This window comes from Mustela putorius, unplaced genomic scaffold, assembly GCF_011764305.1.
Source record: "Mustela putorius furo isolate JIRA1106 unplaced genomic scaffold, ASM1176430v1.1 tig00003923_pilon_pilon_pilon, whole genome shotgun sequence".
Taxonomy (NCBI): domain Eukaryota; kingdom Metazoa; phylum Chordata; class Mammalia; order Carnivora; family Mustelidae; genus Mustela; species Mustela putorius.
This window is the reverse complement of record NW_025422068.1, coordinates 13,112,059-13,184,147: the sequence shown is the minus strand read 5'-3', so window position 1 is coordinate 13,184,147 and position 72,089 is coordinate 13,112,059. Positions and strand designations below refer to the sequence as shown.

Sequence of the window (72,089 nt, the reverse complement as noted above, 5' to 3'; positions counted from 1 at the left end):
GAATTTAGATTAGATTGGAACTCATTGAGAGCATTGTGAACCTCATCCCTGGTAGCTTTCAGTTCTTCCCTAACATTGTAAGCATCATCTCTGGTCGCTTTCTCTTTGGGCCTAATCAATTGCGTTTGGTCACCCATGGCTTTCTCCAACGTTGCTATTGCCTTGATAATTGTTAGCCTGAATTCTTTTTCCGACATATTATCTATGTTGTTAGCCATTAGCTCTGTTGCAGAAGGCCCTTCTTCTGTATTTTCTTCTGTTGAGTATTCCTCCTACTAGTGATTTTGGTGAGAGATGGCTGAACGGATGTAGATGGATGTATCAACCATGGTGCAGTCAAGGTGCACCCTGGAATGCTTCTGAGCAATCAGGATTCCCCACCTGCCCACTGGCATCTTCCGTTCCTGTGGAGATCCAGACGTGTATAATTCTGATCTCAGGCTGATTTTGTGGGTGATCAGAGTTCTTTGGAAGGTAATCAGCTCACTTTAGGGTACAGGTTGAAAAGGCGCCTCCTCCTACTTCCCCGTCATCTTGTCTCCCCCCAACATTAACCTTTCAAGTAGCAATGTATTAGTGCATGAGAGAGCGAGAGGGACAGAGACATCATAGAAAAAGTGGGGTATTTCTCGGGCACCACAATATGGGAAAAACAGTGCAACTGTATTAACATTTATGCCATCAAGAAAGCCAACAATCAACGAAGAAACAACCAAAATGCAACACATTTTCTGGTTCATGAGCAAAGAATATCATAGTTGGTTACAAATAGCAACATAATGGTCATAGGCCATTGCAGCCAACAGGAAACTTTCTTCTCCAAGCAGGGACTCATAGAAGAATATCTGGGCTCCACAACCTGCCAGAGAGATGGACTTCCTGTCAGAAAAGCAATTGAAAGCTGTCTTGGGTACAGTGGTGCAGATGAGCATGAGGTCCATGTGGAACATTTGGTTGGGGACCAGGTAGATGAGGAGAAACATGAAAGTTTTTCCAATGTTAAGATGATCAAGACTAGAGAGAAGAGAAAGATGTGGGTAGGGCTGTTACTGAAGATTTCTTAGCAGGATGAATTCTGAGTTGAAAGTCTTATTCTCCCATTCCATGAAAAATATATTCACTCTAGAGAATATAACCTGTGAAGTGGTCAAGACTGTGTTATGGAAATATCAAGGACTTCTAGCTTAAATCACCACACCTACATTTCTACATATGGAAAAAGTATTTCTCTAAGCATATATTGTTTTTAATTTATAAACTAGGAATATTAAAGTTTATTGTTAACTTAATGTGATTCAAAAAAATAATAAATGTAGGTAACACATATAATAATTTTCATTATTAGAACATAAGAGGTTTCCCAAGATGCATATAATCTAATTTTAGGAACTACTCAACTCAACTCAACTGGACTCAACTGTGTAATGTGGATTATCACTTCAGAAATATACTACGTCACAAGAAGGCTCATAAATTGCTCAGAAGTCAATGAGATTTTTCCACTGAACTTAGCACATCACCCTCAGATACTAATATAAATTTTGTCTACAGAAGTGTAGAAGGCATCATGTACTAGTGGAAATGATATGGGATTACTTATTAGGTTATTAGGGTGTGATTTAGGACTTAAAGGTTTAATGGTCTAGATCATAGGAATAGAGAGAAGTGAAAGGATCAGTTACATGTTCTGTACTAATATCCAGCAAACACATTTATGTTAGCTTAATGTCACTAAAAAAGCCCTTTTATTTTTTTTATTTTTATTTAAAAAAATTAAAGATTTTATTTATTGGGCAGTCTTGCTGGATAAAGTATTCTTGGCTGCATGTTCTTATCATTTAGTGCACTGGATATATCTTGCCAGCCTCTTCTGGCTTGCCCGGTCTCTGTGGACAGGTCTGACTTTATTCTGATGGGCTTCCCTCTGTAAGAAAGGAGCCTCTTTGCCCTGGTGGCTTTCAAGAGATTATACCTACAATTATAATTCCTCAATTTGATTATCAGGTGTCGTGATGTTTTTTTGGAATGTATTATCTTGGGTGGAGACCGTTCAGCCTCTAGTACATAAACGCTGGTTCCATTCGCGAGATTGGGAAAATTTTCATGAAGGACTTGTTCCACTATATCTTCTAGACTTCTTTCTTTCTCCTCCTCTTCAGGGATTCCAATCATTCTGATGTTGGAATGCTTCATGGCATCATTTATTTCCCTGATTCTGTTTCCGTGGCTTCTAAGCTGTTTGTTCCAGGCTTCCTCCTGATCCTTTCTCTCTGTTTGTCTTCCAGATCACTAATTATATCTTCTGTCTCAGTTACCCTAGCTTTGAGAGAGTTTAGATTAGATGGGAACTCATTGACAACATTGTAAACCTCCTCCCTGGTAGCTTTAAGCTCTGCCCTAACATTGTGAACATCCTGTCTGGTCGCTTTCAGTTCGGCCCTAATCAATTCTGTTTGGTCATCCATGGCTTTCTCTAACCTAGCTATTACCTGGATAATTGTTAGCCTGAATTCTCTTTCTGACATATTGTCTATGTTGATAGCCATTAACTCTGTTGCAGAAGGTCCAGCCTCTGTATTTTTCTTCTGTTGGGCATTCCTCCTCCTAGTCATTTTGGTAGGAGATGACTGAACAGATGTAGCTAGATGTATCAACTGTGGTGCAGTCAAGGTGCACCCTGGAACACTTCTGAGCAATCAAGATTCCCCACCCAAACGAGAGAAAAAAGAAAAGAAAAAGAAAAATTAAAAAAAAAAGAGAAGAAGAAAGAAAAAAAGAGAGAGAGAGAGAGACAGGAAAGAAAGGGAAGATGAAAAAGAAGCTTCAGCCCAGATGGGCCCCAAGGTAAGATTTATGAAGTAGGCAAACAAAAAGAGATAAAAAGACTGATACAAGTATATGACAAGAGAAAATATATATATATATATATATATATATGCAAATAAAGAACCTCGTCAAAAAGAACCACAAGTGTAAAATTTATATGCTACCAGGACAAACACAAAAAACACAGAAACACTGGTGGAAGAAGATGGGAGAGTTCTTATAAATTCTCAGTGTGTGTGAGGAAGGTTGTTTTGATTTTTCCTGGATGCATCTTGATATCTTTGTTAAAGGACTCAACTTTCCTAAGATAAAGGGGATTAAAAATTGGTTTACCTATAGGGGTAGTATTGATTGGGGAAAGGGGATTACTTTTAAGTTTAACTCTATATGAATATTAGAGGATAAAAATAAAAAGGAATAAACTAGACTAAACTAAACTAAAATTTTAAAAAAAGGAATTCAAAAAATAAAAATGCAAAAGAAAAACATAGGTGCATGTATCAAAAACTTCAGGTTAGAAAGGTATTATGGAATTTGATGTACTGTACAACTCGCTGTGATGGTAAATAGGTTAAAAAAATTACCTATGTGTTAAAAAAAAAAATTGAACCGGAATAGTGGGAACGAGTGAACAATACAAGTTTTCTTATGAAGTAGTGGTTGTTCTCTTGCAGTCCTTTTTTTTTTTTTTTCCTCTTTTTTTTTTTTTCTTTCTTGGTTTGTTTTCTGAGGGAGGGGCCTGCCATGTGAGTTGTCAGTCAATGATGTTTCCTGAGTTAAGTCCTCCCACCCCCCTCAAGGGGGTGGGCTCTGAGGAAACTGGTTTTTTTCAGGCTTTTGTTCTCTGGCAGTTTTTATGCTTGTTCACTTTTTTTTGTTGTTGTTTTTAATCAGACAGGAACTTAGTATGTTTTCCTCCAAAGAATAGCAGCTTTCAAGGCAAATTTCTTGGGTTATAGAAAGCTCCCAAATGTATCTTCTATTTTTTTTGGTTTTCACTATTTAAATTCACAGCAAAATTAAAACAAGTAGAAATAAAGAAGTCAAGGAGTAAACAGTTCCAAAGCGAGGTCTTCTTCTCTTCAGTCTTCTCTATTTCACTTGTTCCGCCTCTTTCTAAAGACTGAATTGAGCTGGAAGGTGATAGGAGGTGTCTTCTACTGCTTTAGTAGAGTAGTCATTTATTATTTTGGATCCATTTCCATCATTATTCAATCACTTAAAAGGCCACAGGAATCTATCACTGGCAGCAGTGGGGCTACAGCTAGGGGCCATAGGCAGGGTCTAAGAGCGCATCCCCAGCTTCCTGATCCCGCAGAGGTGGAGAGCCCACAACCATAACCAGTGAATTACTAATGAAATAAATATTAGAATTTAGCTAATCAGAATTAATTAGTTAATTAATTAATTATTAATTCTAATATAATTCTAACATTATGCCATATGTCTATGGCATAAAAATGTGGCTGCATACTTATTTTTATCTTTTAGTGTCATCAGTAAACATATGTATCAATTTTATTGGGGGTGGCTTAGGTATAATATAGCAATATTATGCTGTTGTCTCCTGATACTTGCACAAACTTCTTATGGAAGTGAGACATATGTATAGAAAAGTAAGTTGACTGAACTCATCTTAAGTATACCATGGATGAAATTTGACACGTTTTGGAACCTACATGGCTACCACTCAAATAAAAATATGGATTTTTTCCAAAAGATTTTCTCATACCCTTTCATAGTTCATCACCCTCCACATGCAACATATAGTTTAAGATCTCTAAAGTATGTTTTGCCTGATTTTTTTTTTTTTTTGGCCTGGAGTTCACATAAATAATAGAGCATTCTATTTTTTGTGTGATTAAGATGGAACTTACCAAACTCCTACTTTCATCTCCTGTTCCTATCAACTCCTTGTTTATCTTACTATATTTTTTCTTTTCTGGAACACATTTGGAATGCTCTAACGTAGTGTGTTTGTACTGGCTATTCTCTCTGACCATTCTCTATTCCTTAGACCAATCACTATCTACATTCAGTCTCTTACCTAAATGCTCTCTGCTTCATAAAGCTTTTATGGCCTCTTGCTAAGTAATGTTTGTTTTTATTCTTAGTATTTCCACCATCTGACACCAAAATAATTTATCTGATTTTTATCTGTTTTCCTCATCAGGATGTAAATTAAGTGAAGGCAAAGATTTAATGAGTCATATTCAGTAGATACTTAGTGAATCAGGGCATATTTTTATAGGAAATGATTATGATTTTTATTTTGGGGTTCAGATGTCTTCTTTTCTGCTGTAGCCTTCACTCTCCTGCAAAGGGGATGGTTAGTTTAGAAGTCTTGTACTGTGTACTGGCCTGGATGATTTACTAAAATTTATGTTTTGTCTGTGGAAATGGATTGCTGATCTGGAGGGGGAAAAGTATCAAAATGCGAAAAGCTTTCTGGGCTGTTTATATTAATTGTAGAAGCCTTAGATCTCACCCTCCTCATGTAGTCTGATTAACTTAATTCTAACACATCTTTGGTCACTTTTTCTTTTCTACAAGGTATGATTTTAAGCAGTTGGGCTACATCCTTATATTATACACAGAATGTCAGATTTATTGGCTCTTTCAAATTGGACTGGAATTATATAATTAACTAGTCTTTAAATTATGAGATTAGGGGCGCCTGTGTGGCTCAGTGGGGGGATCGAGCCCCATATCAGGCTCTCTGCTCAGCAGGGAGCTTGCTTCCTCCTCTCTCTCTCTGCCTGACTCTCTTCCCACTTGTGATCTCTGTCTGTCCAATAAATAAATAAAATCTTTAAAAATAATAAATTAGGAGATTAAGAGTGCCAAGAAAGCTACAGAGCCTGAGAAACTCCATGGGTCAGGTGCATTTTTTAAACCTGTATCTAATTGTCTACTTATTTATCTTTCTGCTTAATTAGGGCCATATACTGCTCTTAAGCCCCAATCCTACTGACACAGGTGGGATCATTGGAGGAAATGTTGCTCCCATCCTGCAGTTTATTTTATGTTCAAACTCATAAATCAAATTTCTTTTGAGTAGCATATGAGAGAAATTACTTTAAAAGTGTTGTAATAATTTAGCACTGTGCTGCCCTTGTCTCCATTATTAATAAATGACAGGGAATGGCTTTATAATTATAATTAGGTCTCATTTGCCATCCTAGTTTCTGCTCATATCTCTATTTTATAATCTATGTGCACTAACAAACTTGGTTTATCTTAATACTATTTCTCTTCACAGTCTATTCACAAGATAATCTTTTCATTTAGAGCATATCAGAACCCCACTGAAGAATAGTAGTGTGGGAACAGTAGGACTAATCAAGACTAGATAGTCTCTACTTATGGATTGAATTGTTATTTATCAACAGAACAATGCAATACTTAAGTTTAGTAAGTGGAGAAATAAAGCCTCTATATTCTTTTAGTCCATTTTTTTTTAATTTCTTCAAACTAGACATGCATAAAATGATACAGGAATTTTATGTGTTATTATGTTGTATTACATTGCCTCACTTTTTGTCAAAACCACACCACAAACTCTCACTTCCTTTACTGGCCTCTCACAGGAAAATCAAGTGAACACCATTTTATAATTGTTATGGCACTTGTTTCTAAACAGTAACTCAGACTTCTCCAGTTTAAACTTTCATAAGCAAAGTCTCAGTTACAAGATATTCAGAAGAACACATTCTCTTGTATGTACATAATATATGATGGCTTGGTATAGGTGTTAGAGCTATGCCCTTAAGGATATAATGCACATTAATTCACTATATATGTTGTATAATAATTCCCTCACAAACTTATTAACATCTTGAATTATCATGAAATCCTCATATTTTAAAATAAAAAGTCATTTTTTGCCACAAACATCCTGAAAAATACACAACAAACTGTAGCTAAACAGTTTTTATACTTACATTTTTATATTTATAAACTTTACAGGCTACATTTGCAGGTTGAAAGGGAAATTAAAGGGAGTGTGTTGGAGAGAGAAGAGGAGGGGAGTCATGTTGGCTAAGCAAAGATAGTGCACAACAACAGAATATTGAAAGGCAGTGAGTAATAAAAAAAGATCTTGGACTGAAGAAAAACTAAGAGGAACAATGGAGGGAAAAAAAGGCAAGAGATTGTTGACTGAATACAGATCAGGGTCATTGAGCCTGTTTCTGTGTTAATGTGCTACATTCAATGAATGATCATTATGATCCCACCACCAGACACAAGAACTAGGCAGTTATAAGTAAAACAACGTGCAAAAACTGCCCTTGCCTCCTGATAGAAAATTAAATCACTTCTCACAAAAAGGATTGCTGATGCCTTTTGAAAGAGTTTATTAGTACTACAGAAAAAAAAAAAAAACTCTCATTTGCATGTGCACCCACTGACATTACGAATAAATCTGATTTTCTATTTTTCAGTTATTTGACATAATCCTTTTGAGTTTTCCCCAAAATATCATTATATCATTATATCCCCAAAGTATCCTTATATCATTCTTTTTCTCAAAAGCATTAAATGGTTCAAATTTTCTGCTGAAAAGACTTTCATCTTCTTATTGATCTCATTTGTGAGGTATTACAGAAAGTCATTCAAACCTTTATTTCAAGTCATATGTTCTCCATTTCCCAATATCAACTCCACACATTTCAACTTACAGATCCCAAAGATACAACACATAATCTGAAGGTCAGTCCCTACTCAGGAGTTTTCCTTTACTCAGGAGGTCTTTTTTCTGGGTTTCTGGGTGGCTCGGTTAGTCTCTGCTTTTGGCTCAGATCATAATCCCAGTGTCCTGGGATACACTCCTGCATCAGTCTCCCTCCTCAGTGGGGAATCTGTTTCTTCCTCTACGTTTCCCCATGCTCGTGATCTCCTTCTATCAAATTAATTAATTAATTAAAAATCTTTAAAAAAGAATGTCTTTCCTCTTCTACAATCCTTTGCCTTTGCAAATCATATCATATCTGTCCTTCAAGTTTCAATGCACATGCATCTTTATGTTTCTTTCTTCATTCTGTAGAAAGCAAATTCTGCTTACATTAAGTTTAGAGAAGAAATGTGGCATCTAATTCTGTTCTATATAAAAAACGTTAATATTGTGAACCTTAAGATCAGAGAAACATGAGTTTGCAGTCTTGTTTTACCCCTAAGTATTGTGTCATCAGACAAGCTAATTAAGCTCTCTGAGATGGTTTTATCCTGTTTCCTGCATGAGAGAGTTTTGTAAAATAAATGTACTAATTTTTATGAATTCTTCATCAAAGTGTCATTCAGTGTATCTTCATTAGGTAAAAATTACCTTTATTGCACATATCTTTTCACACATTTTTATACTTGCAGTAAGTTCCACTGTTACTCACTTCCAATCATTATTTGTTTTAATATTCTGTCTTCCTTACTAGATTGTTGGTTCTTGATTGATAAACTGTATATTTATTTTTTATGGAATGAGTAAATAATAGTTGTTTGCATACAGGTGGGATCCATAATATTCCCATAATTCATTGAAACCATAAATAGAGTAGATCCACTGGAGTCTTGCTAAGGTCTGTAACAACATATGTTTTATTGCTCTAAATAATGTCTTGTGTTTATTTTGCATCATCACAGTTATTATTTAACTTACCATTCACAATTTCCTGTATTAAATATAATAAATACTTTACACTAATTACACAGATAATATAAAAATACAAGTTTCAGGCCAATGTGGAAAATTATCTCTCTATTTGGAGGACTTCAAAGTAACCAAAGTTCTAATATGTAGCTTTTGAAGGACATGTAGTTCTAGTTTACTGAACTTCAGAAGTACAGTTCAAAATATATACCATCTTCCTTGGACTTACTTTCTACAAGTTTCTTGGGAGACATGTAACTACTTACTAAACAACTGAAAAAATTTAAATTTCTAGAGAACCTAGAAAACATAGTAACACATCTTGCTAAGTCACTGTGATTTCAACTTGCAATCCCTCTGGGTTATGCAGTCCCTTGTTTTTAATTATAGCAATGTATGTTACTGCCTAATTTTTTCTCCTAAGGTCTCATATAGAGTTAGCTATTTTGAAATTTTACTAGTACTTGATATCATATTTGATATAGTATTTGACATTTACTTTCTAGATTATTAGTATAACCTCCCTATTATTTCCCCCTGTGTTTTCTGCCTCATTCATATATTAATGACTCCATTTCAATTTATTTTAAAAATTATTTTCATGATTTAAAAGTATTTCACTACTAACTCCATAAGATTAAGTGACAAACAAGCAGTTGTTTCCTGATTCTAAAATAAAATGAACAGAGATAATAATTGAGATTTGGGCTTTATTACCTCTAAATAGAACTCATTTAAATTTCACTAATTATTTCCAAGCTATGTATTCAAGTGGTTTCATTTGTAGAGTCATTTTACTTGAGATTTCTACAATGGAAATTTCAACACAATTTTAACTTCTTTTCCTTTTCTTATTTGAACACTTGTTATTTGTGGTTACTCTCTTCAGATTCTGGTACTGGTTAACTTGTCATTATCTCCAAATATTGTGTGCTTGGTTAATTTTTCCTCCATGATTAATTAGACTCCCCCAAATTTCCAATTGTCCTTCTCATTTTCTTTGGTTCACATTTATAATCACTGCCTCTGTTTATCTTTATTTAATATTCTTTTTCTAAATTCCAGATGCTACCAAATGCCTGCAATTTATATGTTTTGACATTCTTTCTGTATCTAATATTTACCATGTCCACTTCTGAACCATTACTTCCCTATGGATCTATTGCTCATTTAATACCTCAGCTTCTAAGTAATGCTTCATTTTTTTAATGATGTTCCCCACCTAGAGGTTACATAGGATAAAAACATCACCCTAGAAGGAAAATGTCTGGATTATCAAAAATCCCATCCGATTCTTTGCAGGGAAATTTTGTAGGATTTTATATTTTCACTAACAGTGCAAACAGAAAGATCATTTTGTTTCATTACATTGTCAAAATCATTTTTAACCTTTTTTTTTTAATTTTATAAACCTAGAGGGGCCTGGGTGGCTCAGTTGATTAAGCAGCCAGCACTTGAAATTGGCTCAGGTCATGATCTCAGGCTTCAGGGATTGAGCTCTATATCAGGCTTCTTGTTCAATGGGGAGTCTGCTTCAGATTCTCTCTCCTTCGCCCTCTGCCCCTACCCTACTCATGCTCTCTCTCTCTCTTGAAAATAAATAAACCTTTAAAAAAAATTAACTTCTGTGAGCCTATTTGTGAGAAACGTTTCTCATTCTTACATTAATATGCATTTTGTTTCTACTGAATGGGTAGTTGTCTCATATCCTCTTCAATGAATTGCCATAAAAGTCATTAATTCATCTTTTGTGAAAACAAAATAATAGTATAGTTTTATGTTGTTATATAGATATTCCAATTTCCACAAAATTTTGTGTTGCATTAGACAATCTTTATACAGTTATTTATAATGCCATTTAATATTTATCACATTTCCATACATGAAAGTACCTATTTGAAGTCATTACCAGGTATTATCACATACCTGGATTTTATTTATACAGCTTGAAAACAATTCTTGAAGTCATTGAAGATGTCATCTCTTATTTATTTTATAATAATAATATAATAATAAGTTATAGATTATATAAATAAATATAAAAATAAATCTATAAATAAATTATAAATAATAAATCTTAGATTAACAATAATCTAAGATTAATAATGATCTAAGATTTATTAAGAAAGGCTTTAAATTCTGTCTTACATCACAAACTGCTTAAATCTATGCATTTTATTAAAAATAAATAATTTTATGGTTAAATCACATTCTTTGGGGACCCTGTTATTCATATCTGGAAGAAAGTTTGAAGTTATTTACATTGTTTTCATTATTCAAATATTTCTGAGAATTTATTTTTCGATAAATGACCATGAGCACAATTGCTGAATCTTAAATATAAAATAACTAATACCAGTATATTGTACCCCAAAATGCCAACATCCAACTATGCTACAAGTGTCAATTTAGAAAAAAAATTATATGCCCACATTCATTGCACCATTTAACACTATTCGGCCTCTGAAATTTTGCTGTTCTACTTAACAGAGTGGTACTTTATTGTTATCTAAATTTTATTTCCCTGACTTTTAGTTAAATTGAGGTCTCTACAATGATATGTAGAAATTTCTTAAACATTTTAGATTCTATTGTTTTGTTAGTTTAAGGAATGTAAATTATCTTCTTTCAGTCCTTATCATTGTGTTAACTTTGGCCATGATGTCTTTTACTACAAAAATTTCATAATTTTATGCAGTTAAATACTATTTTCTAAACCTTTCCTTATAAGAAGTAGATTATTTTGGGGCATCTGGGTGGCTCAGTGGGTTAAGCCTCTGCCTTAGGCTCTGGTCATGATCTCAGGGTCCTGGGATCGAGCCCCACATCAGGCTCTCTGCTTCCACCTCTCTCTCTGCCTACCTCTCTGCCTACTTGTGATCTCTGTCAAATAAATAAATGCAATAATTTTAAAGAAAAGGTAGTATATTGTTTTATGTTATGTTAAAATTTCTATAATATAACCTTCCTTATTAAAGTCTTTTATCTACAGGGGTCAATTTTCTGTATACATGTAAATAGGACTCTAAATTTATTTTTCCCAAATTTTCACTACACAAGGTAATAGTAATTTTTATCCTTTTAATATATAATTCTGCTTTATCAAATTTTAAGATTCTATATACTCAAAGTTGGGCTTTGAGATCCATAGTATCCCAATTTTTTTCTTTCTATATTATTATGATTTGAAACTAAGTAATATTAGATCTGTAAATAAATATTAAAAATATATATCAAAGAGAATTGGCATTGTTATTGTGATGCCATCCTTGAACACAGAATATCTATTTCTCTTAGTCATTTTGCATGTCCTTTATTTTATCCATATAATATATTTTTGTATTATAAGTTTCATTGAAATATGTATTTTATACTTACTTTTTAATTGTAAATAGCATTTTATATTTCCTTAATTACCATTTAGAGAAAAAGCTAAGGAAATTTTTAGACTGATCCGTCACCTTCACGAAGTGAGTATCCTGGTGATCAGAGCCAAAATGATGGGGGGACTACAGACTGATGATCAGTAGACGACTATTTATTACAATCACTTCTTTTTTACTTTACACAAGATCCGGTTTCAAATAGAATAGATTTACATGCAGGATGTGAACTGCATGTGAATTGTGGGTTACGGGCAAGCAATCAGGTGGGACAAGGGAACAACAATGATTTTCTCTCAGCTTTAAATGACAAGAGCAACTTAAAGATTCTCCACACTTACCAGATCCACATAAAAGAGGACATGGAAACACTCTAGGGGCCCTCCTGCGTTTATTCTGGGTGTCAGCCCAGGAAGACTCTTGCCCTCCATCTCTTGGAGTTTTCTCACAGGATCCGACAGGACCCAGTCACAATGGTGAGGATCCAGGTTGTGTTCCAACACTGATCTTTATGAAATCTCTTTTGATGTTAATAAAAGCATCTGTTGATTTTTGTTTTTCTACTCAGGTGATTATTTCTTTGAGAAATAGGAGGGCTTTTTTTGTTATTGTTTATTATTTGTTTGCTTTTTCTCTATCTGAATCTTAAATCTCATCTTTCTTTTTTATTTTCTTATGATAACAAATAAGTTCCTGAATACTCATCAACCATCCCTCCCCTCCATCAACCCAGAGAAGGTTCTTCTCTATAGCTGAGCACATCTCTTATGGTCTATATCCTGCTTCACCCATATGTTTATTGGCTTTGCTTCTTAAATTTCACCTAAGAGTGAAATCATGTGGACTTATGTCTTTCCCTGACTGAATTATTTCACCTAGCACAATACACTCTAGCTCAATACACTTCATTGTAAATGGCAAGATTTCATTTTTTTAAAATTTCTTTTCAGTGTAACAGAATTCATTGTTTTTGCAACACGCCCAGGTGCTCCATGCAATGGCACATGCCCTCCATAATACCACCACATGGTTCCACCAACCTCCAACCCCCAGCCCCTTCAAAACCCTCAGGTTGTTTTTCAGAGTCCATAGTCTCTCATGGTTCACCTCCCCTTCCAATTTCCCTCAACTCCCTTCTCCTCTCCATCTCCCCATGTCTTCCATGTTATATGTTAGGCTCTACAAATAAGTGAAACCATATGATAATTGACTCTCTCTGCTTGACTTATTTCACTCAGCATAATCTCTTCCAGTCCCATCCATGTTGATATAAAAGTTGGGTATTCATCCTTTCTGATGGAGGCATAATACTCCATAGTGTATATGGACCACATCTTCCTTATCCATTCGTCCATTGAAGGGCTTCTTGGTTCTTTCCACAGTTTGGCGACTATGGCCTTTGCTGTTATAAACATTGGGGTACAGATGGCCCTTTTTATCACAACATATGTATTTTTGGAGTAAATACTCAGGAATGCAATTGCAGGGTCACAGGGAAGCTCTATTTTTAATTTGCTGAAGAATCTCCACACTGTTCTCCAAAGTGGTTACACCAAATTGCATTCCCACCAACAGTGGAGGAGGGTTCCACTTTCTCCACATTCTCTCCAACACATGTTGTTTCCTGTCTTGCTAATTTTGGCCATTCTAACTGGTGTAAGGTGATATCTCAATGTGGTTTTAATTTGAATCTCCCTGATGGCTAGTGATGATGAACCTTTTTTCATGTGTCTCATAGTTATTTGTATGTCTTCATTGGAGAAGTATCTGTCCATGTCTTTTGCCCATTTTTTTATATAATTATCTGTTTTATGCATATTGAGTTTGAGAAGTTCTTTATAGATCCAGGTTATCAACCTTTTGTCTGTACTGTCATTTGAGAATATCTTCCCCCATTCTGTGGGTTGCCTCTTTGTTTTGCTGACTGTTTCCTTTGCTGTGCAAAAGCTTTTGATCTTAATGAAGTCCCAAAAGTTCATTTTCGCTTTTGTTTCCTTTGACTAGGGAGATGTATCTTGAAAGAAGTTGCTGTGGCTGATATCAAAGAGGTACCTGCCTATGTTCTCTGCTAAGATTCTGAAGGATTGAGGTCTTTTTTCCATTTTCAGTTGATCTTTGTGTATGGTGTAAGAGAATGGTCGAGTTTCATTCTTCTACATATAGCTGTCCAGTTTTCCCAGCACCATTTATTGAAGAGACTGACTTTTATCCACAGTATATTTCTTCCTGCTTACTCGAAAATTAATTGACCATAGAGTGGAGGGTCCATATCAGGGCTCTCTACTCTGTTCCACTGGTCTATGTGTCAGTTTTTATGCCAGTACCATGCTGTCTTGGTGATCACAGCTTTGTAATAAAGTTTGAAATCAGGTAACATAATGCTAACATTAATAATTTTGTTTTTCAACATTTCCATAGCGATTCAGGGACTCTTCTGGTTCCATACAAATTTTTGGATTATTTGCTCCAGCTCTTTGAAAAATACCAGTGGAATTTTGATTGGAATGATATTAAAAGTATAGATTGCTCTAGGCAGTATAGACATTTTAACAATGTTTATTCTTCTGATCCAAAAGCATGGAATGGTCTTCCATCTTTTGTGTCTTCTTAAATTTCTTTCATGAGTGTTCTGTAGTTCCTCGAGTACAGTTCCTTTACCTCTTTGGTTAGGCTTATTCCCAGGTATCATATGGTTCTTGGTGCTATAGTAAATGGAATTGATTCTCTAATTTCCCTTTCTGTATTTTCATTGTTAGTGAATAAGAAAACTACTGATTTCTGTACATTGACTTTGTATTCTGCCATGTTGCTGAATTGTTGTATGAGTTCTAGTAGTTTGTGGGTGGGGTCTTTTGGGTTTTTCATATAAAGAATCATGTCATCTGTGAAGAGAGAGAGTTTGACTTCTTCATTGCCAATTTGGATACCTTTTCTTTTTCTTTGTTGTCTGATTGCTGTTGCTAGGACTTCTAATACTATGTTGAACAAGAGTGGTGAAAGTGGGCAACCTTGTCATATTCCTGATCTCAATGAGAATGCTGTGAGCTTTTTCCATTGAGGATGATATTTGCTGTGGATCTTTCATAGGTAGATTTTACGAAGTTCAGGGATGTTCCCTCTATCCTTATACTTCGAAGCATTTCAATCAGGAACGGATGCTGGATTATGTCAAATTCTTTATCTGCATCAATGGAGAGGACCATGTCGTTTTTCTCTCCTCTCTTATTGTTCTATCACATTGATTGTTTTGTGAATGTCAAACCATCCTTGTAGCCCAGGGATGAATCCCATCTGGTCACAGTGGATAATCTTTCTAATGTGCTGTTTTATCCCATTTGCTAAGATCTTATTGAGAATCTTAGCATCTATATTCATCAGTGAAATTGGTCTGAAATTCTCCTTACTGGTGTGGTCTTTGCCTGATTTGGGGATCAGGGTAATGCTGGCTTCATAGAAAGAGTCTGGAAGTTTTCCTTCTGCTTCAATTTTTTCAAACAGCTTCAGGAGAATAGGTGTTATTTCTTCTTTGAAAATTTGGTAGAATTCCCAGGGGCTCCATCAGGTCCTGGGCTCTAGTTTTTTGGGAGGTTTTTGATCACTGCTTCAATCTCGTTACTAGATATCAGTCTATTCAGTTTGTCGATTTCTTCCTGGTTCCATTCTGGGAGTTTATAGTATTCCAGGAATTCATCCATTTCATCTAGGGCTAAGCTTATTGGCATATAACTGTTGATAATAACTTCGATGAGAGTTTCTACTTCCTTGGTGTTAGTTGTGATCTCTCCCTTTTCATTCATAATTTTATTAATTTGATCTTTCTCTCTTTTCTTTTGGATTAGTGTGGCCAATGGTTTATTATTCTTATTGATTCCTTCAAAAAACCAACTTCTGGTTTCATTGATATGTTCTACTGTATCTATGGTTTCTACCTCATTGATCTCAGCTATAATTTTGATTATTTCCCTTCTTATGTGTGGAGTTGATTTAATTTGCTGTTGATTCTCCAGTTCTTTTAGTTGTAGAGACAGCTGGTGTGTTCTGGATTTTTTAATTTTTTTGAGGGAGGCTTGGACGGCTATGTATTACTGCCTTAGGAATGTCTTGGCTGTATCCCATAGGTTTTGGACTGAAGTTTCTTTATTTTCATTGGTTTCCATGAGTTGTTAAAGATCTTCTTTGATCTCCTGGTTGATCCAAGCATTCTTAAACAAGGTGGTCTCTAGTTTCCAGGTATTCGAGTTTCTTCCAAACTTTTCCTTGTGGTTGAGCTCCAGTTTCAAAGCATTGTGATCTGAGAATATGCAGGGAATAATCTCAGTCTTTTGGTATTAGTTTAGTCCTGATTTGTGACCCAGTATGTGGTTTATTCTGGAAAAGGTTCCATGTGCCATTGAGAAGAATAAGTTTTGTGTTGTTTTAGGGTGGAATGTTCTGTGTATATCTATGAGGCCCATCTGGTCCAATGTGTCATTCAATGCTCTTCTTTCTTTATTGATTTTCTGCTTCGATGATCTGTCTATTATTGAGAAAGGTGTGTTAATATCTCCTACTATTAAATGTATTCATATCAATGTGATTCTATATCTTGATTAATAGTTTTCTTATGTAATTGGCTGCTCCCATATTAGGGGCATAGACATTTACAATTGTTAGATCATCTTGGTGGATAATCCCTTTAAGAACTACAGTCTTTAGTTTAACATCTAATTTATTTGATATGAAATTAACTACTGCAGCCTTCTTTTGAGGCCTATTGGCATGAAAGATGTTTCTCCATTCCTTCACTTTCAGTCTGGGTGTATCTTTAGGTTCAAAATGGGTCTCCTGTAGACAACATATGGATAGGTCCTGACGTTTCTCCAATCTGCAACCCTGTGTCATTTTATGGACGCATTTAGGCCATTCACATTGAGAATGATTATTGATAGATCTGTTTATTGCATCGTGTTACCTTTGAAGTATTTTGTTCCATAGATTGTCTCTATATTTCTGTTCAAAGATATTCTTAGGCTGTTTCTTCTTTTATAGAACTCCCCCTTAATATTTCCTGCCATGTTTGCTTGGTGGTCCCATAGTCTTTTAAGCCTTGTGGGTCTTGGAAACTCTTTATCTCTCCATCCATTTTGAATGCCAGTCTTGCTGGATAAAGTATTCTTGGCTGCATGCTCTTCTCACTTAGTGCCCTGACTATATCTTGCCAGCCCTTTCTGGCTTTCCAGGTCTCTGTGGACAGGTCTCATGTTATTCTGATGGGCTTTCCTCTGTATATAAGTAGCTTCATTGTCCTAGCTGCCTTCAAGAGAGTTTCTCTACATTATAATTTCTACTTCTTAGTCTTAGATGCTCAAGGATTTTTGAGAATCTATAATCTTGGGGGGAGACTGTTCTTCCTCTAGTACATGAACACTGGTTCCATTCGTGAGATTGGGAAAATTTCATGGACAACTTGTTCCTCTATATACTGTAGACTTTTTTTCTTTCTTTTCCCCTTCAGGGATTCCAATAATTCTGACGTTGGAACGTTTCATGGCAACATTTATTTCCCTGATTCTGTTTTAGTGGCTTCTAAGCTGTTTGTTCCAGGCTTCCTCCTGATCGTTTCTCTCTATCTGTTTGTCCTCCAGATCACTAATTCTATCTTCTGTCTCAGTTACCCTAGCTTTAAGAGAATTTAGATTAGATTGGCACTCATTGAGAGTATTTTGAACATCATCCCTGTTGGCTTTCAGTTTAGCCCTAATCAATTCTGTTTGGTCTTTCATGGCTTTCTCCAACCTAGCTATTGCCTAGATAATTGTTAGCCTGAATTCTCTTTCTGACATATTGTCTATGTTGATAACCATTAGCTCTGTTGCAGAAGGCCCATCCTCTGTACTTTTTTCTTCTGTTGGACATTCCTCCTCCTAGTTATTTTGGTGAGAGATGACTGAACAAATGTAGCTGGATGTATCTACCATGGTGCAGTCAATGTGCACCCTGGAACACTTCTGAGCAATCAGCGTTCCCCACACAAATCAGAGATAAAGAAAAGAAAAAGAAAAAAAAAGAGAGAGAGAGACAGGAAAAAAAGGGAAGACAAAAAAGAGGGCTCAGCCTAAATGGGCCCCAAGGTATGATTTATAAAGTATACAAACAAAAACAGACAAACAATAAGATTGATTAAAGTTTATGACAAGGGAAATATATATATATATATATATATATATATATATATATATATATATATAAAGGAAAACAAAGAAAAAAAGAACCTTATCAAAATGATCCCCAAGCTTAAGATTTATATACTACCAGGACAAACACAAATACACAGAAACACTGGGGGAAGAAAAAGATGGGAGAGTAGTTATAAATTCTCACTGTGTGCGAGGAAGGTTATTTTGATTCTTTCTGGATGTATCTGGATATCTTTGTTAAAGAACTCAACTTTCCTAAGATAACGGAGATTAAAAATTGGTTTACCTATAGGGGTAGTATTGATTTGGGAAAGGGGATTCCCTTGAAGTTTAGCTCTATATGAATATTAAAAAATAAAAATAAAAAAAGAATGAACTAAACTAAACTAAACTAAAATTTTAAAAATATTAAAAAAATAGAAAAGCAAAAGAAAAACACGGGTGTATTTATCAAAAAGTTCAGTTTAAAATGTTATGGAATTTGATGTACTGGACATCTCATTGTGACGGTAAGTAAGCCAAAAAATTATCTATATAACAAATAAAAAGATATGTATAAAATGAACCAGAATAGTGGGAATGAATTAAAAATAAAAGTTGTATCTATGAAGTAGTGGTAGTTGTTCTCTTGTTATCATTTTTTTTTTCCTGGTTGGCTTTCTGGGGGAATGACCTGAGTTAAGTCCTCCTGCCCCCCTCAAGGTGGTGGGCTCTGAGGAAGCCGGTTTTTCAGGCTTTTGTTCTCTGGAGGTTTTTATGTTTGTTTGTTCATTTTTTTTTCTCTTGCTTTGACAGCTTTTGATGGTTTTTTTGGGAGGTTTAGAGGAAAGCAAACTGCACCAAGACCTCCCTCTCAGATAGAAGCCTCAGTCTGTTCCCCTCTGGAGTGCTGCAGAGCATATAAGTTCCCCTTTGGCAACTGGCAGAGCACATTTCCAGTCGCGGTCCCTGGGTACACCGAAACTCCTTCTTGTACCCAAAACCACAATAACAGCAGTTGTCTGGGCAGTTCCAGACCACCAGAGAGGTTCCAAGCAGCGATCACACACTGAGATTTTTCCAATGGGTGGGCAGGGAGTACTCAGCCTTTCTTGGATAGAGAGCACCTGGCTGGTGCCTGGGTGCATCTCTCTCAAGGGAGGGTGTGGGGCACGCCCTAGGCTCTGATAAACAGCACAATGGCACACACTTGTGGACTGCAAAAAGGCTAAGTTTCTGCTGGCTGTTGAGGCTCCCAGGCCCTCCTGGGAGCCGCACCCCACGCGCCCTCAGATGTGCTCCCTCAAGGCTCAGGGTCCAAGACCTGGTTTCTTCGCTGCTCTCTCTCTGGCTCAGTTCCAGGGGTGGCTGTCCTCAGTCCGGGGACTTAAGCCCCTGTCCATAACCCACCGGATTCCCACAATTTCCCCCCACAACTTTTTGCTCTTTATGAGTGCTTTCAACCAGACTCCAAGTTAATGCTGGTCCCCAGTCACAGGGCACTCTCATATTCGGGTATTCCTTTCCAATGTGTTGCTTCTCATGGCTCCTTCCCCCTTTAGTTTATCTTCTGATACCAGTTCGACTTTCCCACTCTGTTTTACCTGCCCATTGGCGTCTGCCCTGGTAGAGATCCAGACATTTATAATTCTAATCTCAGGCTGATTTCCTGGGTGATCAGAGTTCTTTGGTAGGTAATCAGTTCACTTTAAGGTACAGGTTGAAAAGGCGCCTCCTCCTAGTTCTCCCCCATCTTATCTTCCTCCCAAGATTTCATTTTTTGATGGCTGAGTACTAGTCCATTGTGTAAACATACCAAATCTTCTAACCCATTCATTAATCAATATACATTTGGGGTTTTTCCAGAATTGGTTATTTTTGACAATGCTGCTGTAAACATCAAGATGCATGTATCCACTCAAATTCTTATTTTTGTATTTTGTGATCAAATACCTAGTAGTGCAATTGATGGATCAAAATGTGATTGCATTTTGAACTTAAAAAAAAAAAAAAAACTTTCATAAGGTTTTCCAGAGTGCCTGCACCAGCTTGCATTCCCACCAACAGTATAAAATGATTCCCCTTTCTCCAGATCTTTGTGAACACCTTTTGTGTCCTGTGTAGCTAAGTTTAGCCATTCTGACTGGCATGAAGTTATATCTCATTGCAGTTTTGATTTGTATTTCCCAGATGATGAGCAATGTTGAGCATATTTTCATGTGTATGTTAGCCATTTCATGTGTCTGTCTGACCATTTTTAACTAGCTAATCTGGTTTCTGGATGTTAAGGTTGAGGTTTGTGTATATTTTGGATACTAGCAATTTATCATTTGCAAATATCATCTCCCATTCTGCAGGTTGTCCTCTAGGCTTGTTGGTTGTTCCTTTTGCTATGCAGATTTTTATTTTGGTAAATACACAAGAAGCTATTTTTGTTTTTGTTTCCCTTGTGCAGGAGACATATCTAGAAAGGAGACGCTATGGCAGATATCAAAGAGGTTGCTGCCTGTGCTTTCCCCTAGGATTTTGACGGATTCCTATCTCACATTTATATATTCAATCCATTTTGAATTTATTTTTGTGTATAGTGTAAGAAAGTGGTCCAGTTTCAATTTTCTGCATGTACCTGTCCAGGTTTACCAACACCACTTGCTGAAGAGACTATTTTTTCCAATGGGTAGTCTTTCCTGCTTTGTCAAAGAATAGTTGGCCATGTAGTTGTGTGATCATTTCCAGCCTTTCTACTCTGTTCTACTTATATTTTTATATTTTGTGCCATTACCATACTGTCTTTATCACTATAGCTTTGTAATAGAACTTGATATCTGGAAATACAATGCTTCCAGCTTTGCTTTGCGTTTTCAAGATTGTTTTGGCTATTTGGGGTCTTTGGTGGCTCCATAGAAATTTTAGGATCACTTCTTCTATCTCTGTGAAAAATGCTTATAACATTTTGATGGGACTGTGTAGATTTCACTTGGTAATATAAGCATTTTTTTAATTTTTTATTTTTTATAAACATATAATATATTTTTATCGCCAGGGGTACAGGTCTGTGAATCGCCAGGTTTACACACTTCACAGCACTCACAAAAGCACATACCATACCCAATGTCCATAACCCCACCCCCCTTCTCCAAACCCCTCCTTCCAGCAACGCTCAGTTTGTTTTGTGAGATTAAGAGTCACTTATGGTTTGTCTCCCTCCCAATCCCATCTTGTTTCATTTACTATTCTCCTACCCCCGTAACCCCCCATGTTGCATCTCCACTTCCTCATATCAGGGAGATCATATGATAGTTGTCTTTCTCCGCTTGACTTATTTTGCTAAGCATGATACCCTCTTGTTCCATCCACGTCGTCACAAATGGCAAGATTTCATTTCTTTTGATGGCTGCATAGTATTCCATTGTATATATATACCACATCTTCTTGATCCATTCATCTGTTGATGGACATCTAGGTTCTTTCCATAGTTTGGCTATTGTGGACATTGCTGCTATAAACATTCAGGTGCACGTTCCCCTTCGGAACACTATGTTTGTATCTTTAGGGTAAATACCCAGTAGTGCAATTGCTGGGTCATAAGGTATTCTATTTTCAACATTTTGAGGAACCTCCATGCTGTTTTCCAGAGTGGTTGCACCAGCTTGCATTCCCATCAACAGTGTAGGAGGGTTCCCCTTTCTCTGCATCCTCACCAGCATCTGTCATTTCCTGACTTGTTAATTTTAGCCATTCTGACTGGTGTGAGGTGATATCTCATTGTAGTTTTGATTTATATTTCCCTGGTGCCGAGTGATATGGAGCACTTTTTCATGTGTCTGTTGGCCATCTGGATGTCTTCTTTGCAGAAATGTCTGATCATGTCTTCTGCCCATTTCTTGATTGGATTATTTGTTCTTTGGGTGTTGAGTTTGCTAAGTTCTTTATAGATTTTGGACACTAGCCCTTTATCTGATATGTCATTTACAAATATCTTCTCCCATTCTGTCAGTTGTCTTTTGGTTTTGTTAACTCTTTCCTTTGCTGTGCAAAAACTTTTGATCTTGATAAAATTCCAATAGTTCATTTTGCCCTTGCTTCCCTTGCCTTTGGCGATGTTCCTAGGAAGATGTTGCTGCAGCTGAGATCCAAGAGGATTCTGCCTGTGTTCTCATCAAGGATTATGATGGATTCCTTTCTCACTCTGAGGTCCTTCATCCATTTTGAGTCTATTTTCGTGTGTGGTGTAAGGAAATGGTCCAATTTCACTTTTCTGCACGTGGCTGTCCAATTTTCCCAACACCATTTATTGAAGAGGCTGTCTTATTCCCATTGGACATTCTTTCCTGCTTTGTCAAAGACTAGTTAACCATAGAGTTGAGGGTCCATTTCTGGGCTCTCTATTCTGTTCCATTGATCTATGTGTCTGTTTTTGTGCCAGTACCATACTGTCTTGATGGCGACAGCTTTGTAATAGAGCTTGAAGTCTGTAATTGTGATGCCACCAACTTTGGCTTTCTTTTTCAATATTCCTTTGGCTATTCGATGTCTTTTCTAGTTACATATAAATTTTAGGATTATTTTTTCCATTTCTGTGAAAAAGATGAATGGTACTTTGATAAGAATTGCATTGAATGTGTAGATTGCTTTAGGTAACATATACATTTTCACAATATTTATTCTTCCAATCCAGGAGCATGGAACATTTTTCCATTTCTTTGTGTCTTCCTCAATTTCTTTCATGAGTACTTTATAGTTTTCTGAGTATAGATTCTTTGCCTCTTTGGTTAGGTTTATTCCTATGTATCTTATAGTTTTGGGTGCAATTGTAAATGGGATTGACTCCTTAATTTCTATTTCTTCTGTCTTGTTGTTGGTGTAGAGAAATGCAACTGATTTCTGTGCACTGATTTTATATCCTGACACTTTACTGAATTCCTGTACAAGTTCTAGCAGTTTTGGAGTGGAATCTTTTGGGTTTTCCACATATAGTATCATATGATCTGCCCTAGAGTGATAGTTTGACTTCTTCTTTGACAATTTGGATGCCTTTAATTTCCTTTTGTTCTCTGATTGCTGAGGCTAGGACTTCTAGTTCTATGTTGAATAGCAGTGGTGATAATGGACATTTCTGCCATGTTCTTGACCTTAGCAGAAAAGCTCTCAGTTTTTCTCCATTGAGAATGATATTTGCGGTGGATTTTTCATAGATTGCTTTAATAATATTGAGGTATGTGCCCTCTATCCCTACACTTTGAAGAGTTTTGATCAGGAAAGGATGCTGTACTTTGTCAAATGCTTTTTCAGCATCTATTGAGAGTATCATATGGTTCTTGTTCTTTCTTTTATTGATGTGTTGTATCACATTGATTCATTTGCAGATGTTGAACCAACCTTGCAGCCCTGGAATAAATCCCACTTGGTCATGGCTAATAATCCTTTTAATGTACTGATGAATCTAATTGGCTAGTATTTTGGTGAGGGTAATATAAAATTTAACAAAATTTGTTCTTCTAATCCATAAGCCTTTAACTTTGTTTCCCATTTCTGTTGTAATCTTCAATTAATTTCAACAGTGTTATAGCTTTCAAAGTACAGATATTCTTTTTAAAAAATATTTTATTTATTTATTTGACACAGAGAGACATCTCAAAGAGTCATAGAGGAAGACAGAGAGAGAGAGAGAGAGAGGGAAGCAGGCTCCCTGAGAAGCAGAGAGCCTGATGCAGGGCACAATCCCAGGACACTGAGATCAGAGGCTTAACCAGCTAAGCCACCCAGGAGCCCCACAGAGTACAGATATTCTACCTTTTGGTTAGGTTTATTTCAAAATATATTTTTCTTTTTTTTTTCTGTACAATAGTGTATTGGATTGATTCTTTGATTTCTCTTTTGGCTATTTCATTACTGGTGTATAGAAATAGAATATATTTCTTTATGTTGGTTTTATATACTGCAACTCTAGAATTCATGTATTAGTTCTAGGATATTTTTTTGGTGGAGTATTTTGGTTTGTCTCTATAGAGTATCATGTCATCTAGAAATGGTGATTTCTGAATGTGGTTAAAATTCCCAGTATTACTGGTGGAATTTTGATCAGAATGGCATTAAAAGTATAGATTGCTCTAGGCAGTATACACATTTTAACAATGTTTATTTTTCTGATCCAAGAGCATGGAATGGTCTTCCATCGTTTTGTGTCTTCTTCAATTTCTTTCATGAGTGTTCTGTAGTTCCTCAAGTACAGATCCTTTACCTCTTTGGTTAGGTTTATTCCCAGGTATCTTACGGTTCTTGGTGCTATTGTAAATGGAATCGATTCTCTAACTTCCCTTTCTGTATTTTCATTGTTAATGTATAAGAAAGCCACTGATTTCTGCACATTGACTTTATATCCTGTCACGTTGCTGAATTGCTGTATGAGTTCTAGTAGTTTGGGGGTGGAGTCTTTTGGGTTTTGCAAATAAAGAATCATGTCATCTGCGAAGAGAGAGAGTTTGACTTCTTCATTGCCAATTTGAATACCTTTTATTTCTCTTTGTTGTCTGATTGCTGTTGCTAGAACTTCTAATACTATGTTGAACAAGATTGGTGAAAGTGTGCGTCCTTGTCTTTTTCCTGATCTCAACAGGAAGGCTGTAAGATTTTCCCATTGAGGATGATATTAGCTGTGGGTCTTTCATAGATAGATTTGATGAGGTTCAGGAATGTTCCCTCTATCCCTATACTTTGAAGCATTTTAATCAGGAAGGGATGCTGGATTTTGTCAAATGCTTTTTCTGCATCAATTGAAAGGACCCTCTGGTTCTTCTCTCTTCTCATATTAATTTGTTCTATCACATTAATTGTTTTGTGAATGTTGAACCATCCTTGTAGCCCAGGGATGAATTACACCTGATAATGGTGGATAATCTTTTTAATGTGCTGTTGGATCCTGTTTGCTAGGATCTTGTTGAGAATCTTAGCATCCATATTCATCAGTGATATTGGTCTGAAATTCACCTTTTTGGTAGGGTCTTTGCCTCATTTGGGGATCAGGGTAATGCTGGCTTCATAGAAGAGTCTGTAAGTTTTCCTTATGCTTCAATTTTTTGAAACAGCTTCACAGAATACGTATTATTTCTTCTTTGAAAGTTTGGTAGATTTCCCCAGGGAATCCGTCAGGTCCTGGGCTCTTGTTTTCTGGGAGGTTTTTGATCATTGCTTCAATCTCCTTATTAGATATCAGTCTATTCAGGTTGTCGATATCTTCCTGGTTCAATTTTGGGAGTTTATAGTTTTCCAGGAATGCAGCCATTTCATCTAGGTTGCTAAGCTTGTTCGCATATAACTGTTGATAATAACTTCTGATGATTGTTTCTACTTCCTTGGTGTTAGTTGTGATCTCTCCCTTTTCATTCATAATTTTATGAATTTGGGATTTCTCTCTTTTCTTTTGGATTAGTGTGGCCAATGGTTTATTGATCTTATTGATTCCTTCCAAAAACCAGCTTCTAGTTTCATTGATACATTCTATTGTATCTCTGGTTTCTATGTCAGTGATCTCAGCTCTAATGATGATTTCCCTTCTTATGTGTGGAGTTGGTTTGGTTTGTTGTTGATTCTCCAGTTCTTTAAGGTGTAGAGACACCTGGTGTAATCTGGATTTTTCAACGTTTTTGAGGAAGGCTTGGATCGCTATGTATTTCCCCCTTAGGACAGTCTTTGCTGTATCCCATAGGTTTTGTACAGAAGCGTCTTCATTCTCATTGGTTTCCATGAATTGTTTCTGTTCATCTTTGATCTCCTGGTTGATCCAAGCATTCTTAAGCAAGGTGGTCTTTAGCTTCCAGGTGTTTGAGTTCCTTCTGAACTTTTCCTTGTGATTGACCTCCAGTTTCAAAGCATTGTGATCTGAGAATATGCAGGGAATAATTCCAGTCATTTTGTATCAGTTGAGTCCTGATTTGTGTCTCAGGATTTGGTCTATTCTGGAGAAGGTTCCGTGTGCACTTGAGAAGAATGAGTATTTGTTGTTTTAGGGTGGAATGTTCTGTATATATCTATGAGGTCCATCTGTTCCAATGTGTCATTCAATGCTCTTGTTTCTTTATTGATTTTCTGCTTCGATGATCTGTCTATTTTTGAGAGAGGCGTGTTAAGATTTCCTACTATTAAATGTATTCATATCAATGTGATTCTTTATATTGATTAACAGTTTTCTTAAGTAATTGGCTGCTCCAATATTGGGAGCATAGATATTCTTCCAAGAGTTGGAGCAAATAATCCTAAAATTTGTATGGAATCAGAAGAGACCCCAAATTGCTAAGGAAATGTTGAGAAACAAAAATAAAGCTGGGGGCTTCAGGTTACCTGATTTCAAGCTTTATTACAAAGCTGTGATCACCAAGACATCATGGCATTGACATTAAAACAGACACATAGACCAGTGGAACAGAGTAGAGCCCAGATATGGACCCTCAACTCTATGGTCAATTAATCTTTGAAAAACAGAAAAAAATATACAGTGGAAAAAAGACAGTCTCTTCAATAAATGGTGCTGAGAAAACTGGGCAGCTATATGTAGAAGAATGAAACTCGACCATTCTCTTACACCGTACACAAGCAAGATACTCAAAATGGATAAAAGACCTCAACGTGAGACAGGAATCCATCAGAATCCTAGAGGAGAACATAGGGAGTAATCTCTTCGATATCAGCCACAGCAGCTTCTTTCAAGATATGTCTACAAAGGCAAAAGAAACAAAAGCGAAAATAAACTTCTGGGACTTCATCAAAATCAAAAGCTTCTGCACAAAAAAGGAAACAGTAAAGAAAACAAAGAGGCAACCCATGGAATGGGAGAAGATATTTGCAAATGACAGTACAGACAAAAGGTTGATATCCAGGATTTATAATGAACTCCTCAAACTCAACATACACGAAACAGGCAAACATATCAAAAAATGGGCAGAAGATATGAACAGACACTTCTCCATCAACACATACAAATGGCTATCAGACACATGAGAAAATGTTCATCTTATCTCGCCGTCAGGGAGATTCAAATTAAAACCACATTGAGGGGCGCCTGGGTGGCTCAGTGGGTTAAGCCGCTGCCTTCGGCTCAGGTCATGATCTCAGGGTCCTGGGATCGAGTCCCGCATCCGGCTCTCTGCTCAGCAGGAAGTCTGCTTCCCTCTCTCTCTGCCTGACTCTCCATCTACTTGTGATTTCTCTCTGTCAAATAAATAAATAAAATCTTTTAAAAAAATAAAAAATAAAACCACATTGAGATTCCACCTTACATCAGTTCGAATGGCCAAAATTAACAAGACAGGAAACAACATGTGTTGGAGAGGATGTGGAGAAAGGGGAACCCTCTTACACTCTTGTTGGGAATGCAAGTTGGTGCAGCCTCTTTGGAGAACAGTTGGAGATTCCTCAAGAAATTAAATATAGAACTTCCCTATGACCCTGCCATTGCACTCCTGGGTATTTACCCCAAAGATACAAATGTAAAAAGAAGGGCCATCTGTACCCCAATGTTTATAGCAGCAATGGCCACAGTCACCAAATTATGGAAAGAACCAAGATGCCCTTCAATAGACAAATAGATAAGGAAGATGTGGTCCATATACACTATGGAGTATTATGCCTTCATCAGAAAGGATGAATACCCAACTTTTGTAGCAACATGGACAGGACTGGAAGAGATTATGCGGAGTGAAATAATTCAAGCAGAGAAAGTCAATTATCATATGGTTTCACTTATTTGTGGAGCATAACAAATAGCATGCAGGACAAGGGGTGTTAGAGAGGAGAATGGAGTTGGGAGAAATTGGAAGGGGAGGTGAACCATGAGAGACAATGGACTCTGAAAAACAATCTGAGGGGTTTGAAGTGGCGGAGGGGGGTGGGAGGTTGGGGGTACCGGTTTGTGGGTATCATGGAGAGCACAGATTGCATGGAGCACTGGGTGTAGTGAAAAAATAAGGAGTACTGTTTTTCTGAAAATAAATAAATTAATCTATAAATAAATAAATAAATAAATAAATAGAATTCCCATTATTATGTTAAATAGCTTTGGTGAGAGTGGACATCCCTGTGTTGTTCCTAACCATAAGGGAAAAGCTCATGTGGTCCCCATTGTGGATAATATCATCTGTAATTCTTTTGTATATGGACTTTATTATGTTGATGTATTTTCCCCTCTAACACTCCTTTTTGAATACCTTTATCATGAATGGATGTTCTTTCTCAAAATCTTTCTCAGAAAGCTTTCTCAAAAATTTTTACATCTATTAAAAATATAGTATGGTTCTTGTCCTTTCTTTTATTGATGTGGCATATGAAACTGATTGATTTGCATATATTAAACCACCCTTGTATCCAGGAATAAATATCTTTTGATCATAATGAATGTGTCTTGATGTTCTGTTGGATTCACTTTGCTAGTATTTTGTTGATAATTTTTGCCTCCACGTTCATCAGGGCTATTGGCCTGTCATTCTGCTTTCCAGCTGAATCTTTGTCTGGTTTTGGTATGAGGGTAATGTTGTCTTCATATAGAGTTTGGATGTTTCCTTTTTATTACTTTTTCTTTCTTTTTTCTTTTCTTTCTTTCCTTTTTTTTTTTTTTTGAATAAAGTAGAATCTGTATTAATGTTTTTAAAATGTTTGGTAGAATTTATTTGTGAAGCCATCCAGCCTCAGACTTTGTTTTGGGGGAATTTTGATTATTGATTCAATTTGTTTACTCGTTTTCAGGTTGCTCATGTTTTCTCTATTTTCCTGTCTCAGAAATCTATGAAGTTTTAAGGAAAATTTTCTGGCCAGCAGAGACTAAAGAGAATTCCTCAGTAATGGATTAATCTTTCTTAAAGGAATGTTTGCCCTTTGCCCTCAGTTCCTGTATTGTGACTTACAACCCCTTTGAATGTCCTGCTTCATAAATTTATTTGTTTTTCTGGTTCTTTGGGTCATTTGAGATATTGTATCCCTTGGTAACTTGGATCCGTATCCTTTTTGCTGTAATACAACATAACCGTTAGCTAAAGGTTTTTCAGAATTCTGTGAGTATTTCCAGCAAATTATTGAAACAGAGAATGCTTTTGGGACCCTCAAACTTTCAGTTGACATCACAAGTGAAGATGGCTTTGTGAAGTTCATATACCATGCAGGAACAGACATTTTATACAACAACAACAATGATTTTAGATTACTTGAATTTTGTGAAACTCAGGCTGAAAAGTGTACTCTGTTCCAAAGTCAGTTTATTTATTCCAAAGGAAGTAGAGAGAAAACCCGAGGACTCAGAGAGTGAAGTTGTGAGCTATTAAGATGTATTCCCAGGCCATGATATCAATTTCTAATAGATCATTTGTACAGAGAATCAACAAATAAATCAATAACATAACATGAACATCACTATAGACTAAATGTACTTAGTGATCATATATAGGACATTCCATCAAATAGCAGCAGAATATACCTTTTTTTTTTTTTTTCCTTCTCAAACACACAATAAACTCTGCCCAAGATAGATTATATTTTAGGTCAAAGAACAAGTTTTCTACCACAATGTAATAAAGCTAGAAATTAATAACAATAGAAAAATTGGAAAACCATCAATTTATGGCAATTAAATAGCATACTATTTTGCAACCAATAAGACAAAAAGAAAATCAAATTTGAAATCAGTAAAATCCCATAAAAACAAATATAACACAACATAGCAATATTTATGTGACTCAACAAAAGCAGTATTTAGAGGTAACTTTATAGTATTAACTCTGTATATGTCTAATTATCTAAGTTTAAGACTCAATGACCATTTTTTTAAAGTACAAACTGAGCCCAAAGTATTAGGAAAACCATAGAATAAAATTATGAAAGCATAAATAAATACAATAGAAAATAGGCAAACTCATATATTTCTAAACCAGGGCACTCATCTCTAAAATGTGGGAACATTATTATCAGTTACATGAGGTTGTTAAAGAGTTGATAAGATAATGAATTAAAGGCTTTGTACAACTGGTGTCACTTTATGTTACACATATTATGCTTTGGAAACTTTTGTTATGATGTGATGTCTTAGAATATATACAGTGATCATAATGCTAATAATTGCATAGACAACAGGCAGTCAGAATCTCACATTTCATCCTATGAGTCAGGAGATATAGATGATTTCTAGTACTTAATGGCATTATTGTTCATTTCCCCTTATTAAAGTGGGGGTAGGTTGCCCACTACTCACTTCAATAGCAAGTGTGACCATGTGACTTAACTGGCCAATAAAACATGAGCAGAAATGACTGGCGAGGACATAAAGAACTGGTGTGCACATTTTTACATTTTCTTCCTCCCTGTGACTGAGTCTTGACTAGGTATTCTCTTTTCCCATACTCAGCTATTTTATGTTATTTTAAAACAGAAAAGTTCTGCTATGACTCTTTTTGTTTTCATAGGTACTTCAAAATTTCTTTTTCACGTAAATGCCATATCTTTGGTACTCTTATTCTCCTTGATGTCAAAATATGTGTTTGAATCTCTTTTAAAATATACAGCTTACATTGTTTTCCATTAAAGCCTGTTTTCAAAATGCATACTTGGATTTCTTTTTAACATTTGATATATGTTTGTCTCTTTGAGAATTCCAGTTTCTTCACTGTGGATGTCAAAATCTTCCTGCAAAGTGTCCAGTAGTTACCTTAAATTATATCCAAATTTATGAAAGAACCCACAACACAATATTTTCAGGTCAGCAGTAGTCATGTGGCTTCTGAATGGAGAATGCTCCCACTTTTTCTATTTGTATTTTTTAAAGTAAATGCTTAAAACTCATTTTAGTGTGACTGAGTTCTTATTTTCAATGGCTCTGTCCAATGCATCCACTTCAGAGAGTCCCCTGATAGCCCGCATTTGGCATAGGCTATGAGCTAGAAGTAAACCTTTGTTATCTTAAGCTACTAAAACTTTCAGGTTTCTAATTCTTACAGTAATCTACCATATAAGGGCTGATATTAACAAAAAATATAAATATTTTTAGATGACAGTATCAGAAAGCAAAATAACATTATTTTTACTTCTCACTTGTCTTAATGGATGTATGGAGAAGCTGTGAGGATTAATGGGGAGAGAAAATTTGTACATTCCTTTAATCAATCTAGAAAAAATGTTTAAAGTATAAGCATGTAAATGTATCCCCAAGCCACTTGAAAATATTTTCAGCAAAGTTTTGGTCTGATGACAGGTATAATGTATCTATATTTCCCTTGCCAAATGAACAACTTGTGTAAATATTTCTGATCCTCTCATACATGACTCCATAACCCCACCAAATTCACTTCTTCTTCTTCTTTTTTTTTTTTTTTTGCTGCACTGCATCCATATATCATGATATTCAGAAGAACCTATATTTTTCATATTTACTTTTGAATGATTGTGACAATTTCTTCTATAATACTGTTTAATACTAGGTTATTAAATATTTAAATTATGAATAAATACAAAACAGAAGCTTACTATAAAATACCTCTAAGGATACATTTTTGTCTTTTTAGACTTAAATTTTTAGTGAGTGTTCTTTTTTTTAAAAGATTTTATTTATTTATTTGATAGACAAAGATCACAAGTAGGCAGAGAAACAGGCAGAGAGAGAGGAGGAAGCAGGCTCCCTGCTGAGTGGAGAGCCCAACACGGTGCTTGATCCCAGGACCCTGGGATCATGGCCTGAGCCAAAGGCAGAGACTTTAATCCACTCAGCCACCCAGATGTCCTTTAGTGAGTGTTCTTAAGTTGTCAAAACATGAATAGGGGTTTCTTATTTGTAATATTAGATCCTTTACCCAGTGACATACTCAGATAATTCAATAGTTCAGAAGGGAAATTATATTGATAAATGATATATTTTAATGGCATTATTTATTATTGTCAGTTATATTGATAGAATTCCAATCAATTTCTCAATTTATTGCTGAAAACATGACTTTTAAAGTATAATGAGCCTCAGCAATTTCCTATATGTTTCCTGAATAAACATTCTCCTCATTTTATTAATGGAATATTTCATTTGTTCATTTCTAAGACTGTAGATAATAGGGTTGAAGAGTGAAGTGTTATGGAATAGAAGACAGAAAGGACCATGTCCTGGATAGTGGACTATAAGATGGCCTCAGGTATACATAAAATTCTGACACCACAAGGATGTGAGGGACAGAAGTATTTTTTTTTTTGTCTGCTCCACTTGGAAATGTGAGAATGGTAGAAAATATGTGAATGTAAGACCTGATGATGAAAATGAAACAGTGACCACCAATCCCCAGATCAGAGGCAATGATCACTATCTCATTACTAAATGTATCAGAGCAGGAGAACTTTATCAGTGAGGTGATATTACAAAGCATAACAAAACAAAACAAAACTGATGGATGGCATTAGGAAGACAGAAGGGCAGCAGGAATGTGTTGCCAGTGTGCACATCCTCATATATGAGACCACTGAGTATGGAAGCCAGAGTCATTTGGATGTAGATTTGAGGGTTCATGATCATAGGGTAGTGAAGTGGTTTGCAGATTGCCACATGGCAGTCATGGACCATGATAATCAGAAACAGAAGCTCCACATATACAAAGAAAACCACTAGGAAGTCCTGAGCTCCACACTCAGCCTTTGAAATGGTGCTGCTGTCAAGCAGGGAATTGATGCATGAGTTAGGAACTGTTAGGAACTGTTACAGAAATGTAGCAGGCATCCAAGATGGACAGATTCCTGAGGAAGAAATACATGGGTGTGTGAAGACTCCTGTCAAGGTTGGCGACAGTAACAGTGATAATGTTTCCCATCAGAGTGACTACATACATCAGAGAGAAGGTTATGGCATGCAAAATCCATAATTCCCACACATCAGAAAACCCCATGAGGAGAAATCCCATCATGATGGTGGAATTTAACATTTGTGGGTAATGCACTTTTTACCTGCAATGTAAGAAGTGAAATCCAGAGCTCATGAAGAATCAAATTATGCAAATATCATTCTTAAATAGTTTAGTCTTGACCCCTACCTAGTTCTAATCTATATTGAAACCCCTAATTTTTAAAAAATTCTTTTTTATTTTTTTATAAACATATAATGTTTATTATTAGGCCCACGGGTGCTGGTCTGTGAATCGCCAGGTTTACACACTTCACAGCACTCCCCAGTGCACATACCCTCCCCAATGTCCATAACCCCAGAAGCCCCTAATATTTTTGAAAGAAAATTAAGTGGTCTTCCTTTAGTCTATGGGGTATTATTATTTTTTCCCTTATAGTATTTTATTTCAACAATAGCAATGAAGTGACAATTACAACTTACAATAAACATATACAACTTCAATCCATATTTCTATACACTTCCATTGGAGGATGCACATTTCTCATGATCAGTTATGTATAAATATAGACATGGATTACATAAATAAAGTTGCATTTGAATGAAATTTTGGAGATAATGCTGTTGAACACTAGATAATTAGAATAAATATTTTTGTTGTTTTAGTCTTACACTTTTATTTGAGGGTATGGACAATATGGGATAAAATGATTTTTTTCTGCAACTAATGTTCTATGCAAATAGTGAAAAATTATCTTCTGTTCCTATGACAAAATATTGATATCATTTGTAACCTTACTTACTCTAATATCTCAAATGGAGTATAAACTCATAAGCTGATACATTTACTTACACTGATTTATTCCTAATTTTTTGGTTACATTTTTATACTTCAAATTTTTTTTTTCTGGTTCATTTATCTCTGCTCTTAAAGAGCGAATGAAAGAGCCAAGTATTATTATTTCCTGAGTGCCTCTTGAACTTTCCCCTAATGCTCTTTCTTTATCATCTTCAATTTTACAACTTTTCAAAACTTCTTTGATTCTACTAGCTGAAAACAAAGCAACAAAATTATAGCACAATATCTTCCAATAGTAATTTAGCCTTTTTTTCTTTAAATTACAGGCTGTTTTTCTCACTTTAATCTTCAGCTTGTTCAACAACTTTTTTTAGAATTTCTTCCTGTGATTCTGCATAACTTAACAAAGATTGCCACCACATCTTTATTGTTTATGTCATTACCTCCTCTGGTTTATTCACTAGTGGTTGAATTAACCAACTTTCATCTTAACTTACCTGTGTTACATGTATTTTCCTGGATCTCCTCTATTATTCTTTTACAACCTTTTTTTTTCTCATTTCCAATAATAATAGTAATAACAACAACAATAATAATTGGACCATGAAAAACTACCTTGCTTATGGTTTAGTTGAAAATAAATTCTTCTAAATTCTGTTTAAAATCTTATAGTCCAGATTCTTTCACATTGATCTGTTACCTATAACAACATTTTGTTAGTATTCTTTGTGATAAACTTATTAAATATCTTGCGTGTGAAGTTTTTAGACAGCCTGTCCAATCTCATGACTTGTTTTTTACATCAGTTTTTCAAGACATGTTTCACAAACTGTTTCACACTGAAAAGAAATCAAGCAGATGTCCTTCCTATTTTGTTGTTATTGTTATTGATAAATTCCTCAAGGATTAAACTGTATACAACTTTGTGTTCTTCAAGGGTCAGGTGAAGTGGTTTTTGTTTTGCTTTGTTTGGTTTTACAAATATCTGATATTAAATGTAGGTTTTAAGTATTTAATAAGCTCTCACATTATTAATGCATTCTTATCATTCTTTATGTATATGGCTTATGATGAAAAGGAGAAAACTGTACCATTATTACCAAGATACTGCCTCTACATGTTTAACAACTAAACCAAAACAGCTTATATTCTCAATAGTTTTGAGGTTGTTCAAAGAGAGGAACAATAATTTGTAATGTTTACCAGTATGTCTTTAATTTCCAGTTATCTATATGAAAATATTGGTTTTCATCAATATATGATATGACCATTTCAAAGTTGAAGCTCAGTCTGTATTTTTTTATTATTATTCTTTATTATGTTATGCTAGTCACCATACAGTAGTACGTAATTTGTTTTTCACATAGTGTTCTGAGATTCATTGTTTACGTAGAACACCCAATGCCCTATGCAATTCATGCCCTCCTTAATACCCATCACCAGGTCTCTATATCTTCATCAAACCAGGATGATTATACTTTATCTGATAGCATCTGGTCAAAACTAGTTATGACAATATGTTTCAAGACAATACGTTTAAGAAATGTACCCAAGATATCACAAATGCACCTTAAATATCCCTTGATATAGTTTTCAGAAATACTATGATTATTATTTCAGTTCCATTATTTTCAAGGCGTATACTACTATTCAATATTATCTAAGTAAAATTTATACATTAGTTTTGAATATCACAAAAATAGTATTAAATTCCTATTTTAGAGAAAGAAAAATCTTGCACAAGTTTAATAGCTCCTGTTTCATCACAAAAAAACTGTTTCTCGCATGGTTCTCAAACATATACACATTAAGCAAGTGGGAATTGTCCAGTTCAGTGCCTCTATAGTTTTCCAAAGAATGTCTGTACACTTTAATTATAATTATAATTTCCTTACTTTAAGTTTACTATATGATTACCTTAGGCATATATAGCCTGTATCCAAAATTCTCTTATGGAAGAGTCACCAGGACCTTGACTCTAGAATCAATAGACAGTAGGATTGGGAAATGTCACCACCACTTACCAGGCTTTTGAAGTTGGAAATACACTTCACCCAAGATAAAATTCCATTATCTGTAAAAAATGGGATAGTTATGTGAGCTGTCATAATCAATTTTTTAAACAATATGTCTTTATTCCTTGAATTGATGATTCAATAATATGTTTGTTTATTCCTTGAATAATGATTCAACAAACATGTATATGTATGTATGCATATATATAAAAATACATATATATGTCAAGAGTTTGTGAATAATAAGTGTGAATAAATATGTCAAGAGTTTGTGAATAAATAAATAAATAAATAAAGCAAAATAATTCCCTACACCCATAAAATCTGCATTCTTTTAAAAGCTAAGAGAGAACAGTTAAAATTTGATGGAAAATCAAATATTTCAGTCAGTTTAATGAATTTTGGTCAAAATTTATGGGGTAATATGTAAGGAATTATGTGACTGAGGGAAGTGATCTGGGATTGGTCAGGTAAATTAAATTGTTCAGAAGCCAGAAAATACCTAGGGAAACAGAGACACGTATTTTTACTTTTCCCCACCAGACTTATGTTTTCCCATTTTTTTGTGTGCATAGAAAGACCCTGTATATATGTCTTGAAGAGATTTTAAAATAAGATTAACACTTGATTTTCCAGACCAGATAATACTTCACACATTTTCTAAATTGTTGTTTTTCTACACATTGGTTTGAATGAGAGACTTTAAGTTCTAATCTCAAAAAATAGTTAAAAACACTTTTATACATGATACCTGTAGTGAGTATGAACCTTTAATAAATAAAGTGTAATAAATAAATGAATAAGTAAATAATATATAGTAAGTGCAAACCCCTACTAAATGAAAAACAGGAACAAATTGCAAACTAACCACATAGTAAGTAAGCCTAGACCATATGCGTGTAGTTATAACAAACTAACCTCGTAGCAAATACCACATAGCAAGTAAGCCTAGACCATATGCACGTAGTGATAAGATTAGTGTGGAGTAAAAAGTTGTAAATATTTTTAACTTATGCGAAATATCGTAGACCAAAACATGTTTTCGACATGTGTGTGTTTTTGGTGTGTAAGCATGAGAAAAATAAGTGATGTAATGTGTTTTTGAAGGAGACTTAGCACAGTATATAAAGAGGCATCAAGTTGGACTGAGGTGAAGCGAGTTCCCTGTTGGGAGGACATCATCGCCGGTGTTACCAATGCCCCGACAGCTTCGTTGCCGACCACTCGCTGGTTCTCAGTCTCAACTTCTGCAGGGACCTCTCTGTCTAGATTGTGAGGCGACGTTTCCTTCTCCGTGACAACTTCAGCGGACCGTGACCGGACCACGATAGTGGTGCAGACCTTGTCCCAATAAAGATCAAGTGAGTTACATCTGAAAGACCAAAAGAACCCCCCTGGCTAGAAGTGCATTTTTATCCTGTTAACCAGCTAGTTTTGCTTCTGTACAAACGCTTGCTTTTTCCCACCCGCAGGCTAACTGGCCAGTTCTGCTTCTGTAAGACTGCTTTGCTTGTTTCGTGCCAGCGGGCCTCCTGAACCAATCCGCTGGTGCCAAGTATGCCTGTTCAAACTGTCAACCAATCAGCTCAGCCCCACCCGAAACTTGTTTGTATCTGTCTATAAAAACCCTGCACCAACCCAGCTCTGGACCTCGGTGTTATCAGCAACTAGCGGCACAGAGGTTCAGGTTCAAACCTGCAATAAATGACCCTTGCTGCTTGGCTTTGACTCATCTCTCTGGTGGTCTTTTAAGGTGGGAGTAATACTCTGTTGGCATGTCACATCATATCCATCTCTCTATCTCTTCTTTACACGTCGCGACCTCCTGGCAGGACGCAGGGGTTTTGCTCCTGTCAATACCCTTATCCCGAGTAAAGAACTAAGATCAGGGCGCCTGGGTAGTGCAGTGGGTTAAGCCTCTGCCTTTGGCTCAGGTCATTATATCAGGGTCCTGGGATCCAGCCCAGCCTTGGGCTCTCTGCTCAGCAGGGATCCTGCTTCTCTCCCCTTGCTGCCTGCCTCTCTGCCTACTCCTGACCTCTGTATGTCAAATAAATAAATAAATAAAATCTTAAAAAAAAAAAAGAACTAAGATCATGGCAACAATTTCTTAATGTTTGATTTTTGACTAAATATTCATTCTTTTACAGATTTTCTCATTGTTAGTAAAATTCTGAATTGGTTTATCTGAAATATTTGTATATAATTGTTTTCAGAAGTTACAAAAGAAATTCCTTTTGTCATAAAATTAGCATACCTTACACTGTTGACATTCTGAGAGCTTTGTGAGTTTTACCTGGAATATTTCCTAAAAAGCCACAATTGTATTGATGAGGGAGCATGTGGCTGGCTGAAGACAAAGCAAAAGCTGGTGCCTTGCACCTCCCTCTCCATCCACTCCCTCTCAGTAATATGTGTAGCATTCTTCATGCCAGGAACAATAAGCAAATAGTTAACTTGCAGAGCTCACAATCCTGCTAGACAGGAGTCTCCCTTGGTTTACAAATATCCTAAATCTCACTAACAAAGACAATTGATAGCAGGATTGTTACATTCCCACCAAAAACTCTCCCAACTATCTTAATGTTAATGGCTGGTCTAAAGACAACATTGATTAAGCCTCAAGGAGGTAGGCCTCTGACACCCTGGCACCTTGCAGGTTCTCTTTAGCATATGAAAACCCACTGAAACCTCCCTTCCCCTCACCTTCCCCCAACCCCAGGGTACATAACATGCCACCCCTCACAACCCTGGGCAGCAGCTCTTTCTGCCCAAGGGTCCTGCCCCTGTGCTCTAATAAACCACCATTTTGCACCAAAGATGTCTCAAGAATTCTTTCTTGGTCATCGGCTCCGGACCTCAGCCCACTGAACCTCACCTAGGTTCTAGAACTTCATCAGTATCATTAAATAACATAATAATTTTCATTGTCCTATTGACTTTAACACTTAGGGAACTTAAGCTTTTGTTTCATTTGCATAGGAGTTAAAAAATTTACTATAACTTTTACTAATAAAAGAAAGATTAGGTGTGAACTGGCCACACTTGAGTTTATGAAACTTTTCATTGGAAAAGAAAACCTGTACTATAAGGAATAAACTCATTTTGTTAACATATGCTTTGAGAACTTGCAAACATTTCTTTCTATTTTAGTAAATATTTGATAAATTATAACTTTATTTTTTTCTAGGATTTTTTTTTTTTTTTTTTTGTCAGAGAGGTATACAGGAGAGAAGGAACAAATGCAGGGAAAATAAAAGAAGGAGAAAAGGCTTCCTGCAGAGCAGGGAGCCCAAGGCAGGGCTTGATCCCAGAAACTGCTCATCTCATGACCTGAGCAGAAGGCTGGCACTTTTTTTTCTAATTTAAATTTATTTTTTCAGCGTTCCAAGATTCATTATTTATGTGTCATGAAAGACTCCCCCTCCCCTGTTGTTAACTAATTAACTGCTCTTTTGTTGTGTAAGAGTACCCCTCCTCCCCTTGCAGTGAAAAGACCCTTCCCCCCCCCCCCCCCCCCCCCCCCCCCCCCCCCCCCCCGGGTTGAATTCAATGTAACTGCTCTTTTGCCTTTCTGTAACTGCTTGGCTTTTAGGGCATGACACTTGTCTCCTGTTTGAACAAGATACCTTCTAATAGCCGAGGCATGGGCACATAGGCAAGGGGGCTGCATGGTCATGTAGGTCACGTAGACAGGGGGCTGCATAGTCACGTAGACAGGATGTCTTTCTGCTGAGTAATAAGGTCAAACTTCCCCTCTTTGTTTCCCCTTCCCGCCTTTCTCTTCGCGCGAGGGGGTCTTCCAAAGCCAATCTGCTAACACCAAGTATGCCTTTTTTCAAATGTTCAAATTGTCAGCCAATCGGCCCCGTCCCATCCGGGACTTGTTTGTACCTGTCTATAAAAATCCTGCACCACCCCAGCCAGGGGTGCTCAGCTAGCAGGAGCTGCTGACCACCCGCAGGCGCCTGCATAACAATAAAGAACCTCTTGCTGTTTGCATCCTGTGGCAGTGTTGAATTCTTGGGTAAGGGGATCTGTGGGTCTTTCAGTCACACCCAGTGCTCCATGTAATATGTGACCTTCTTAATACCCACCACCAGACTCACACATTCCTCCACCCTCTCCCTTCCAAAACCCTCAGTTTGTTTCTAGAATCCACAGTGTCTCATGATTTGTCTCCCCCTCTTATTTCCCCAACTCACTTTTCCTTTCCTTTTCCAATGTAGAAAGCAGACACTTAATGACTGAGCCACTATACCAACAATTCCCTTATAATAAATTTAAACAATCTTTGTCTTATTTTTTATTTCAAGACTATATCTTTTTAATTAGTCAAAATCTGGGTATTGAAAGCATTTTTATATTCACAAGTAAAACACATAAAAACCTTTCTCAGTTAAATAGTCATTCACCATTAGTAAACAACTTCTTTTTTCATAGCTCACTTAAAAGAATTATGTGATCAGTTATTTTTAACTTAGATCACTCAACCTATAAAGGTAACTACTGGACATACTTCTCTTCTTTTATAATTAGATATTTTTAGGACTTCTGAAAATGGACATCAGCTTTCAAAAGTAAAAACACCTGAAATCTTCATAAATGAATTAAAATTAGCAAAAAGCTCCAGACTTCCTCAAGTTGAAGTCATTAAATACTTGAAAAACCAATCAATTTATTACTTATAAAATTTATTTATTTATTTATTTATTTATTTGGAAGAGAGAGCACAAGTAGGCAGAGTGGCAGGCAGAGAGAGAGGGAGAAACATGTTCTCTCTGCTGAGCAGGGAGCCTGATGCCAGCCTAAATCCTAGTGATGAAGTCCCAGAACCTAAGTCAGGTTCGGTGGGGTGCGGAAGTTCAGAGCCGACGACTAAAGAAAGAATTCTTAAGATGTCGTTGGTGCAAAAGGTGATTTATTAGAGCACGGGGACAGGGCCCGTGGGCAGGCGGAGATGCGGCTGCGGGTTGTGAGGGTAGGCATGTTATATACCTTGCAGTTGGAGGAAGGTGAGGGGAAGGGATGGGAGGTTTCAACAGAGTTTTCACATGTTAGGGAGGGCCTACAAGGTGCCGGGTAAAGTCCTTGCCCTTATGGCTTGATCAATGTTGTCTTTAGGTCAGGCATTAACATCAAGATAATTGGGAGATTCTTGGTGGGGTGTTATGATCCTGCTGTCATTTACATTCCCTTCTACCTCAGTCTCCTCCAGTTTATGGTGGGAGGGAGACATTATGGCTTCAGGAACTGACAGTTATTTGCCTCTGGACATTTGTGCTATTGATAAGGTAACCTCCCTGTTTAGGTCTCTAGAACATCTGTAGAGCAAGGGGGATTCCTGTTCTGGAGGATTGCGATCCTTGCAAGTTAACTATTTATTGTTTTATGGCAGTCAGGGGTGCCTGAGGAATGCTACACATATGGAGGGGCATGGGTGAAGAGGGGGTGCAAGGCGCCAGCTTTTGCTTTGTCCTCAGCCAGCCTCCTGCTCCCTCATCATTCCCCCTGAACAATTTTGACCCTTAAATCTTTGTGGTTGAAGGTGGAAGGTCTCATCTTCTGTAACTTCTTCCTGCTGAATAGGGGTGTAGAGCTGTCCCTACCTGCTCGGGTCAATATTGATCAGGCTAGGAACATATAAGGGAGTTATGAAAGGCAGAGGCAGCTGTATCCAGCACTGACAGTGAAGAGGCGTCCTCGCGCATGATAAGGATCATTTGTTGTGGTGAAGTCATTGCAGCGATGGAGTCTCGGCACCAAGTAGAGAAACATGGAACAAAGCAACATATTAAGGTTAATAAGGCGATAAGAAAGAGAAGCCCAAAAAGGAGATTTGGCTATAGCCCTCCTCCAAGCCAGGAACTTAACCCATCACTAAGAGAGAAAGAAGGATTTTGTAGAGCCTTAATCTGGGCATTCATATCCTTTATTATACCCGTGACATTTTTGTGATAGTCTGGGATGTACACGCAACATTCTGTCTTGATGATTGCGCATGTGACACCCTGGGCTGCTGTCAGAACATCTAAGGCCATCCTATTTTGTAGGACTACCTTGCGTATTTGTGAAACTTTGGTATTAAGGAGGGAGATGCCATTTAGTGAATCATTGAATGCCTTTGTAGTATATTTATTAAGGGCTTCTACATGCCACATGACATCCTCTAGTCCCTCAGATGGAACAAAAATGAATGCTAAGTGATCATACCATTTAAAAACAGATTGTGTCCATCTTTGTTTCAAGTTGGGGAGATTAGCTGGAGTTGTAATGGTTTTAGTAATGCGCCCATGAATCCAGACAAATCCTAAAGTACAGAGACCTATCCACCCTGGAGGAAGCCAGGGCCACAGGTTGGTTCCACATATCCAGTGGGTTCCGTTTGGAGCTGGCCATCTAATGCCAGGTCGCCTTGCCCAGTCAGTAGCAAACCAGTCAGTAGTCTGGAGTACTAATATTTGGGAACACATTTCTAATGATAGCTATCCTTGATGTCATGTGTTATTTGCCTAAGTACCATATGTATGATTTCTTTTGTTCCCAGCATAAAACTGCCTTTTGACTGAGCCGTCCAATCATGGGTGTAAGCCACAGATGTGCATCCCAGATTTGATATATACCATCCTTAGTATAGCGATAAGGAGGGTTTCGTAACTTAGGCCCTAGCTGGTGAGTATCATCTTTGAGCCTGTAAAGTCAGTTAGGATTTTAATAGTTTGAGAATATGAAAAACTTTATGTCCTGGTGAATCCCATGTTTTACTGATCATGGGCCAGGAAGAAACATTTCGATTAATAATAGATTTATCCCAGAATGTGCTGTCTCCATCTATCATATCTGAGATATAATTTTGCAGAGAAAGCCAGTCAGTGCCCTGTAAAGGAGAAGCCCACCAGGGTAATCCAGACATACTTGAAATAGGCAAACTTCCACATATCCAGCAATCTGTCTGATTATGTTGTTCAGCAAAATGCTGTGCCCACTGTAGAAAGGAATTGTCAGCTAAGACAAATGAAAGGAAGACAAAGAGAATATATATAACCTTCATTTTTGTTTGAAGAGAAGTTTGAGGTCTTCTAGGGGCTCACAGGAGTAAGAAGTCACGTTGGTTTGTTTGCTCGGTTCCTGTGGAGGAGGTACAGGTTTTATTCTACATATATGAACCCATGAGGAGTGTCCTTCTAGTTTTACTGCAGTAGGGGTACATAATATGACCCGATATGGACCTTTCCATCTTGGATGTAAGTTTTTAGTTATATATAACTTCCAATTTTTTAAGTAAACCCTGTCTCCAGGATTTACATGGGGTGGGTTTTCAGTTATAGTTAAATCAGGTTTGGGGAGAATATGATTAGTATACTCATTGAGTGACTTATGAATTAAACCAGCTTCCAGTGAATAATTTAGTAAGGCATTATAATCTTCATCTAATAACAGATCTACAAAAAGAAATGGTCTTCCATAAACTAACTCAAAAGGGCTAAGTCCTATAGGTTGTTTTGGGGCAGTTCTCATCCTGAGAAGTCCTATTGGTAGTAGAGTAACCCAATTTTCCTGGGTTTCTAGACTAAGTTTACTAAGATGACATTTTAAAGTATGATTAGCTTTCTCCACCTTCCCAGAGGACTATGGGTGCCAGGCTGAATGTAAGAAATATTTAATTTTTAAGGCTTGAGCTATCTGTTGAGTTATCTGAGCAGTAAAAGAAGGACCATTATCACTTTGAAGAGATTAATAAAGGCCAAATCTAGGGATAATTTCTCGCAACAAAACCTTAGTTACTTCTACGGCCCTTTCAGTTTTACATGGAAAGGCTTCAACCCATCCGGTGAAGGTATCAACAAATACTAACAGATACCTATAGCCTTTGCAAGGTGGTATTTGTGTAAAATCAAGTTGCCAGTCCTCTCCTGGATTGGATCCACGCCTCTGGACTGGCTTTAAGAGAGGTGGGGGGGCGAGCTGAACACTCCGGATTTACTTGGGCACAGATGCTACAGGATTGACACACCTGTTTTATTGTGGTTGTTAAATTTACTCCATCAAATATATTTTTGATTAAATGTTTTAAGGCGTCTTTGCCCAAATGAGTAGCCTGGTGTAGGCCCTGTATTATTTTCCATTGACTAATCTTAGGCATAAAGAATTTTCCCTCATAGTTAACAAGCCAGTCTTGTGCATTTTTAGTATACCCTCACTCCTGAGCAATATTAATTTCTTGGTCTGAATAGACTGGAGTTATGGACTCCATTGGAGTCAAGACTGGTATAAGGCTTAATATCTGTTTACCCTTTGCTGCCTCTTTGGCTGCATGGTCTGCTAGATTGTTTCCTTTAGATTCTAAGGTCATATGCTTTTGATTTCCTTTGATGTGAATCACCACTACCTCCTTAGGCAAGTGTACAGACTCAACAAGGGATATGATCTCAGGTCCATATTAGATTGGGGAGTTGTGGCTTGATAGCAATCCCCTTTTCTTCCAAATAGCTCCATGGGCATGTAGTACCAAGAAAGCATATTTGGAGTCAGTATAAATGTTGATTCTTAGGCCTTCTGCCAATTGAAGAGCACGAGTAAGTGCTACTATTTCCGCTTTTTGGGCAGAAATATTTACTGGAAGGGGTCTTGCCTCGATTGTTTTAACCAAACTAACTATAGCATATCCAGCCTTTCTTTCTCCCTTATCCATAAAGCTGCTGTCGTCAGTAAACCAGTTATCATCCGCATTTTCAATAGGGAGTCCTTTAGATCCAGCCTGCTTGAATAGACAAGGTCAACAATCTCTGAGCAGTTATGTTCTACGGAGGCAGGATGGTCAGGTACAGGCATTAGAGATGCTGGGTTTAAAGTTTGACAGGTTTTAAGTATTACTTCAGGTGTATCTAAGAGCATAGCCTGGTATTTAGTAAGGCGGCCTCCTGTCATCCATTGGTGACCCTTGGTTTCTAAGACACTCTGGACCTGATGCATAGTCATCACTGTCAGGGACTGACCCATAGTAAGCTTTGAGGCTTCTTCTACTAGGAGGGCCGTGGCAGCCACTGCTCGAAGACAGGCTGGCCACCCTTGGGCCACATTGTCAAGTGACTTTGAAAAGTAGCCCACCGGCCTCATTTCATTCCCCAATTTCTGGGTGAGAACTCCCAAGGCTTGGCCTTGCTTCTCTGCCACATATAAAGTAAAAGGTTTCTCTAAATTCGGTAGGGCCAGAGCTGGAGCTGACAGAAGTTTAGTTTTTAATGTTTGAAAGGCTGTCTGCTGAGCTTTAGTCCATAGCAAAGGTTCCTCATCGGGGCCTTTAATTGAGTCATATAATGGTTTGGCCAAAAGTCCAAACTCAGGAATCCACAGGCGGCAAAAAACTGCCATTCCTAGAAAAATGCGAAGTTGTTTTTTTCGTAGTTGGAGGCTCGAGATCTAGTATGGCCTTTTTTCTGTCACTAGATAGAACATGGTGACCAGGCGTTAGTTCATATCCCAAATAGTATACCTTTCGCTGAGAAATTTGTGCCTTTTTAGGGGATACACGATACCCTCTATCTGCCAAAAAGTTAAGTAAAGTTATAGAATTTTCATCAGATGCCTCTTTTGTAGGACTACAGATTAAAATGTCATCTACATATTGAATTATCATTCCCTTAGATAAAGACACATCATGGAGATCTTTGCTAAGTACAGCTCCAAATAGATGAGGACTGTTCTTAAATCCTTGTGGTAAGACTGTCCAGGTTAACTAAGCAGCCTGTGAGCTTGAGGGTGAAGTCCACTCAAAAGCAAATAGCGGCTGTGCTTCCTCACTTAATGGGATGCAGAAAAAGGCATCTTTCAAATCAAGTACAGTAAACCAGTTGGCGTCACTGGGGACATGGGTGAGAATAGTATACGGATTTGGCACTATAGGGTGAATAGGCATTACTGCCTCATTTATGGCTCTTAAATCTTGCACCATCCGATACTCTCCATTCGACTTTTTTACTGGTAAAATTGGGGTATTATAAGGAGATTGGCAAGGCTTTAGTATACCATGTTTTAAAAACTTGTCAATAAGCGGTTGTAACCCAACTTTGACCTCAGGTTTTAGAGGATACTGTTTCTTATGAGGTATATTGGCTGGGTCCTTTAAGATCACCTTGAAGGGTTTGGCTGTAAGAGTCTGTCCTGGGACATCACAATCCCAGACCTGTGGGTTTACTTCCTTCCAGACATTGGAAGGGTATGGATCAAGCTCTCCGGACGTTAAAGAGAACAAGCCATCCCCCTCTATGGTAAGAGCAAATCGGCTACCCAGTTTATACATTAAGTCTCGTCCAAGTAACGGGGTGGGACAAGACGGAAGGACTAGAAAAACAGGAATTACCAGTTGACTCCTATATTTACAGGTTAAAGGCATTGTCTGATGGCATGTTTTAGTTTCTCCCTCTATGTCAACAATTTTAAGGTTAGAAGTGATGAGGGAGCAGGAGGCTGGCTGAGGACAAAGCAAAAGCTGGCGCCTTGCACCCCCTCTTCACCCGCTCCCCTCCATAAGTGTAGCATCCCTCAGGCAGCCCTGACTTGCCATGAACAATAAGCAAATAGTTAACTTGCAGAGCTCACAATCCTGCTAGACAGGAGTCTCCCTTGGCTTACAAATGTCCTAAATCTCACTAACAAAGACGATTGATAGCAGGATTGTGACACCCCACCAAAAAGTCTCCCAACTATCTTAATGTTAATGGCCGGTCTAAAGACAACACTGATCCAGCAGCAAGGGCAGGCCTGGAACATCCTGGCACCTTGTAGGCCCTCTTTAGCATATGAAAACTCCACTGACACCTCCCTTCCCCTCACCTTCCCCCAACAGCAGGGTACATAACCTGCCATCCCTCACAACCCGGGGCAGCAGCTCTTCCTGCCCAGGGGTCCTGTCCCCGTGCTCTAATAAACCACCATTTTGCACCAAAGATGTCTCAAGAATTCTTTCTTGGTCATCGGCTCCGGACCTCAGCCCACCAAACCTCACCTAGGTTCTAGAACTTCATCAGAAGGACAAGTAGGGCCGGAGTGCTGAATAAGGACAGAGTAAGTGGCTCCAGTATCAATAAGAAAATTGATAAACTTACCTCCCACATCCAGGGTAACCCGGGACTCAGTCATCTTGATGACAAAGGGAGCCAGACCAGCCTCAGGGCCCCGTCATGCCAGTTCCTCCTCTGGCTTTGACTCTCGGGCGGGGAAGTGAGTTCCTGTCCCCTTCTCTCTCTGGAGACAAGGGCAGTCTCTCTTCCAATGTCCTGTTTCTTTACAGACAGGACATGGCCCTGGTGGAGAGTTCCTGTTCGGACATTTTCTGCTCCAGTGTCCAATCTGGCCACATGTATAGCATGGGGACTTACCTGGTTCCTTTCCTGCTGCTGGCCCCTTCTTTGGCCCCTGGTTAGTCTGGCGCTGTGGGGAATCCGCAATAGCGGCAGCCATTACTTGAGCCTATATCTTACCCTGCAATTTAGTCCTCCCGGTCCTTTTCTTGCCTCGAGGCCACATCTCTATTGTTAAAGACTTCAGTCGCTACCTCTAATAGGCGCTGGGTGGGAGTCTGAGGACCTAGAGCCATCTTAGTTAATTTTCAGCGGATGTCAGGGGCCGATTGACTTATAAAATGTATGTTCAGCATGGTTATTCCCTCAGGTGAGGCTGGGTCCAGATTTGTGTATTTACGGATGGCCTCCACCAGTCGCCCCTGAAATAGGGCTGGATTTTCTTCAGTTCCCTGTGTAACTTCCAGGAGCTTGTCAAAGTTCACAGGTTTAGAAAAATCCTTTTTTCATTCCTTCTATCAAACAAGTAATCATATGGTCCTGTTTCTCTCTCCCTAACTATCCTACTGATAGTTCCAATGTGGCTCAGTATTAGGGACGGCAGTGCCCCCTGCTGGGTAATGATTCCTGTCTCTTACTGCTAGTTCATCAGCGAACTCCTGTGCTCCCTCCCAGATTCGTCTCTTTTCCTCAGGGGTGCAACAGTGAGTTAACATGATATATATATCCTTCCAGGTCAAATCGAACATAATAGATACTTCCTGAAAAACATCAATAAATTGAGAGGGGTTTTCTGAATACCGTCCTAAACGTTGTTTTATCTGAGCCAGATCTGTCATGGAGAATGGGACATGGACCATAATTGTGCCTGCTTCTCCATTGGCAACTTCCCTAAGAGGATGCATCCCATATTTAGATGGAGCTCCTGGTAAGTAGGGGATCCCGCTCCTAGTATGTCCAGCGGGACTAGGGGCAGTGGGTTCTTGGTGTTTATAAGGAGGAGGAGTAGCATCCGAGTCAGTGTTCTCTTCTTTGGGACTGTCTGGCAGTTCCCTCAACATCCCGGGTTTGTTGAGAGGAATCGGCCTGTTTAGACAGTCATCATCCAATATATCCTGGGGGGGAGAGGGCCGCTAACCTGGCCTAGGGTTAGACACGTTCTGCAAGAGGCCTGTAAGTTTGGGTCCTGATTCAGGGCCATAAAGGCTTGGAGATACAGAATTTCAGTCCATTTGCCCTTTTCCCTGCAGAAGAGGTCTAACTGATAGATTGACCTATAATTTAGAGTCCCATTTATGGGCCACTTTTCTCCGAATCCTAAGGAGTACTGAGGCCATTCAGTATTACAGAAGAAGATCATCTTCTCCTTTCTTAAAACTTGCAGTTTGAATTGATTCCAGTGGATTAAGAAGCATCCCAAGGGAGAGTCCTTGGGTACAGAAGAGGAGGATCCCATGTTCCTAAAAAGTAAAGAAGGTCCATTACCATAAACTCCCCCAACTCCTGTGTGGCGTCCCACTCAGGGTATGTCAGAGGTTTCAGGTGTCAAGAATGACCAGAGGCGTCCCTTCACGATGTCGCCATTGATCACCTTCATGCCTCCCAAGGAAGGCATTTCTGCCAAAAGGCCCTGGAAGGGGTGCCAGCGTCCCTCCACTTCCCCATTGCATCCTAGGCTACAGATGGGTGCCTGGTGAATGGACTAGGGAACTATGCCATCCTACACTCAAAAGGTTGTGCTGTCCTGCCATTTCTAACCCACAAAAACGCTAGAGAAGTTTTGGAAAGGGGAAATTACTCAGTTTCCTAGCTTTAGGCGGTTTGCAGAAGACACTGATGAGAAACAGTAAAGATTGAAATCCATCATGGTCTATACGACATTCCAACACATGTGGTCCTGACAGCCAACTTCCCTAGGAAATGGTCCCCGGTTGCGTTTTAATTCAATCGGGTACTGGTTTCAGCCAGCTCCCAGTGGAGGTCTCATGGCCAGAAGTGGCTAGGCCGGGGATGTGGAGGGGATCACATTAGATCAATCAGGAGGAAACCTCACATGGGAGTCTTAAGATTGGCAGCCATCCTGGTGACTTAGGTGGCTGTCCCCTGCCCAAGAGAGACAACTTTCTATAAGAACAGGAATAAAGAGAGGGTATCAAGTTTCTGGGTCTTATTGCCATTCCGGCCAGTGTACTAGCTTACAGCCAAAAGGCAGACGCTCTCCTCCCCGTGGAGTACGGGCTAGAGGATTACAGCCTGAGCAATTGACATGCAAGTATTCCAATAAGACCATACTCCTTGAAAAAGCCCTGGAATGAGAGTAAAGGAAAAGGAGAGAAAGTACTCACCAATTTGCACCGAAGCTCAGAGTCCAAATGTAAAGACTCACAAATCTCCTGGCTGGCTCGCCAAAAATGATGAAGTCCCAGAACCTAAGTCAGGTTCAGTGGGGTGCAGAAGTTCAGAGCCGACGACTAAAGAAAGAATTCTTAAGACGTCGTTGGTGCAAAAGGTGATTTATTAGAGCACGGGGACAGGGCCCGTGGGCAGGCGGAGATGCGGCTGCAGGTTGTGAGGGTAGGCATGTTATATACCTTGCAGTTGGGGGAAGGTGAGGGGAAGGGATGGGAGGTTTCAACAGAGTTTTCACATGTTAGGGAGAGCCTACAAGGTGCCGGGTAAAGTCCTTGCCCTTATGGCTTGATCAATGTCATCTTTAGGTCAGGCATTAACATCAAGATAATTGGGAGATTCTTGGTGGGGTGTTGTGGAGAGCCATCCAGCAGATGCAAGGAGTCACATAGACGGGAGTGCCTGAAGATTGAGGAACTGAGAATGATTGGTTTAGGAGGATGTGGGTGCGCTCGTGGCTGACGCACACAGCACCAGGAGCCAAGAGATAAACGCATGATCACCGCTAGAGAACAATAGAGTCCTGTATGGTTACATAAGGGTCCACAAGGACACTGCATGCACGGCGTTATGATTGGCCAAATAGGGGGGCGAATACGGGTGAACTTCGTGGATAAATACTGCTGTAAGTGCTTGGTGCGGGGCGGCCGCCATTAGAGTAGTAATAAAAGAAGTTTGCCACTCACTTCGTCTGCGGGTCGTTCTTGCGGGCGGAGAGCGACAGGGTGTTATGATCCTGCTGTCATTTACATTCCCTTCTACCTCAGTCTCCTCCAGTTTATGGTGGGACGGAGACATTAGGGCTTCAGGAACTGACAGTTATTTGCCTCTGGACATTTGTGCTATTGATAAGGTAACCTCCCTGTTTAGGTCTCTAGGATATCTGTAGAGCAAGGGGGATTCCTGTTCTGCAGGATTGCGATCCTTGCAAGTTAACTATTTATTATTTTATGGCAGTCAGGGGTGCCTGAGGAATGCTACACATATGGAGGGGCGTGGGTTAAGAGGGGGTGCAAGGCACCAGCTTTTGCTTTGTCCTCAGCCAGCCTCCTGCTTCTTCATCACTAGGATGACCTGGGCCAAAGGTAGACGCTTAAATGACTGAGCCATCCAGGCACCCCCAACATCTTCTTTTAACTTGGATTTCTATGTGGTAAAGTAACATACCTACAAGAGCAGACAATTTTGGATTGCATTTTATACATTCAAAGCAAGGCTTATCAAAACACTACCAGCATTTTGCACAGAGCTGGAACAAGCAATCTTAAAATTTGTAGGAACCATAAAAACCCCAGAGAGTCAAAATAATGTTGAAAAGAAAATCAAAGCAGGATGTGTCACAATTCTGGACTTCAAGCTGTATTACAAAGCTATAATCATTAAGACAGTGTGATACTGACATATGTATGGAAGGACCTATTTTATTTTTTTATATTTTAGCCAGAGGCTTCCAATTGAGGTTAAACAATAACCTTGTTGTTTAACCCTTCAACTGTTCCTGCTCCCCTTCCCCCAGGGTACTTACTTAAAAACAAGTCCCAGAAACCAGACTCAGGTAACAAAGCTCAAATACAAGGGTTAGTCAGGCTAGGTGGAGACATCAGATCAGTGGGAGGATGCACACTGTCTCCCCAGTTACCAAGGAGTATGGACCCCGTCCATTGGCAGCCTTTTAGGCGCCAATCCTAATCAAGGTAATAGGTTGGTTCATTATCTATTTTGTGTATGTTGAGTTTGAGAAGTTCTTTATGGATCTTGGATATCAGCTCTTTTTCTGTACTGTCATTTGTGAAGATCTTCTCCCATTCCGTGGGTTGCTTCTTTGTTTCGTTGACTGTTTCCTTTTCTGTGCAGAAGCTTTTGATCTTTATGAATTCCCCAAAGTTCATTTTCTCTTTTCTTTCCTTTGTCTTTGGAGTCATATCTTGAAAGAAGCTGCTGTGGCCTAAGTCAAAGAGGTTTCTTCCTATGTTCCCCTCTAGGATTCTGATAGATTCCTGCCTCACGTTGAGGTATTTTATACATTTCAAGTTTATCTTTATGTATGGTGTAAGAGAATGGTTTAGTTTCATTCTTCTACACATGGCTGCACATTGACCCTTCATCATTTATTGAAGAGACTGTCTTTTTTTTTTCCCACTGGATACTTTTTTCCTGCTTTGTTGAAGATTATTTGACCTTAAAGTTTTGGGTCCATAGCTGGGCTCTCTACTCTGTTCCACTGGTCTAGGTGTCTGGTTATGTGCCAGTACCATGCTGTCTTGGTGATCTCAGCTTTGTAGTAAAGCTTGAAATCAGGCAACATGATGCCCCAAGTTTTGTTTTTCTTTTTCAACATTTCCTTAACAATTCAGAGTCTCTTCTGGTTACATTCAAATTTCAGAATTATTTGTTCCAGCTCTTTAAAAAATACTGGTGGAATTTTGATCAGAATGGCATTGAAAGTATACATTGCTCTAGGCAGTAAAGACATTTTAACTATGTTTTTTCTCCTGACACTTTGGTCCAAAACCTATGGGTTACAGCAAAGTCAGTCCTAAGGGGGAAATATATAACCTTCCAAGCCTCCCTAAAAAAAAAAAAACTGAAAAATCCAGAATACATCAGCTGTTTCTACACCTTAAAGAACTGGAGAATAAACAGCAAATTAAGCTTACCCCATGCACAAGAAGGGAAATAATCACCATTAGAGCAGAGATCAATGAGATAGAAACTAGGGATACAGTACAATGCATCAAAGAAACTAGAAGCTGGTTTTTTGAAAGAATCAATAAGATCAATAAACAATTGGCCAAACTAATCCAAAAGAAAAGAGAGGACCCAAATTAATAAAATTATGAATAAAAAGGGAGATATCTTGAATAACACCAAGGAAATAGAAACAATCAGAAATTATTGTCAACAGTTATACGCCAGTAAATTATGGAGCCTAGATGAAATGCATGAATTCTTGGAAACCTATAAACTTCCAAAACTTAATCAGGAATAAATTGACAACCTGAATAGACCAAGATCTAGTAACAATATTGAAGCAGTGATTAATACCTCCCAAAAAACTAGAGCCCAGGACCTGATGGATTCCCTGGGGAATTCTACCAAACTTTCAAAGAAGAAATAACACCTATTATCCTGATAAAAAATTGAAGCAGAAGGAAAACTTCTGTACTATTTTCATGAGGCCAGTGTTATTCTGATCCCCAAATCAGGCAGAGACCCCACCAAAAAGGAGAATTTCAGGCCAATATCACTATTAAATATGGATGCTAAGATTCTCAATAAGATCATAGCTGATAGGATCCAACAGTACGTTAAAAATATAATCCACCAGGACCACATGGGATTTATCACAGGGTTTCAAGGGTGGTTCAACACTTACAAATCAATCAATGTGAGAAAACAAATCAATAAGAGAAGAGAGAAGAACCACATGGTCCTCTCAACTGATGCAGAAAAAGGATTTGACAAGATACAGCATTTGTTCCTGGTTGAAATGCCTCAAAGTACAGGGAAGAGGGAAAATTCCTCAACTTCATAAAATCTATCTACGAAAAACTCACAGCAAATATCATCCTCAATGGCGAAAAGCTGACTGCCTTCCCTTTAAGATCAGGAATACGACAAGGAGGCACACTCTCACCACTCTTGTTCAACATAGTGTTAGATGTCCTAGCAACAGCAATCAAACAACAAAAAAATAAAATGTATTTGAATTGGCAATAAAGAAGTCAAACTCTCTCTTCGCAGATGACGTGATACTTTACATGGAAAACCCAAAAGACTCCCCACCCCCAAACTGCTAGAACTCATAAAGCAATTCAGTAATGTGGCAGGATACAAAGATAATGTACAGAAATTAGTAGATTTCTTATACACTAACAACGAAAATACAGAAAGGGAAATTAGAGAATCGATTCCATTTACTATAGCACCAAGAACCATAAGATAACTAGAAATAAACCTGACCAAAGGGGTAAAGGATCTCTACTCAATGAACTACAGAATACTCATGGAAGAAATTGAAGAAGACACAAGAAGATGGAAGACATTTCCATGCTCATGGATTGGAAGAATAAACATTTAAAAAAAAAAATTAAATATTAAATATATTTGATTTGTGTTTAGCTTTATATGTATTCAGTTTTATAATCTGGTTAACTTTTCACTGAAAAGATAAACTAGATAGGTGATGTCAGCACCTATAGGCAATATTGTTTTCAGCTCTAATTCATTCAAATAATAATAATAATAATAATAATAATAATAATATACTCACAATGTCTCTACTTGGAAGAGAAATTCCTTTTATGAAAGTTATTCTCAGAAAGCTGATTGCTTATAAATGAAGCAATTTTTCAAAGTCCTGACAAAAACATGAGTGTTGCTTCATTTAAGAACTTTGATAAGAATTGTGTGGTCTAATTATGATTATCTGATTCATGTTTTTATAAGTATGAGGCAATTACTATGACGTTCTGGACAAGTATTTTGGGATTGTGAACATAAATATGTACAGATCACCAGAGTCCCAGGAGGAACTCAGGAGAATGTTGCATCTTGAAAGGAAATGACTATGGTCTGGTTGAATTACATTTATAGACACTGACATTGTACACCTAGAAATACTAATACACATTAATCTTAGGCACTCAGATGATTAGCTTTTCACTATTCACTATAGTAAGAAATTATGAAAGTCCTGGTTATCTCATTGTTCAGAAGGTTTGAAAATGAAGAACATAGATATTACTCAGGTTTGGGGGTTAGAAATCGCTGTGGCAAAAGTCAGAAAATAGCCTCAGCAGCAAATTGGACAAATAGCCAATATCTCAACCTTCTCCTCTGGAAGCTCTTCTGTACAGAAATGAGACAGTAATATGTGCATTCAAACTATGAAGCACACATTCTTGTAGTTATGATAAAAGAGTCATGTATTTGGCTATTGAAAAAACGACTCAGCCTGGGAAGGGAGTTGATATGACTCTTCTGACTTGACCATGGTTCACATAGAGTCAGCTTGTGTAGGATAACACAATGTGGGTGGGCTATACATTAAGGAAACAGCGAATCTTTTCACTGTACATGTTTTATATATTACTTATATTAAGTGCCTAATATTTATTGTTTACTATTTTAAAAACTGTAAAGAAATAAAACAGAAAAAACATCTCTTCTGATGTCATGAAACTTTAAATTCTATTGTAGGTGAGGACTTAAATTGAATAAGTAAATAATATAATAGAGGTGATAATTGTAAATAAAAAAAAGGAAGACAGGGGACATGTAAAGTGTATTTTAAGTTCAGTGGTGTTAAATATATTCAAATTTTTTGTGAAATAGATTTCAAGAAATTTTTCTTATTGCAAAACTAAAACTCTATATCCATTAAACCATAACTATTTTCCCCCTTTCCCCAGAAGACGATAACCACAATTACACTTTTTCCTTTCTCTAAATTTGAGCACATTAGATATATCATGTAAATACTATCATACAGTATTTGTTTTTTTTTAATTTTTTATTTTTTTAATAAATATATAATATATATTTTATCCCCAGGGGTACAGGTCTGTGAACCTCCAGGTTTACACACTTCACAGCACTCACCATAGCACATACCCTCCCCAATGTCCATAACCTCACCAACCTTCTCCCAATCCCCTCCCCCCAGCAACCCTCAGTTTGTTTTGTGAGATTAAGTGTCACTTATGGTGGACAGGGAGACAAGATGGCAGGGAAGTAGGAGGAGGCGCCCTTTCAAACTGCAACCTAAATTGAGCTGATTACCTTCCAAAGATCTCCAGTCACCCACGAAAGCAGCCTGAGATCAGAATTATACATGTCTGGATCTCTACTGGGGCAGAAGACGCCAGTGGGCAGGTAAAGCAGAGTGAAAAAGTCGGACTGATATCGGAAGATAAACAAAAAGGGGAGTGAGCCACCAGAGGCGACCCGTTGGGAAGTAATATCCCAATACGAGAGTGCTTAACTCCCCAGACCCAGGGCAGCCACCCCTGGCAAAGAGCCAGAGAGAGTGTGGCAGAGAAACCAGGTCTCAGTCCCTGAACCACTAGTGCACCTGAGAGTACTTAACGCCCAGCTCTCCCTGAGGGCTGGGAGCCTCGCCAGCCAAAAGAAGCACAGCCTTTTTTCAGTCCCCACGCAAGTGCCCTGCTGTGCCATCAGAGTCCGAGTCGTGCCCCCTGCCCTCCCCTGAGGAAGGTGCACACAAAGGCCAGCCAGGTGCTCTCGGACCAGAAAGACCAGGCACTCCCAGCCTGGTCCAGTGGGAAAATCTCAGTGTGTGATTGCTGCTTGGATCTTCTCTGGCTCTCTGGAGCTGCCCAGACAGCAGCCACTGTCCTGGTTTTGGGTACAAGCAAAAAATCCTGAGTCCCCAGGGACCTCGACTGGGAACCTGCTCTGCCAGCAGCAAAGGTGGGATTTATATGGGCTCTGCAGCCAGACTGAGGTTTCTCTCTGAGAGGGAGGTCAGGGAGCAGTTTTCTTTCCTCTAAACCTACAAAAACCATCAAAAGTGGTCAAGGCGAGAGAGAAAAACAAAAGTGAAAAAAGATAAAAACCTCCAGAGAACAAAAGCCTGAAAAAACCAGTTTCCTCAGAACCCATCCCCTTGAGGGGGGCCTGAGGACTTAGCTGAGAGAACTTCAGGGACTGAAAACCCACGTGGCAGGCCCCTCCCCCAGAAAACCAACCCAGAAAGAAAAAAAAAATACTACAAGAGAACAACCACCACTACTATATAGGACAATTTTTATTATTAATTCGATTCCACTATTCTGGTTCATTTTTTTATATAGTTAATTTTTTATTATTATATAGATAATTTTTAACGTATTTACCATCACAGTGAGATGTCCATTACATCAAATTCCATAATAACCTTCTAACCTGAACTTTTTGATACATACACCTGTGTTTTCCTTTTGCATTTCTATTTTTTTAAATTTTAGTTTAGTTTAGTTTATTCCTTTTTTAATTTTTATTTTCTAATATTCATATAGAGTTAAACTTCAAGGTAATCCCCTTTCCCCAATCAATGCCAGCCCTATAGGTAAACCAATTCTTAATCCTCCCTTATCTTAGGAAAGTTAAGTCCTTTAACAAAGATATCAAGATACATCCAGGAAGAATCAAAACAACCTTCCTCACCCACACTGAGAATTTACAACCACTCTCCCATCTTTTTTTTTTCCACCAGTATTTCTGTGTTTTTGTGTTTGTCCTGATAGTATATAAATCTTACACTCAGGGTTCTTTTTGACGAGGTTCTTCCTTTATTTGCATATATATATATATATATATATATATATATATATATATATATATTTTCTCCTGTTATATACTTTTAACAGTCTTTTTGTTTGTCTGTGTCTGTTTGTATACTTCATAAATCTTACCTTGGGGCCCATTTGGGCTAAACATTCACTTTTATCTCACCTTTCTTTCCTGTCTCTCTCCCTCCCTCTTTTTTTTTCTTTTCATTTTCTTTTTCTACTCATTTGGGTGGGAAACCCTGATTGCTCAGAAGCATTCCAGGGTGCACCTTGACTGCACCACAGTCGATACACCCAGCTACACCCGTTCAGCCATCTCACACCAAAATGACTAGGAGGAGGAATGCCCAACAGAAGAAAAATACAGAGGATGGACCTTCTGCAACAGAGCTAATGGCTATCAACATAGACAATATGTCGGAAAGAGAATTCAGGCTAAAATTATCTAAGCAATATCTAGGTTGGAGAAAGCCATGGGTGACCAAATGGAATTGATTAGGGCCGAACTGAAAATGACCAGAGATCACGTTTTCATTATTAGGGAAGAGCTGAAAGCTACCAGGGATGAGCTTCACAATGCTCTTAATGAGTTCAATCTAATCTAAATTCTCTCAACGCTAGAGTAACTGAGACAGAATTAGTGATCTAGAGGACAAACAGAGAGAAAGGATCAGGATAAAGCCTGGAACAAACAGCTTAGAAGCCACTAAAACAGAATCAGGGAAATAAATGATGCCATGAAACATTCCAACGTCAGAATTATTGGAATCCCTGAAGGGCAGGAGAAAGAAAGAAGTCTAAAAGATATAGTGGAAAAAGTTCTTCATGAAAATTTTCCAAATCTCATGAATGGAACCAGCGTTTATGTACTAGAGGCTGAAAGATTTCCCCCCAAGATTACAGATTCTCAAAATTCCTCGAGACACCTAATAGTAAGAATGAAGAATTATAATTGTAGGCAGAACCTCTTGAAAGCAGCTAGGACAAAGAAATCCTTACGTACAGAAAAGCCCATCAGAATAACGTCAGACCTGTCCACAGAGACCTGGCAAGTCAGAAAGGGCTGGCAAGATATATTCAGGCACGGAATGAGAATAACATGCAGCCAAGAATACTTTATCCAGCAAGACTGACATTCAAAATGGATGGAGAGATAGAGTTTCCAGGACGGGCAAGGCTTAAAAAACTATGTAACACCAAGCCGAAACTGCAGGAATTATTAAGGGGGCTTCTTTAACGGAGGATAAAGCCCAAGAATAACATTGAACAGAAATAGAGAGACTATCTGCAGAAAGAAAAACTTCAAAGTTAACACGATGTCAATAAAAACGTATCTATCAATAATCACCCTCAATGTGAATGGCCTAAATGTGCCCATAAAATGGCACAGGGTTGCAGACTGGATAAAACGACAGGGCCCATCCATATGTTGTCTACAAGAGACCCATTTTGAACCTAAGGATACACCCAGACTGAAAGTGAAGGGATGGAGAAGCATCTTTCATGCCAATGGACCTTAAAAAAAGACTGGGGTAGCAATTCTCATATCAGACAAATTAGATTTTAATCTAAAGACTGTAGTCAGAGATCCAGAAGGACACTACATCATTCTTAAAGTGGCTATCCACCAAGATGATCTAACAATTGGAAATATCTATGACCCCAATATGGGAGCAGCCAATTACATAAGAAAACTGTTAATCAAGATAAAGAGTCATATTGATAGGAATACACTAATCATTGGAGATCTTAACAGGCCTCTCTCAGAAATAGACAGATCATCAAAGCAGAAAATAAATAAAGAAACAAGAGCATTGAATGACACATTAGACCAGATGGACCTCATAGATATATACAGAACATTCCACCCTCAAACAACAGAATACTCATTCTTCTCAAGTACACATGGAACCTTCTCCAGAATAGACCACATACTAGGTCACAAATCAGGACTCAACTGATACCAAAAGACTGAGATTAAGGAAATGTTGGAAAAACAAAAATAAACTGGGGGCATCACGTTTCCTGATTTCAAGCTTTACTACAAAGCTGTGATCACTAAGACAGCATGGTAGTGGCATAAAAACAGACACATAGACCAGTGGAACAGAGTAGACAGCACAGATATGGACCCTCAACTCTATGGTCCAATAATCTTCGACAAAACAGGTAAAAATATACAATAAATGGTGCTGGGAAAACTCGGCAGCTATATGTACAAGAATGTAACTCGACCATTCACTTACACCATACACAAAGATAAACTCAAAATGGATAAAAGACCTCAATGTGAGACAGGAATCCATCAGAATCCTAGAGGAGAATATAGGCAATAATCTCTTCTATATCAACCACAGCAACTTCTTTCAAGATATGTCTCCAAATAAATCAGTCAGGAAATGACAGATTCTGGCGAGAATGCGGAGAAAGGGGAACCCTCCTACACTGTTGGTGGGAATGCAAGCTGGTGCAGCCACTCTGGAAAACAGCATGGAGGTTCCTCAAAATGTTGAAAATAGAACTGCCCTATGACCCAGCAATTGCACTATTGGGTATTTACCCTAAAGATACAAACGTAGTGATCCAAAGGGGCACGTGCTCCCGAATGTTTATAGCAGCAATGTCCACAATAGCCAAACTATGGAAAGAACCTAGATGTCCATCAACAGATGAATGGATCAAGAAGATGTGATATATATACACAATGGAATACTATGCAGCCATCAAAAGAAATGAAATCTTGCCATTTGCGACAACATGGATGGAACTAGAGCGTATCATGCTTAGTGAAATAAGTCAAGCAGAGAAAGACAACTATCATATGATCTCCCTGATATGAGGAAGTGGTGATGCAACATGGGGGCTTAAGTGGGTAGGAAAAGAATCAATGAAACAAGATGGGATTGGGAGGGAGACAAACCATAAGTGACTCTTAATCTCACAAAACAAACTGAGGGTTGGTGGGGGGAGGGGATTTGGGAGAAGGGGGTGGGATTATGGACATTGGGGAGGGTATGTGCTTTGGTGAGTGCTGTGAAGTATGTAAACCTGGTGATTCACAGACCTGTACCCCTGGGGATAAAAATATATGTTTATAAAAAATAAAAAATTAAAATGGCATATTGCCTAAGGAAAAAAAAAAAAAAGATATGTCTCCAAAGGCAAAAGAAACAAAAGCGAAAATGAACTTTTGGGACTTCATCAAAATCAAAAGCTTCTGCACAGCCAAGGAAACAGTGAAGAAAACAAAGAGGCAACCCACGGAATGGGAGAAGATATTTGCAAATGTCAGTACAGATAAAAGGTTGATATCCAGGATCTATAATGAACTACTCAAACTCAACACACACAAAACAGACAATTATATCAAAAAAATGGGCAGAAGATATGGACAGACACTTCTCCAATAAAGACATACAAATGGCTATCAGACCCATGAAAAAATTTTTATCATCACTAGCCCTCAGGGAGGTTCAATTTAAAACTACATTGAGATATCACCTTACACCAGGTAGAATGGCCAAAATTAGCAAGACAGGAAACAACATGTGGGTATCAGGGGATGTGGAGAAAGAGGAACCGTCTTCCACTGTTGGTGGGAATGCAAGTTGGTGCAGCCTCTTTGGTGAACAGTGTGGAGATTCCTCAAGAAATTAAAAATAGAACTTCCCGGGGCGCCTGGGTGGCTCAGTGGGTTAAGCTGCTGCCTTCGGCTCAGGTCATGATCTCAAGGTCCTGGGATCGAGTCCTGCATCAGGCTCTCTGCTCAGCAGGGAGCCTGCTTCCTCCTCTCTCTGTCTCTCTGCCTGCCACTCTGCCTACTTGTGAACTCTGTCAAATAAATAAATAAAATCTTAAAAAAAAAAATAGAACTTCCCTTTGACCCTGCCATTGCACTCTTGGGTATTTACCCCAAAGATACAGATGTCGTGAAAAGAAGGGCCATCTGTACCCCAATGTTTATAGCAGCAATGGCCACGGTTGCCAAACTGTGGAAAGAACCAAGATGCCCTTCAACGGATGAATGCATAAGGAAGATGTGGTCCATATACACTATGGAGTATTATGCCTCCTTAAGAAAGGACGAATACCCAACTTTTTTAACAACATGGACGGGACTGGAAGAGATTCTGTTGAGTGAAATACGTCAAGCAGAGAGAGTCAATTATCATATCGCTTCACTTATTTGTGGAGCATAACAAAAAGCATGGAGGACACGGGGAGTTAGAGAGAAGGGGGTTGGGGTAAATTGGAAGGGGAGGTGAATCATGAGAGACTATGGACTCTTAAAAACAATCTGAGGGGTTTGAAGTGGTGGGGGGGTGGGAGGTCAGGGTATCAGGTGGTGGGTATTATAGAGGGCATGGATTGCATGGAGCACTGTGCATGGTGAAAAAATAATGATACTGTTATGCTGAAAATAAATAAATGAAAAAATAAAGTCACTTATGATTTGTCTCCCTTCCACTCCCATCTTGTTTCATTTATTCTTCTCCTACCCCGTTATTTGTTTTTTTGACTGGCTTAATTTAGTTAGCATAATAATGTCTTCATGGTTCATCCATGTTACAACATATGATAGGATCACCTTATTATTGTACTTTTGTTTATTAAGTTCAATTATCTAACATCATTAGTTTTTGATGTGGTGTTCAATTATTCATTAGTGGCATATAATCCCCAGATCTCATCACATCACATACCCTCCTTAACAACTATCACCCGGTTATCCTATTACCCCCACACTCCCCCCACCTTCTGCAATCTATATTTGTTTCCCAGAGTCAGGAATAGCTCATGGTTTGTATCCCTGTCTATTTTATTTTCATTCAGTTTTCCCTCCCTTCCCCTATGGTCCTCTGCACTTTTCCTTATATTGCACATATGAGTGAAACCATATGATAATTGTCTTTCTCTGCTTGACTTATTTCACTTAGCATAATCTCTTCCGGTTTCGTCCACGTCCATGTAAATTGTATATATTTATCCAGTCTGATGGCCAAGTAATATTCCATTGTATTTATGAACTGTTTCTTTTTTATCCATCTGTTGAAGGACAACTTGGCTCTTTCCACAGTTTGGCTATTGTGGCATTGCTGCTATAATACTGGGGCACATGCCTCTTTTTTTCTCTATATCCATATTTTTGGGGGAAAATGCACAGTAGTGCATTTTCTGTGTCATAGGGTAGCTCTATTCTTAACATCCTGAAGAACCTCCATACTATTTTCCAGAATGGATGTACCAGCTTGATTCTTACCAATAGTGTCAGAAGGTTCCCCTTTCTCCACATCCTCACCAACATTTGTTGTTCCTTGTCTTTTTGATTTTTGCCATTCTAACCGGTATAAGATGGTTCCTGATTGTGGTTTTGATTTCTATTTTCCTGATGGCTAGTGAAGTGGAGAATTTTTTCACGTTTTTGTAGGCTATTTGTATGCCTTTTTTGGAGAAAGGTATATTCATTTCTTTTGACCATTTCATGACTGGATTATTTCTTTATTAAGTGTTGAGTTTCACAAGTTCTTTATATATCTTTGATACCAATCCATTACTTTTAGGTCATTTGCAAATACCTTTCCTATTAAGTGGGTTGCATTTTACATTTGCTGACTCTTTCCTTTGCCTTGAAGAAGATTTTTCTCTTGATGATGTCCCAAATGTTCATTTTTTTGCTTTCATTTCCCTTGCCTTTAGAGATGTCTCATGGAAGAATTTGCTGTAGCTGATGTCAAAGAGGTTTCTACCTATATTCTCCTCTAGAATTTTGAAGGATTCCTGTCTCACAATGAGGTCTTTCATCCATTTTGAATCTATCTTATGTATGGTGTAAGAGAATAGTCTAGTTTCATTCTTCAGTATGTGGCTGTCCAATTTTCCCAGCACCACTTATTGAAGAGACTGTTTTTTCCCCCCATTGGATATCTTTTCCTGATTTGTAAAATATATATATATATATATTTTTAACCATAGAGGTGAGAGTTCATATCTGGTCTCTTTATTCTGTTCTCTTCATGTATGATGTATGTATGTTCCACTGATGTGTCTGTTTTTGTGCCAAAACCATGCTATCTTGATGATCACAGGTTTTTAATATACCTTGTTATTCTTAGGCAACGTGATGTCCTCAGCTTTGATTTTTTTTCCAACATTCCTCTGGCTATTGGGGATCTTTTCTGGCTCCATACAAATTTTATGATTGTTTGTGCCAACTGTATGAAAAATGTCAATGGTATTTTCATAGGAATTGCACTAAATGTGTAGATTGCTGGGGGCTGCATAGATATTTTAACAATGTCTATTCTTCCAATCCATAAGGGTGAATGTTTTTTCCATGTCTTTCCATTTTCCTCAATTTCTTTCATAAGTGTTCCATACTTTCTAGAGTACAGATCCTTTATATCTTTGGTTACATGTCCTCCTAAGAATCTTACCAGTTTTGGTGCAATTGTAAATAGGACTGATTCCTTAATTTCTCTTTGTTCACATTGTCAGTGTATAAAAATTCAACTGATTACTGTGCTTTGATTTTCTATCCTGCCATGATGTTAATTGCTATATATATTCTAGCAATTTTGGGATAAAGACTTTTGGGTTTTCCACATCAAGTTTTGTGTCACCTGTGAAGAGAGAGAGTTTGGCTTTTTTGCCAATTTGGATGCCTTTCATTTATTTTTGTTGTCTGATTGCTGAGGCTAGGACTTCTGGTATTATGTTGAACAAGAGTGGTGAGAGTAATGTGCCTGATCTTAAAGGAAATGCTCTCAGTTTTTCTCCATTGAGAATGATATTCACTGTGAACTTTTCATATATGGCTTTTATACTGAGGTATGTTCCTTCTATCCCTATACTTTGTGGAGTTTTAATTAAGAAAGGATGCTGCTTTTGTCAAATGCTTTTTGTGCATCAGTTGAGAGGATGATATGGTTCTTGTCTTTTCTTTTATTAATGAGTCTTATCACATTTATCTGTGAATGTTGAACCACCCTCGCATTCCAGGAGTAAATTCTATCTGGCCATGGTGAATAATCCTTTTAAGGTGCTGTTGAACCCTTTTGACTAAGATCTTGGTGAGTATTTTGACATCCATATTCATCAAGTATATTGGTCTGTAATTCTCCTTTTGCCTGGTCTTTGTATGGTTGGGATCAAGGTAATGCTGATTTCATAAGATGAGTTTGGAAGTTTTCCCTACATTTCTTTTTGAAACAACTTTGGTAGAAAATGCATTATTTCTTCTTTGAATGTATTTCAGAATTCCCCTGAATAACCATCTGGCCCTGGATGTCCACTCTTGCCACTATTGGGCTGGTTCCATTCCATTTTCTTTTGGAAAAGTCTAGCCAGGGGTTTACTGACCATATTAATTCTTTCAAAATCCAGCTTCTAATTTTGTTGATCTGTTTTACTGTTCTAATTTCTATTAAATTGATTTCTGCACTAATCTTTACTATCTCTCTTCTCTCCTCTTCTCTTCTCTTCTTGTCTCTTCTCTTTTATTATTTCTTCTGGTTGGTTAGGCTTTCTTTGCTGTTTTCTTCAGGTTCTTTACGTGTAAGATTAGCTTGTGCATTTGAGATTTTGTACTTTTTTTTTTTTTTGAGAGAGAAGCTTGTACTGCTATGCACTTACCTCTTAAGCTACTTTTATTGTATCCCAGAGGTTTTGAACAAATATGTTTTCATTCTCATTAGTTTCAATTCTATAATTTCCTGGTTGATCCATTAATTATTTAGCAGGATGGTCTTTAAACTCCAAGTGTTTGAGTTTATTCAAAATCTCTTCTTGGGATTGAGTTCTAAAGCATTGTGGTCTGAAAATATGCATGGAATAATCTCAATTTTCTGGTATCAGTTGAGATCTGATATGTGACCCAGTATGTTATCTAATCTAGAGAAAGTTCAGGGTGCACTAAAGAAGATTGAGTATTCTTTCATTTTTTTAAAAAGATTTTATTTATTTGTCAGAGAGAGAGAGAGAGGGAGAGAGAGCGAGCACAGGCAGACAGAATGACAGGCAGAGGCAGAGGGACAATCAGGATCCCTGCCAAGCAAGGAGCCCGATGTGGACTCTATCCCAGGACGCTAGGATCATGACCTGAGCCGAAGGCAGCTGCTTAACCAACTGAGCCACCCAGGCGTCCTAAGTATTCTTTCATTTTAAGATGGAATGTTCTATATTGACCTACGAAATCCGTTTGGTTCAACATGTCCTTCAAAGTTCTTGTTTCTTTGTTGATCTTCTCCTTAGATGATCTGTCCCTCTGTCTCTCCCCCGGTTTTGTGCTTTCTTTGTCTCTTTCTCTCAAATGAATACATAGAATAGTTAAAATATGAAAGTTATAAAAAAAGGCTTAAAAACAAAGAGTTGATAAAATTTTAAAAACTAGCTGAAAAGGGGAAAAAAAAAGAAAGAAATGAAAAAATTTAACCTGAAAAATAAATGAGCCATGAGGAAAACAAAACAAAACTTTGATTCTATATACTATTTTCTTCTCACACTGGAGTTTTTCTAGTCCTGTCTGATCTGTAAACTTGCTGTTCACCTGTTCTTCCAGTTTGTGTCCTGGGTGAAGGGCCTTTTGCACTGCTTCTAAAGTTTCTTTGCCGGAGGCTGGGCTCAGTGTAAGCTGTTTCTTGTTACTCTTTGTGACTTTGTTTCCTGAGGACTTTCCACCCATTTTTATAGAATGAAAATAAAATAAAGCTACTCAATGACCCAGAACTAATGGTTATTTACCCAAAAGGTGCAGATGCAGTGAAAAGGAGGGCCATATGTACTCCAATGTTCATAGCAGCAATGGCCACACTCACCAAACTGTGGAAAGAGCCACGATGACCTTCAACAGATGAATGGGTAAAGAAGATATGGTCCATATATACAATGGAATATTATGCCTCCATCAGAAAGGATGAATACCCAACTTTTGTATCAGCATTGATGGGCCTAGAAGAGATTATGCTGAGTGAAATAAGTCAAGCAGAGAAAGTCAATTATCTTATGGTTTTACTTACTTGTGGAGCATAAGGGATAACATGGAGGACATTAGGAGAAGGAAAGGAAAAGTGAGTTGGGGGAAATTGGAGGGGGACACAAACCGTGAGTGACTATGGGCTCTGTGAAACAAACTGAGGGTTTTGGAAGGGAGGAGGTGGGCATTGGGTGAGCCCAGTGGTTGATATTATGGAAAGCATGTGTTGCATGGAGCACTGGATGTGGTGCATAAACAATGAATCTTGGAAACAAAAACCAAAATTGAATTTAAAAAAAACTACAATAAAAGAAAATGGCAGATCAAGATCTCTCATGAAATACAGAGGAAAGACTTTACCAAGATATTTGTAAATAAAATTGTGCAATAAAAAAAAAAATGGCCAGGCCCTGGTCTCCAGCTCTGGAGCCAAATAATCGTGGTCCCCTCTCTTCAGTAAACCTTCACTTTTATTTGGGTCAAACTCTGCAGACTCATTTAGTGTGGGCCCACACTGATGCTCTCAGGAGAAGGCTGAGGGTCCCACCTTTCTTCACTTTGCAGGGATCTAATACAGAATGTAGTCATGCAATCTAGTCACAGCTTGCAGTTTATGGTGAACCAAGCTGAAAGCTCTCTTAGGCTCACTGACCTTCATCAGTTTTTCTGCTCCAGTGCTTGGGAACACTGTAGGTTCAGGCAACCCAGTTATCTCTGTGACCCCAGGGATCCTGAGCCTGCCTTTTCTTACCTAGGATTCTGGCCTGTTTCCTCACTTCAGTATCTTTCAGGCGGGGACATCTCTCATTGGAGCAGATTTCTAAAGGTTCTTATATTGAACTCTGGGGTATATCACTATCTGTTACTGGGCTTACTGAGGCTTCCTCCCCCTGCTGATTATCTTCTGATATATCCCTTCGGATTCACATCTCCATTCCTTCTACCTTTTAAAAAGTGTTTGCTTTTCCACTTGTAAAGTTCTAGAAAAAATTTTCTTATTTCTCAGTTGAATCCTTAGGTGTTCAGATTGATTTGATAGTTATCCATCTAAATTCAAAGTATCAGATAAAATGATGTCCCCTACTCTTCCACCATCTTGCCTCTCTCCTGATAGCTTAGACATTTTAACATCGTTCTTATAACCCATGAGCATGGACCATTTTCCCATTTCTTAGTGTATGCCTCAAATTCTTTTACAAGTTTTCTACAGATCCTTTGTCTCTTTGGTTAGGTTTATTCCTAGATACCTTATGATTTTTGTGCAATTATAAATGAGACCAACTCCTTAATTTCTCTTTCTTATGTCTCACTGTTAGTGTATAGATATGTAACTGGGTGCCTCTGTGGCTCAGTCCAGTTGAGTGTCTACCTTCAACTCAGGTCATGATCCCAGGATCCTGGAATCAAGTCCCATGTTGAGATTCCTGCTCATCAGGAGTCTCCTTCTCCCTCTCTCCCTCCCCCCCCCACTTGTGCTCTCTTTATATCTTGCTTTTTCATAAAGAAAATCTTTAAAAAATTATAAGGACATGCAATTGATTTTTATACATTGATTTTATATCCTGCCAGTTTACTTAATTGCTGTATGATTTCTAACAATATTGCAGTGGAATCTTTTGGGTTTTCCACATATAATAAAGTGTCATCTGTGATGAATGGAGGTTTCACTTCTTTGCTGATTCAGATGCTTTTATCTATCTATCCATTTATCTGTCATCTATTAATTAATTAATTAATTATTTTTGTCTGCTGAGACTAGAATTTCTAGTACTATGTTGAACAATAGTGGTGAAAGTGGACAACTTTGTCATGTTCTGATCTTAGGGAAAAATCTCTCAGCTTTTCCCCATTGAGCATGACATTTGCTTTGGGCTTTTCATAGACAGCTTTTATGATATTGAGGTATGTTCTCTCCACCCTTACATTGCAGAGAGTTTTCATCAAAAAAGAATGTTGTACTTTGTCAAATGCTTTTTCTGCATCAATTGAGAGGATCAAATGATTCTTATCTTTTATTAATGCACTGTATCACATAATTTTTCAAGTTTCACTATTATATGTCTTCATGTTGACCTACTTTTATTGACTTTGAGAGCAGTTATCTGTGCCTTCTGGACATGAATGTCTGTTTCATTCCCCAGAGGAAGAAAGTTCTCAGCATAATTTTCTACAATATATCTCTTCCACTCTCTCTCTGTCCTTTTCTTCTGGGATTCCAATTATTCTAGTAATGTTTCACTTTATGGTACCACTTATCTCTCAAATTCTCGCCTCATAATCCAGTGTTGTTTAAGTCTCTTTTTCTCAGCTTCTTTATTCTATATCACTTGGTCTTCTATATCATTAATTCTCTTTTCTACTTCATTTATCCTAGCATTTAGAGCTTCCATTTTTTAAGTGTCATCTCCTTAATGCCCTTTTCAATTTTGGCTTTATTATATTTTAGTTATTTTGTTTCTCCAGAAAGGAATTCTCTAGGGTCTTCTATACTTTGTTCAAGCCCAGATAGTATATTTGTAATCATTATTCTGAATTCTAGTTGTGCCATATTACTTAGAGCCATACTGATAGATCCCTATCTCCCATCACTGACTTTTTTTTTTTCTTATTTGAGGTCTGTTTTACCATCTTGTCATTCTGACCAGGGAAGAATAAATGAATGAGGGAACATAACAGTCAAATGGGAGCAATGCCCCTGGAGAAGTACACAGTAAACAAACTGGAAGACACCCTAAATCAAAATAAAATTAAATAAAATATAATAATAGAATAGCATAGAATAGAATCAGACAGATGAACAGAACAGAGAATACACTGGATTGTGTATTTTTGTCTGTTGTTACAATTAACTCTATCCCAAAATTGAAAAGAAAGAAAAACATATAAAAAATAAAATTAAATACAATGAAAGGAAGAAGGAGGAGGAGAACACCAAGTGCTTACAGTCCAGGTCATGGTCCTCTTCCACATCCAAGGAGTGGGAACATGCCAAGGCCAAGTCTGGCCAGAGGGAGGGTCAAGACAAGAGTGCAGAGGCCATCACCAGTCAGGAAACCCAATCTAATTTGAGGTCCAATTCCAAGTCTAAACCAAACTGTTCATTAGAATCACTACAGATCAAAATCTTTTTTAAAACCCCTTCTTGGTCCAAGTCCAGATCCATTTGTGTTCAGATCACCCTCTCAGTCTAAATCCAGTTCCCATTTAAAGTCCTAACTAGCTAAAACCACAGGTTGAACTCCCTGAGAAGTATTTTGTTCAAGTCTGGTAGCTGTAGCATAAGTTACCCAAGTAGAACTTATGACTCTGCTGTAAAATTTGAACACCCCTAATAGTATGTCTACAATTGTTAAATCTAAGTGCTTCCTATTTGTAAAGGTTTGTGGCACCAGATGTTCCTGCTCAAATGAAAACAATCTTTTCCTTGAAATCCTTTACTCATGGCTCACAGTTATTTTACTTATTCATCAAAACTGCCATGACTCTCAACCTTGGCCATTCCCAGAGGGTGTTTTTTACCTAGATGCCTTTCAGGCTGGAAAGCTGACATACGTATATTCAGTGATTTTATCTATTTTGCCCTTGAATTGATGCCCTTTGATATCTTCCTTTACTGAAAATGCACAGGCTTAAGTTTCCTATCACTTTGGTTTCATACTTTTGAACTTAACAAAGTTGGGAATAATACAGCAGAGGAAAAATTAATACCTGCTGTAACCCATAAGAAATAAAATTGTAGTTTCCTATTCTTATATTGTGACTATATTGTTTTATATTAACAAATAAAAGATTTTTTTAATAGTATTTTTTTCCATTTTGAAAAATATAGTGAACCCTGTTTCCATTAAATTTGAATAAAGACTATTTTTGCTTGACAATAAATAAATAAATAATACAATGAAAATATAGAAGGTAACTGTAAAAATTAAAATTAAAAAAGACTTTTAAAAAGAGTTGATAAAATAAGAATGGGATGGAAAAGAAAGAGAAAAAAAAAAACTAAAATTGAAAGATTAACGAATTATGAGAGAGAGAGAGAAACATGAATTCTATATACTATTTCCCCTAAGCAGTGGAGTTTTGCAGTTTTGTGTGATAGGTAAACTTGGTCTTAGCAAAATGTTCTTACTCATCTTCTTGTAAAGGGATCTGCTGCTCTGATTCTAAGGTGTCTTTGCCCTGGGTGGAACCATAAAATCCATGCTAGGGGGCCAGATTAAGAAAGTGCTTCTGGGTTGCTCCACATGGTTTTTGTTCCCTGAAAGTTTGCTATGCTGCTTTAAAGGATGAGAATGGAGGAATTGATTCCATTTACAATAGCAACAAAAATCATAAGATACCTAAGAATAAACCTAACTAAAGAGGCAAAGTATCTATACTCTAGAAACTACAGAACACATGAAAAAAATTGAGGAAGATACATAGAGATGGAAAAACATACAATGCTCATGGATAGGAATAATAAACATTATTAAAATGTCTACCCTCTCCAGGGCAATCTACACTTTCAGTACTGTCCCTATTAAAATACCATTGGCGGATTCGAGTCAAGATGGCGGAGAAGTAGCAAGCTGAGACTGCTTCAGCTAGCCGGAGATCAGCTAAATAGCTTATCTAAAGATTGCAAACACCTGAAAATCCATCGAGATCGAAGAGAAGAAGAACAGCAATTCTGGAAACAGAAAATCAACCACTTTCTGAAAGGTAGGACCGGCGGAGAAGTGAATCCAAAGCGACGGGAAGATAGACCCCGGGGGGAGGGGCCGGCTCCCGGCAAGCGGCGGAGCAACCGCGCACAAAATCAGGACTTTTAAAAGTCTGTTCCGCTGAGGGACATCGCTCCAGAGGCTAAACCGGGGCGAAGCCCACGCGGGGTCAGCGTGGCCTCAGGTCCCGCAGGGACACAGAAGGATCGGGGGTGTCTGAGTGTCGCAGAGCTTGCGGGTATTGGAACGGGAAAGCCGGCTACAGAGACAGAGCCGACAGTAAGCTCGCAGCTCCGTGTTACCTTGAACCGGTCGCAGGCTCGGTGAGCTCGGAGCGCGGCCGGAGGTCTGGCAGACGGGAGTAACTGGGCGCTGTTCTCTGAGGGCGCACTGAGGAGTGGGGCCCTGGGCTCTCGGCTCCTCCGGGCCGGAGACCAGGAGGCCGCCATTTGTATTCCCGTCCTCTGGAACTCTACGGAAAGCGCTCAGGGAACAAAAGCTCCTGAAAGCAAACCCGAGCGGATTACTCACCCCGGCCCCGGGTAAGGGCGGTGTAATTCCGCCTGGGGCAAAGACACTTGAGAATCACTACAACAGGCCCCTCCCCCAGAAGATCAACAAGAAATCCAGCCGAGACCAAGTTCACCTACCAAGGAGTGCGGTTTCAATACCAAGGAGAAGAGCAGAATTCCAGAGGAGGAGAAAGCCAAGCACGGAACTCATGGCTTTTTTCCTGTGATTTTTTTTAGTCTTGCAGTTAATTTAATTTTTTCTTTTTCATTTTTTTTTTCTCGCCTTCGGGTAAAATTTTTTTTTTTAACTGTTACCTTTTTCTTTTTTAACGATTTTTTACTAGTTTATCTAATATATATATATATATATATATTTTACATTTTTCTTAGGTGTTTTCTTTTTTTAAAATTCTTTTCTTTTCTTTTCTTTTTTTTTTTTTTTTCTTTTTTCTCTCTTCCTTTTTGAACCTCTTTTTATCCCCTTTCTCCCCACTCACAATTTTGGATCTCTTCTAATTTGGTTAAAGCATATTTTCCTGGGGTTGTTGCCACCCTTTTAATATTTTACTTGCCCCTTCATTTACTCTTATCTGGACAAAATGACAAGACGTAAAAATTCAACACAAAAAAAAGAACAAGAGGCAGTACCGAAGGCTAGGGACCTAATCAATACAGACATCGGTAATATGTCAGATCTAGAGTTCAGAATGACAATTCTCAAGGTTCTAGCCGGGCTCGAAAAAGGCATGGAAGATATTAGAGAAACCCTCTCGAGAGATATAAAAGCCCTTTCTGGAGAAATAAAAGAACTAAAATCTAACCAAGTTGAAATCAAAAAAGCTATTAATGAGGTGCAATCAAAAATGGAGGCTCTCACTGCTAGGATAAATGAGGCAGAAGAAAGAATTAGTGATATAGAAGACCAAATGACAGAGAATAAAGAAGCTGAGCAAAAGAGGGACAAACAGCTACTGGACCACGAGGGGAGAATTAGAGAGATAAGTGACACCATAAGACGAAACAACATTAGAATAATTGGGATTCCAGAAGAAGAAGAAAGTGAGAGGGGAGCAGAAGGTATACTGGAGAGAATTATTGGGGAGAATTTCCCCAATATGGCAAAGGGAACGAGCATCAAAATTCAGGAGGTTCAGAGAATGCCCCTCAAAATCAATAAGAATAGGCCCACACACCGACACCTAATAGTAAAATTTACAAGTCTCAATGAC

The 72,089-nt window shown here is 38.0% G+C and overlaps 1 protein-coding gene across 1 annotated transcript; it reads right to left on the bottom strand.

Moving 5' to 3' along the window:
• Nucleotides 1-31,971: 31,971 nt before the first annotated feature.
• On the bottom strand, nucleotides 31,972-32,935 carry LOC106004602 (olfactory receptor 14C36). The gene is given in 5 exon segments (XM_013050659.2): nucleotides 31,972-32,099; nucleotides 32,102-32,137; nucleotides 32,140-32,398; nucleotides 32,401-32,712; nucleotides 32,714-32,935. Coding segments are annotated over 5 exon segments (957 nt in total).
• Between the last annotated feature and the right edge of the window lie 39,154 nt (nucleotides 32,936-72,089).